This window comes from Humulus lupulus, chromosome 7, assembly GCF_963169125.1.
Source record: "Humulus lupulus chromosome 7, drHumLupu1.1, whole genome shotgun sequence".
NCBI classification, from domain to species: domain Eukaryota; kingdom Viridiplantae; phylum Streptophyta; class Magnoliopsida; order Rosales; family Cannabaceae; genus Humulus; species Humulus lupulus.
In genome coordinates this window covers 202,826,310-202,898,398 of record NC_084799.1, presented here as the reverse complement: position 1 = coordinate 202,898,398, position 72,089 = coordinate 202,826,310, and the positions used below count along the sequence as shown (strand labels likewise).

Here is a 72,089-nt window from a genome sequence, read left to right as displayed (position 1 = left end):
GAAGATTGATATAGAGCAGCCTCTCAAAAGGAGGATGAAGATATTCACTTCGAAGACTGATTTTTTCTGGGCTTCATTCAAATATGAACGTCTCCCAACTTTCTGTTTTGTTTGTGGCGTCCTAGGACATTCCGAGAGCTTTTGCCATAAGTTGTTCGATGAAGGAGATGAAAACATGCCTCGGCCTTATGGGATCTTCATGAGGGCTCCTGACCGCAGAGGACAACGGAATATTGGGGCAAGGTGGCTTCGGGATAATATGGCAAGGCCTCTTGAATCGGCTCCGGAGGTGAATCGCACGGGGGCTGAGAATCGATCAGGGCGAGGGGGTGCTGCCATGGTGCTGCGAAATGCTCGGAGTAATGGAGAGGATCGTGGCCTTGATGAAGGAGCAAATCATGGAATTATTGGGGGAGAGATCCGTGGCCTTGATAGAGGTGAAAATCGTGGGAATATTGGGGGAGAGATCCGTGGCCTTCATAGAGGAGAAAATCGTGGGGATAAGGTGGGAGAATATCATGTTGACTCTGGGAGAGAAGATCTGGTATTAATTCGGGGGCAAGATACTAGGGGCAGTCCGAATAATATGCTCCAATTATCAACCTTTAATGAGAATGAGGTGGCAGCTGCAAGAGTCAAAGGTGGAGTTAATGGGAAAGATTTTGAGTTGACTGAGGGTTACCATTTCATGGACCCTAAACGTAGAAGATATGAGGTGGTCATGGGCCATGTGGGCCAAAAAGACAAAATGGTGATGGGCCATGAGAAAGATCTATCTTGTAGCCAGATGGATCACGTGGTGTTGGGCCAAGGAAGTAGTTTGAACGTGGGTCATATTGATGCTATGAATGTGGATGTACTTCAAGGGGTCGGTGCAAGCATGGGCTCAGACCTAGTCAACTTGGTGGGTCGTCAGGATGATGAGGGTGATCTCGACCATGGTGCAGAGCGGTCTCCAAAAAATGATTCTGGGGCGGGTACCACGTGTTGGACACGCCAAGAGTTATGAGTCTACTTTGTTGGAATTGCCGTGGGCTTAGGAACCCACGGGTTGTTCAATTCCTAAAAGACATGGTGTGTCAAAAGCAACCCAAAGTTGTGTTTTTGTGTGAAACTTTGTGCAAGAAAGAAATAGTTGAATGGCTTAGAATTTCTCTGGGCTTTGAGGGGTGTTTTGCGGTAGATTGTTTGGGTCACAGTGGTGGTGTTGCGATGCTTTGGAAGTTTAAGGAGGAAGTAACTTTGATTAGTTATGGGAATAATCATGTGGATATGGAGGTAAGCTTGAGTGACCATCCAAAATTCCGTCTAACAGGCTTTTATGGAGAACCAAACCGCAATTTGAGAGAAGAAACTTGGAGCAAGATGCGACAACTTGCTAGGGTATCTTCGCTTCCGTGGTGTTTCATGGGAGATCTAAATAATGTGCTATCTAATAGAGATAAGAAGGGTGGTAGACCGTATCCGTCCTGGTTGATCAATGGGTTCCAGGAAGCAATATCAGACTGCAATTTGATTGATATGGAGTTGGTTGGTCATCAGTTCACTTGGGAGAGAGGTCGTGGGACGAACAACTGGGTTGAGGTTCGCTTAGACAGAGCTTTAGTTTCACATGGCTGGCTTTCCTTGTTTGCTACTGCAAATCTCCATAATCTTGGTCCTTCTGCATCAGATCATTCTCCATTATGGCTGAATTTGGACTTCAGGAAGAAGACAAAATATAGCTACCGCTTCAGATTTGAGAATGCTTGGGCTAGAGATCCTCTTTGCAGACAAATAGTGCATGACAGGTGGGGGGTGCCTTATTCAAGTACTCTCCTTTAGAAGATCAATTGTTGTAGTACTTCTTTGGCGGAATGGGGGCGAAATATTACTGGAAGATTTAAATCCCGCATAGCTCGGTGTAAAGCTATTCTCCAACAGACCCAAGGGAGACGTGATGTTTGTTCCGTTCAAAGGTATAAGGAGACTCAGGCTTTATTATTCGAAGTGCTTTCTCAACAGGAGATATTTTGGCGCCAAAAGTCAAAGTAACTGTGGCTCCAGGCTGGGGATCTCAACACAAAATACTTCCATGCATCGGCCAATAAAAGAAGAAGGAGGAATCAGATAATTGCTCTCAAGGATGAGTCGGGTATGGTACGAGATTGGGACAATGGCTTGGATTTGGTGATGCTAGACTACTTTAAGAAGCATTTTTCAGCCTCTCCTACAGACTGGAATCGTGTGATTGAGTGTATATCGGCCTCAATTCCTGAAGAGGTGAATATGGATCTCGTGGCTACAGTTGAATCAGAGGAGGTGAAACAGGCCCTGTTTCAGATGCACCCAGATAAATCGCCAGGTCCTGATGGCTTCTCTCCGGGATTCTACCAAAAGTTTTGGGACATTGTCGGGGAGGATATAATCCGCATGGTTCAAGAGTTTTTCACCTCAGGAGAGTTTCCTGCACACCTCTCAGAAACTAATATTGTGCTGATCCCTAAGAAGTCCGCCCCGGAATCCATGGGAGATCTTAGACCGATTGCACTATGTAATGTGGTGTACAAGGTGGTTTCAAAGGTGTTGGCGAATAGATTGAAGAGAGTGCTTAATACGGTCATTTCAGAAACTCAGAGTGCATTTGTTCCTGGGAGGTTGATCACTGATAATATTATGGTTTCCTTTGAAGTAATGCACTACTTAAAGAGGAAAGGATCGGGAAGAGACGGGTTTATGGCATTAAAATTAGATATGAGCAAAGCATATGATCGCATTGAATGGGGCTTTCTTGAAGCGGTAATGAAAAAGATGGGATTTGGGGACCATTGGGTATCGTTGATCATGAAATGTGTTAGCTCTGTTACTTATAAGATTGCTATTGAGGGGCAGGAGTTGGGGCCTATTGTTCCATCTAGAGGATTGAGACAAGGAGACCCTTTATCGCCTTATCTTTTTATTCTCTGTGCAGAGGGCTTTTCTGCGTTGATTTCTAGATTTGTGAATGAGGGAAGGCTCTCGGGGTGTAGAGTTGCAAGAGAGGCCCCTGTGGTTTCTCACATGCTTTTCGCAGATGACAGCTACTTGTTCTGTAGAGCAACATTGGAGGAGGCAGATCATGTTAGGGAGTTGCTTCAGTTTTACCAGTTGGCATCGGGACAACAAATCAATCTAGCGAAATCTTCTGTGTTTTTTGGCACGAATACCATAGTTGGATTGCGCCAAGATATATGCACTGCACTTAATATTCCTGAAGCAGGCCCGTCAAGTATGTATTTGGGACTTCCAAATACTCTTGGTAGAAATAAATCGGTGTTGTTGGGGTTTATTAAAGATAAAATGAGGAAGAGGATTGAGCAGTGGGAAGGGAGATTACTTTCTAAGGCAGGAAAGGAGGTTTTGATAAAAACTGTTGCTCAGACTTTGCCCTCTTATGCTATGAATGCATTTTTGCTTCCATTGGGCTTATGTAATGACTTGGAAAAACTCATGTGTCGGTATTGGTGGCATTCTTCCTCAAGTAATGGCAGAGGGATACACTGGAAGAAATGGGATAATTTAACGGTGCATAAAGTTAAGGGGGGCATGGGCTTTAGGGATCTTCATGATTTTAACAAAGCTCTTTTATGCAAGCAGGGCTAGAGGTTACTTAGCAACCCAAACTCCTTGGTTGGTCGTATTTTTAAAGCACGTTATTATCGTCATGGGTGTTTTTTAAGTGCAGAACATGGTTCTAATCCAAGCTATATATGGAGAAGTGTCTGGGAAATGAAGCCATTAGTCAAGAGTGGTGCTAGATGCAGAGTGGGCAACAGAGTGTCCATTTCTATTAGTTCGGACCCTTGGCTTCAGGACAAGGATAATCCCTGGATCACTACAGTTAATCCTGCGTTCATTGGGGCCAAAGTCTCCTCTCTGATGCATGCCGATAGCTCTGAATGGGATGTAGATGCGATCAAAGATCTATTCAATGATAGAGATTCCAGTTGCATCCTTAGTATACCTCTGTGCTCTAATAGACCCATTGATAATTGGTACTGGTCGTTGGAATCGTCTGGGATTTTTTCTGTAAAAAGTTGTTACAAATCTCTTCAGGTGCTCAAGAATGGTGAGGCTTCAGAAATGGAAAAATTGTTTTGGCAGGGCTTGTTGAAAGTGAGGGTTCCTCCTAAGGTAAAGGATCTTGTTTGGAGGGCTTCTTCAGGCTGTTTACCTACAAAAACCCAGCTCCACTTGAGACATGTGGATGTGGATATAATTAGCCCCTTATGCCAATCGGACAGGGAAACCGTTTCTCATTTTTTGGTTGCTTGTAGTCGGGTTTGGCCTTGCTGGGTAAGTTTGGGGCTTGGATTATTGGCTCCAGATTCTGAGACGTTTGGACACTGGTTAATGCAGAATTTAGTTCGCCTAGATCAAGAACAAAAAGCAAAAGTTTTTATGTTGCTTTGGGCTGTTTGGAGGAGGCAGAACGAGTGGGTATGGCAGAATAAAAGAGGTTCGTGTTATGGGGTTTTGCTCCTAGCCGATTCTACATTGAAAACATGGATCAAGGCACAAGATCGTGAAATTGCTCCCCTGCCCTATTTCTTATCGCCTGAAGATGGTCGAGAATTGTGGAGCAAACCACCTTTGGGATCCCTAAAAATCAATGTTGATGCAGCAAGTTTCATTGAGGCTTCTAAGCATAGTTTCGCTGGTATTGCTAGGGACCACAATGGTACCTTTGTAGAGGCTTTTTCTATGTGTTGAGCTGGAACCGTTTCTCCGGAGTTGGGTGAGGCGTTGGGGGTTCGCGAGGCTTTGAGTTGGATAAAGAGAAGGCGTTGGGTGGATGTTGTCATTGAAACCAACAACATTCTGGTAGTTCAAGCATTGCGGAGCAACATTTCCATGGACTCATATTTTGGATGTGTTATAGATGATTGTAAAGTCCTGTGGAAGGACCTAGATTCTGTTTCAATTGTTTTTGTAAAACGTTCTGCTAATGGGGCAGCCCATGCTTTGGCAAAGGCTTCTTCCTTTGTGGCTGAACGGGTATTGGTTAAGGAGAATATCTCCTCTAATGTGTTGGAAGTAATGTTACAAGATTGTTGCTAATAAAGTCCACACTTTTTAAAAAAAAAATATATTTATTCTAGTGTTGACGCCGTTTTTCGTCAACTTAAATCGTAGAGCAATTCAATAATGTAGACTATGGTGCAAACGAATAATAGGAAGAAACAAGAAAGTTTTTTACGTGGTTCAGCAGTTAAATCTGCATAATCCACGAGTCAATTACCTAGACTTCAAAGATGAATTACCCAGATTTTTCTCTCCAGATCTCAGATAATCGGTCCTTTACAAGTGGTCATTCCTCCTCTATTTATAGAGAGGTTACAAAATTCATTCCCACATATTTCGAAAGATATTCTATATATCAATTCAAATAATTACATTAAATGTTGTATCTTCTATATACAAGGAAACGTCACCTGAAGATCTGGGGACGGATAACAAACTAAATAATTTCCCTTAAATGTTGGGATTATACAACAATAAATATGTTCATACATAACGGGTTGTCCCAGATGGCTCATCGGGTCTTCGAGATCAGTGATCGACCCTATGGCTGTCGAGACTTATGATATTGCTACGAGCTTGCCACCTTTTGCCAAGACATGCTCGGAACAGATAAATATTGTCGAGGCTTATCACACTCGAGACTGTGTTTCCCAAGCTCGGGCTGCTCAATCTGATGGCACTCGATAACAGATTTATCCCAATGTCATGTCATTTCGAGCTCAGAAAGAATCCCAAGGTTACACATTTTCGAGATCATCATTTTACTTCGGAGATCTTACAACTGGACCATACAATGTATTTTATATATTTCAAGCTCACACTTGACGAGTCCAGTTTTCAAGGTCATAACTTTTGGTCTTGAAATCTGGGTGTAACATCTAGAATTATTTTATAAAAATTAGGATTATATATTATTTATAAGTATAATGATATTTTATAATACATTTAAATTTATATTAATATAATTATTAAATATCTCAATGATTGGAGAAGAAACTTGTTTATCCTTAATACAAGATAAATGTTATTCTAATTTCTTATTGTTGTCCGTATTTTCTCACAACCGACACGTGGCAGTCCCCAGTGGCTGGCTATGATGTATGCGGACATCCTTGAGTTATGTTACTTCCCAAGGCCTGTAGTCGGAGAAAAGGTCCTCCTAGGTTAGGATGTGTCCGAGGAGGACAGTAGGTGCCTTTGTGAGTTATTCGCCGATTTCGGTCTCGGAGATGGAGTTTCTCCAGCTCGGACAGTTAATGCAAGGAGTGTTTTTTCTCGATCCTCCCAGGCCCGAGGTTCTAGTTCTCTGACCTAGGAGGTGGAGCAATGTGTCAAGGGGTTCGGGTTCTCAGAATCAGAAGATTATCTAACAACCTTTCTGGGCGATCTGTCAACAATGTTGTCAATGTACTAATCGACAATTCGCATGCCCACTACGCCGCTTGACACGAAAATACGTACAGCATGCCATGATAGTCCCAGGGGCATGTTCCCTGTAAAGTGGTTACCTTTCTGTAGTGGGCCTCGCAAATCTCGCATGGGCCATAACCTCTATTCATTGCAGCCCAATGCATTGAAGTGTATTAATCCCCCAATTATGGGAAGAATGTGCATTAGTTGTTTATGATTAACATTAATGACCCCATCCACTATAAATAGGGCTGTGAATCTCATTGTAAAGGGTTCAGTTTTTTGTTGAGAGAGATACTTAAACTCATAGCAATATAAATGCTGCCTGAGAAGATACTGTAGAAGCTTACAACCACAAGCTTGGAATCTCCATAAAACAAAAGACTCGTTTACTAGGGTTCTTTTATACCTGAACCACGTAAAAATCTATGTTCATATTGTTATTTCTTTAACCTCTTTTATAAACGTTGATAGCGAAAAATAGGTCACACTATTTATACACATATATAGGACACTTATATGTAATGTATTTATTGTATATTATATATTATATATTATTGTAATAATAATATTTTATAACATGTCAGTTTATATTAATATAATTATTAAATATCTAGTTTTGTATTAAATATTATTATTATAATAATATTTTATAATATTTAAATTTATATTAATAATTTGCTAAATATTTATTCTAGTAAAATTTTATAAAAATTAGGATTCTATATTATATGTTATAGAGTAAATTGCTCCTAAAATACTTAATATTTTCAAAATGTTGCACTTTTATAACAACTTTTTGTGTGGAAAATATACGCAATGTCTACAAAATATTGTACTTTTATACCCAAACTTTTTTTGACAGTAATTATACCCAATGTTTTCAAAATGTTGCAATTTTATACTTATTTTTTATATTATCTTAAGAAATAATAGATAAGTAAAAGAAAAATATAGGTTTTAGATTTTAAATTATTTGTACCTTCTTATTATTTCTCAAAATAATATAATAAATTAATCAAAATAATTAAAAATTATATTTTTTGTTCACTTTTTTTAAAATACTTATATTTTAAATTTATGAAATAATACAAGTTTTCAATTATTTTTTTATTAATTTTAATAAAATATTTATTAATTTTTTATTTAAAATAGTTATTTTGAGAAAGAATAAGAAAGATAAAATAATTTAAAATTTAAAATAATTGACACCTATATGTTTCCTTCACTTTATTATTATTTCTCAAAATAATAAAAAAATAGGTATAAAAGTGTAACATTGTGCAAACAATGGGTATTTTAACCATAATTGAGTCTGTTATATATTATTATAATATATAATAAATATTTTATAACATTTGAGTTTATATTGATATAACTATTAAATATCTATTCTTGTATTACATATCATTAGAATAATGATATTTTATAACATTTGAATTTATAATAATATAATTAATAAAATCTAGTCCATTAATAAATATTATTATAATAATGATAATTTATAACATTTCAATTTTGTTGTCCTTGTTTTCACCAATAGACACGTGGCTGTCGTTAGAGTAATTAAGCTCTGCGGACCATAAGGAATCTATGGTGAGCTTGCCGTAGTTCCTCGTGGGGTAAGTCGTTTCCCATAACCGTGCATTGCCTCCGGAGAAGGTTGTCCTCAAGCAAGGTATATCCAGAGGACCACAGTTAAGATGCCCTCCTTCTCCATCCAATATATCCAGGTCTGCAAGAAGCGTTCTCCAGACCTAGAGCATAGTGTCATGTGTCAAGCACAATGACCTTGGACCACAGGCAGACATCTGACACATTACTGTTACCCAAGTTGTGGTGTTAAGTCCATACATGCGACAAACATCATGTCCCAATGTGTCACCTGCATTTACTTAATCAGATCCTTGCCCACGGGAATGGGAGGAGTAAAGTACGCTATTGTCGCAATCGATTCATTCAAAAAGTGGGCCGAGGCCGAACCTCTCGCTATGATTACCTCCAAGAAGGAGCTTGATTTTGTCATCAAAAACATCGTTTGCCGTTACGGGTTCCCAAGGAAGACAGTCTCTGAAAATGGCCTGTAGTTTGACAGTGAGTGTAAAGACTTGGAGTTAAAAAAAATATTAATTTAAATAATATTTTTGTAATGGGTGGGACCCAGTTTAAGTCAAAAGATTCAAATGACTCTTTCTTTTTTTCCTTTTTTCTTTCTCTTTCCCCGACTGCTCTCTCTCTCTCTCTCTCTTCCTTTTCTCTTTCTCTTCTCTTCTTTCTCTATTCTCTCCACAACAACACACCACCACCACCACCACCACAAAGATCCAACCATCGATGACCAACATTTTTGACATGCGGCGCCTCATTGGATTCTTCTTGCTCCGACAACTTCAACCACTAAGTAGCGCCGCCTAACTCGTCGTCAACTGTTCAGAATCATCAGTCAAAGTTTTGGTTCATTAACTTTGACTGTGTTTTCTGACCACCTCTCAACGAGTGGTTGGTACCTTTGGAACCAGCGTGGAGAGAGGAATAAAACCCACTAAGCCATTCTGGTCAACTAGCCGTTTTTCCTCGGTGAGATTTTGGGTATCTCCACCACTTTCCGGCGAGTCTGAGAACTTTTTGGACCGATGGTTGGCATGAACATGATCTACTCGCCGATGTGGTCATTTTGATATATGCCACACCTACCTTCGTTGAGGTTTCTGATACACCACTCACTGCCACCACCAACCACTACTATGCACCGCTTGGGTGAAGTTCCAGAGCTTGAAATTTTAAATATGGTCAAATTATATATCATTGGACACGATTTTGAATAGGGAATGCGAGATGATAATCCTTTGCTCATTTGATGCACGTAGGAAAAATGTGATACTAAAATTGAACTAAATCACTATAGGATCATCACTAAGCTTAGGAGCGTCGCTTTGGACTCGGATTGAAAATTCTAAGCAGGTGGGGACTCAACATGACTATTTGACTTATTTTACTCGTACTGAATTGCATTAAACATATTCTGATTTTGATATTTATAAAATTTTTGAAAAATTTAAAACTTAATCTGCATGTTTTCTGATTTGTGCTGAGGGCACTGTGTGCCAAATATATTTTTATTCACCTATTTATGCAGGTTCTGATTTTTGGTTTTATTCAAATGCAACCGTTATGTTGCCCAATTTTCTAAAATATAAAGGGAATTTGTTTCATCCTTTTCATGTTTACCTGCATTTGGGTATACTGATGAGAGCCATACTAATAATGAATTGTGCACGTTGTAGTTTCACGACCTAGTCTATGTGTCATCATAGGTAGATCAGGTGTCCACTCACCTGTAGGTGTAATGACCTAGCATCTAGATACAGGAAGTATTCTGAGCCTTCCCCTTGTGGTGGTTATCAGGTCCGGCTACCCAGTTTAGTATGTCGGTTTTTCTATGGTGGGTAACAGGAACTAGGGATCTAGTGGACGATGTGATGTGCACGTGTAGCTATGCTCTTATGATTATTTGTGGTTTCTCTCTATTTTGGTTTATACATGATGATGTATGTTTTGTTTTCAAAGGTAACCATGCAAGGGTTTTATTAAACTTTTGGATCCTATGTTCACTACACCAAATACCCATTTCCATAACACATGAATATAATACTAATAAAAAAGTGTTATGAATTATATGGGGCAAATTAATGAAAAAAGGGCGGTAATTTTTTTAGTATTTTATTATAATGCCCGCCACTTAGCATTTTTTATTTCAGACTATCTTCAACATTTCGAACACAAAGAACAGTGACCCATTTTCTTCTTCGGCTACGTACGGTCTTCGAACTCAATCCCTGCTTCGGTCTCCTCTATCCCTCAAATCTCCTCCATCCCTCAAATCTATGGCTTCTCGCATCCTTTGGTAGACTTTTTGTCACTTTCCTTATTTTACTTTCAGAAATCCCAAACGGAGAAACCCCCAAACCCAAACGCATAAACCCCCAAACCCACTCACATTTCTCCATCCCTCAGTTAGCACAACGTATATTCTCCCTCCCTCAACTCTTGATTTAAATTTTTTTTCTAAGTTTTTTTCAACTCTTCCGATTTCTCTGTTCTTGGGTTGATTTCCTGTTTTGTTTATGATTGGTAGCGTTCTTTAATGGGTGCAGAAGCAATTTTTGTATATGGATTTTGTCGATAAAGATAGTGAACTGAATCAGGTGATGCATGGAGTGACATTTTTTGGCTTTGTTATACCTAGATTTCGAGCTATGTTAAATGTAACCTCGAAAGTTGGATTCACAAACGAATGGACTCGTAAGGTTTAGAGTATGCTCCAGGACTAAATATCAAGCCTGCAAGACTGAGACGACCTCGAATATGGTGACCTCGAAGTATTCACGATCTCGGAAGGTAGCTCCGGAGACGCATCTATCCTCAGGGATGACCTCGGATCAGGGGTTCCAAGCTCGACGCACATACGATCTCGAAAGCCGTGTGACCTCGGGAGATGTCATTAGCTCGAAAGCTGACGAGAAACCTGGGAGGCTAAGGCCTTGGAGATATATGATAAAAACCGAGAATATCTATAAGTGTTGTCCATAAGAGACGTAATCTTCATTTATTACTGTAAATCCCCTAAAGTCGTGGGATATTATTTGGTTAGTTATATGTACCCTGGTCTTCAGGGGACGTTTCCTTTTATATCTGATTATAGGCATTTAAAGCCATTAATTTTATTTACACAAAAAGAGTAACTACCCAAAATATGTGGGATAGTATTCTGCAACCTTCTCTATAAATAGAGAGGTCATGCACCATTGTAAGGGACCGAAATTCTGAACCTGGAGAGAAAACTCTGAAGAATTCTTGCTAAAAGAATTTTCAGAGATAATCTTGAGTTTAATAACAAAGACTCGTGGACTAGGTAGATTTAACTGCTGAACCATGTAAAAATCGTGTTTTGTGTTGTTATTTTTTAATTGGTCATTACTTGTAATTGTTTTCGTGCTCTTCTTTCACTGTTGACGAAAAACAGCGTCAACAGTTTGGTGCTTTCATTGAGAGCCTTAAGCATTCATCCCTGAGAAAGTCATGGCCACAAACAATCAGAACACACCTGAGGAAAATTACCCAAGACGTCCTGGAAAACAACCACCTCCGCGCGAAAACCAAGTCCCTCCTCCAAGGGACGTGCATGTTCCTCCTCGGAGACCCCGTGGGCGTCCACGAAAAGATGCTGCCACAAGGAGGCCGACTCAACCTCCGGCACCAGCAGATCCATCCGCTCCACCTAGGCCCCAGAGGAGTACTCGGGCTCGGGCCGCGGCTAACCCGCCTGTGGAAGTGCCTGCGGGAGCTGAGAATAACCGAACCCCTGCAAAGGCTCGGACTCAGGTACCGGGGAGTGCACCAAATGCGACCGACCCATCTCGGGCAAATTCTGGACCCTCTAGGCCGCGACAAGGGTGGCAGCCACCGTCGCCTATATGGTTCCCTCCGTCACCCATAAGATATCCTTCGCCCCCCCGCAGGAACGCTCAACCCGTTCGAGATCAGAATGAAGGGCGTGCAGGGGAAAGACAAGGAAACAGGGAGACTTTCCAGGAGCGGAGAGGCGCCTCATCTGAGAAAAGTCAAACGTCTCGATCTCGCACGGCGGGCACGAGGCGACGTGGGAAGAATCCATCACGAAATAACAGAGCAATGAGTTTCACCAGTGATGAGTCCGGAGATACCAGGTCCGTCAGTAAACATGACCGAGGTCGTAATAATACTGGAAGCCACAAGAATCGTCTCGACCTGCGAAATCATCTGAACCAGAGTCGGGGTAATGGAGATCAAACAAATCCGGACCAGAGGGATCGCCTGAATAGGCGTAGAGATCCCTCGCGGAGACGCGAGCCTGGAATCGCGATCAATGACAATCAATTCCAGACAGTACCTCCTACTGACCCAGTCCAAGAAAGAATCGATCAGCTTGAAAAAGCCTTTAGGCTTTTGAAGAATGAATGAGGAAATGGTCGATATGAGGACTCTGACGAGGAGCTCGAGCCATTTGCTCCTCATATTTCCAGTACTCCATTTCCTCAAGGGTTCCGGATCCCTCACGTCCCAACGTTTGAAGGAAAGACCGACCCATGTAGTCATCTGAGCACGTTCAACACTATCATGAGAGCCAGTAACGTGGGTTACGAGCTCAGGTGTATGTTGTTCCCAACATCATTGGCAGGACCTGCTAAAAGTTGGTTCGAAAAATATAAGAGACACTCAATAACTTCTTGGGAACAGTTGTCTAAAGACTTTAAGAAGCAGTTCAGAGCAATGATGGGGGTCAGACCAGAGGCATCCACCTTAACTAACGTCCGACAACAGCCGGGAGAAACACTAAAAAGTTACCTAACGAGATTTAATCTGGAAGTCGCCCGAGCTCGGGACGTGGATGACAGTGGGCACCTGATGGCTATCCGAGCTGGTGTATTGCCGGGAAGTGCCCTTTGGGACGATATGCAAGGGAAACCGGTAAGGTCAATAACCGAGTTTAACAGACGAGCGTAGAGATTTGTCAATGTAGAGGAAGCGAGGTCGACGCTCAATGCGACTTCCCATCCCAAAACTACAACGATAAACATCAACTTTGCCTCAACCTCGGCGGACCCAGCAGCTCCAAAGCCTGCCACGGAGAACTCCTCCAAGAGGAAAAAGAACGAAGGTAGTAACCCCGAAGCCGAAGGAGGAAAGAAGAAGAAAAGGGAGAGGTATTTCTCCGTGTATAGAGTATACACCGAGCTCAATGAGTCTCGGGAGAACATATACCTGGCTAATGAAAACCAGGTCCCCTTTAGGTGCCCGGACCCGATGAGAAATCAAAAATCCAAGATGGATTCCAGTAAGTATTGCCGGTTCCACAGAGACACCGGGCATACAACCGATGAATGTCGACAATTGAAGGACGAGATCGAAGGGTTGATCTCGAGAGGTTACTTCCGACAGTATGTCAAAAACCAAAGTACGGGTTAGACGGCCGCGAGCCAGAGAGTAGCCGCGCCTCCGACGACGCAAAACAATAATTCCCGAGCTCAGGAAGAAGACAGGCCCCCGCCGATAGATGGAGAGGATGTAATAACCATCCCGGGAGGGCCTCATTTCGCAGGAGTGGGCAGGAACGCCCAAAAGAGATATGTTAATGAACTAAAGACTGGGGATGGATCTCCTTATGAACCCGAACCTAGGGCTCCCAAAAGTCAGAGGATTGAGACACAACCAATAACCTTCACCGAGGAAGACACCTCCGATGTCCAGTTCCCTCACCATGATCTGCTGGTCATTACTCTTCAGCTGGCCAACAAGAGGGTCCACCGAGTTCTCATAGATAATGGGAGCTCAGTCAACATATTTTACAAAGCAACCCTCGAGAAGATGGGACTCTCCCTTCGTGACCTGAAAGCGTGTGCAACTACGTTGTACGGTTTTTCAGGAGAAGGAACCGCCTGCATGGGATCCATCGAGCTCCCCGTGACCTTGGGAGATTATCCAGTCTCGGTAACCAAGATAATGGAGTTCGTGGTAGTAGACTTACCATCTGCCTACAATGTGCTGCTCGGGAGACCCGCCCTGGCCGGGCTGGGGGCAGTTTCATCAGTAAGGCATCTGGCCCTTAAGTTCCCAACCCCTAGCGGAGTCGGGACATTGAAAGGAGACCAGTTAGTAGGGAGGGAGTGCTACAGCATCTCCCTGAGAGGAAAGAAATAGACGAGCGCGTAAGCACTCGTCATCGTACAAAACAAAGACGGAACGATCTTAGAGGTTGACGAAGAGATTGATCCAAGGATTGAGGAGAAAGTTGACCTCGAACCTTTAGAGGAGCTCGAAGAAGTTCAGCTCGAGGAAGTTGATCCCTCGAAGAAGGTGAAGGTCGGAAAACACCTCCAAGATGAGGCAAAATAGCAATTAATTTGCTTTCTGAAGAAAAACCAGGATGTCTTCGCGTGGTCGCACTCAGACATGGTGGGGATAAGCCCAAATGTAGTAAGCCACGCACTGAACATAGAAAAAAGCTTCCCCCCGAAGCAGCAAAAGCGAAGACAGCTGGAGGAAGACAGAAAGAAAGCATTGAAGGAGGAGGTCGACAGGTTAAAGGCAAACAGATTCATTAGGGATGCCTTTTACCCTGACTGGGTAGCCAATCCGGTGTTGGTCCCAAAGCCCAATGGGACGTGGAGAACTTGTATTGACTATTCAGATCTCAACAAAGCTTGCCCAAAAGACTGTTTTCCGCTACCGAGGATTGACCAACTCGTGGATGCCACGGCGGGACACGGCCTGATGTCGTTCATGGATGCCTATTATGGATATAACCAGATTCCCATGCACGCCCCCGACCAAGAACATACGAGCTTTATAACGGATAAAGGGTTATACTGCTATAATGTCATGCCATTCGGGCTCAAGAATGCTGGAGCCACATACCAGCGGCTCGTAAACATGATGTTTTCAGAACAAATAGGGAACAACATGGAGGTTTATGTTGATGACATGCTTGTCAAGTTTCAACTTAACAAGAACCATGTTGATGACCTTGAAGAGTGCTTCGGCGTGCTCAGGAAGTATAACATGAAGCTAAATCCTCAGAAGTGCACTTTGGGGTATCTTCAGGAAAGTTTCTGGGCTTTATTGTGAACTCTCGTGGAATTGAGGCTAATCCCGACAAGAACATGGCCCTGATCGACATGCCTTCGCCTCGGAAGCACAAAGATGTCCAAAGGTTGACTGGCAGGATGGCAGCCCTAAGCAGATTCATCTCGAAATCTACGGATCGTGGCCTTCCATTTTTCAACTTATTGAGAGGAGGTAAGAAATTTGAATGGACGGAGGAATGCGAGCTGGCTTTTCAGGAGCTCAAAAAGCACCTTGCAGAACCACCCATCCTGTCGAAACCTAAAACGGGAGAAATACTGTACCTATACCTTTCAACCACCGAACACGCGATAAGCGCTGTGCTCATTCGAGAAGACGAGAAGGTGCAAAGACCCGTCTACTACATCAGTAAAAGATTACTGGGGGCAGAGTCAAGATACCCATTGATGGAGAAACTCGCACTCAGTTTAATTCATTCATCTCGTAAACTCCGCCCTTATTTTCAGGCGCATCCCATCCATGTACTGACTGATCAACCGCTTAGGCAAGTCCTGTCTAAACCAGAAGCTTCAGGTCGACTTCTTAAATGGGCTGTTGAGCTCGGACAGTTCGAGATCACCTACCACCCGAGAATGACCATTAAGGCACAGGCGTTGGCGGACTTCATAGTGGAATGTGCTGGTATAGCCGACGACGAGGTAATAACCACGACCCACGAGCTGTGGAAACTTTACGTCGATGGCTCATCAAATGAAAATGGAGCGGGGGCAGGGGTCATTCTGGTTACCCCCGCAGGGAGTAGATTCCATTCTGCCTTAAGATTTGGCTTTAAAGCATCGAATAATGAGGCCGAGTACGAGGCTCTACTCGCGGGACTTCGTATAGCAAAGGAGCTTAAAGCTAAAGCTATACATTGCTACAGTGACTCCCAGCTCGTGGTTAATCAAATCCTAGGAGAATACCAGGCCCGTGGCACAAGAATGGCAGCTTATCTGGAGAAGGCAAAATCCGCATTGGAGTATTTCGAGTTTTATGCAATCGAACAGGTTCCCCGAGAACAGAACTCAAATGCAGATGCCTTAGCTCGACTCGCCACATCCACCGAAAATGAAGAGCTGAATGTTGTACCCATAAAACACCTATCAGCACCGAGCATTAACGAGCCAGACGAGGAGGATGTGGGTATGATCGAAACAGAGCCGACCTGGATGACCCCGATAGTTGATTATCTCGAAAATGGAGTTCTTCCAAAAGATCGGAACCAGGCTCGAAAGTTGATGTATCAACTTCCCCGTTTCACCATTTTGGACGGAAAGCTATACAGAAGGGGATATTCCATGCCGTTACTTAGGTGCGTAACCCCTCCCGAAGCTAAAAAAATCATTGAAGAAATTCATGAAGGGTTCTGCGGAGATCACACCGGGGGGCATAGCCTGTCCAAGAAGATCATACGCCAAGGATACTGCTGGCCAACCATCAAAACAGGTTCTTTCGAATACGTGAAAAAGTGTGACAAATGCCAGAGATTCGCCACAATACCCCGAGCACCACCATCCGAACTGACCATGTTGACTTCCCCATGGCCTTTCGCGGTATGGGGCATCGACCTCATAGGCTCTCTCCCGACTGGTAAGGGCGGAGTAAAATATGCTGTGGTCGCCGTGGATTACTTCACAAAGTGGACGGAGGCTGAACCGTTGGCGACTATAACTTCAGAAAAGATCCTTGATTTCGTAGTAAAAAGCATCGTGTGCCGCTATGGGGTACCAAGGAAGATCGTATCCGACAATGGAACCCAGTTCGATTGCAACTTGTTCACCGACTTTTGTCAAAAGAACGACATAATAAAGAGTTTTTCGTCAGTGGCCCACCCTCAAGCGAATGGCCAGGTCGAGGCCGTAAACAAAACTCTCAAAAGTTCTCTGAAGCAAAGGTTGGAGGAAGCCAAGGGATGATGGCCTGAAGAATTGCCCCAAGTCCTTTGGGGATACAGGACCACAGCTAGAACCTCCACAGGGCATACCCCATTCTCTCTAGCATACGGCTGCGAGCCAATGTTGCCCATCGAGGTCGAAATTCCAACGATCCGAACTCAGATTTACGATCAAAGTTCAAACCACATTCAGCTTGAGGAAACCTTAGACTTGATTGAAGAAAAAAGAGAAGAGGCTCAGCTGAGAAACGCTGCTTACCAGCAACGAACTATCAGGTATTTTAACAAGAGGGTTCGAGATCGAAAGTTCAGAATGGGAGATCTGGTGTTGAGACGCGTATTCTTGGCAACGCGAGATCCAGCAGTTGGGGTGCTTGGACCGAATTGGGAAGGACCGTACCAGATAGACTCAATCATCCGTCCCGGTGTGTACAAACTTGCGAGATTGGACGGGAGCATGGTACCACGAGCATGGAATGACGAACACCTTAGACCTTACTATCAGTAGTATAGGAAAAGTGTTGCCTATAACCATGAGTGTCTATCTGTATTAGTTTGTTCGCTTTTCGAATTCCATCAAACAAAGATTTATTTCGATCAATATATTATCTCTTTTTATTTTTCATTTTTGCAATCTCCCTTAATTTAATAACCTATGGTCGTACTCATAGGATATTAAGGGGGCATCATTGGTATATATACCATCAGCTTAAAAAAAAATATATACATAAAGTATTTGGATATGACCAGATACGCGAGTTTAGATAGTGTAGAGTCCAAGAACTTTACTTAGCTAATTGTTTAGTAGTATTATAGTATGTTTAGTATTATCTTTGTAACTGTGGATTTTTGGTTCAGACCGGGAATTATTTGGACACTCATAGTAGTACTTGTAGATTTTCTAAGTTTAACCTATAGTTTAAGAATATTAATTTTAACCTAAGGTTTGATTAATATGACTGATATTGATGGTGATATTTATTATATTATAAGGTTTAGATAGATCCAACAAGATAGTAACACTTATCATATGTATGATTATTAAGAAATTATTATTTTAATGATAAAATAAGAGAATTATAAGACTTAGTCTTCACCAAAATCTGATGGGAGCATGACATTTATCACAATTTTATTTATTTGTGGATTAGGTTGATATTTAGATAATTAAATAGATTTTTCGTAACTTTAGGATGCTGTAACTTCCGACCTATTTTTGACCCAGTTATATTAGGAATTTCGAAAAATAGTATTTCTTAAAAGTTTTAGATAATTTAATGAGCTTTCTAACGGTATAAAGAGAGTCCAAATCGGAGTTCTAAAACTCTAGATATATTGATTTTACTGAAGAGGAGTTTAGAGTTACGAGATTTAGGGAGTTAGAAGTTAGGATTCTATTTGTTTTTTATTATTTTAAAAATCAAACTTTGAATCCTTAAATCTCTCTGAAAAATTTGAACAATTCCTAAGCCTTTAGCTGAAGGATATTCAAATATTTTCAATTAAATTTATTATTTTTATTCAAAGCCAAAAAGAAGATTTTTATTCCTAGAACTCTATAAATAGGACCTATCACCAAGCATTTTTCATTCATTCATCAAGCTAAGTTCAGAGGCTGCAAGTTGCTAGGTTATTGTGAGAGTGTAAACACTTGGGTTGGGGATTATAAGCTTGATCACTATAAGCTTAGCAAACACTTTGGGAAGTAAGGTTCTTTAGTATTTCGGTTGTGGTTAGATTGGTCTTGCAAGTCTTTGAGGTAAACCCGAAACTCTATTTCATTTGTTTCATGTTATTTTCTTTCTCAAAGCCTTCTACTCAGCCCCCTAACCTCATTCTTATTTTGGTTAGGGAATCCAAGTTCTTAAGCACATAAGTTGTGGTAAGCATATTTCTCAATGGTTTAGTCTTCCTATTCATTTTCATTTCTTCTTCTTCATAAGACTCACTCTTTCTCATATGGTTCTAGGAGTGTTCCAAAAGTCCCAACTCAGTCCATCATATCCCGGTAACTTTGGTAAGGAAAATAGGCTAGAATCTATATGTTTATATTTATGTTATCTTATGTGTTATGTTATGATATGTTATGAATATGTTATAAATGTGTTTGTTTGTAGGCTTGAGCTTATGCTTTATTTGACTAACAAGACCCCAAAAAGATTGTGGGCATATGCCTATTTAGCTGGTAGGACCCCACTAATCTCATGGGCATAAGCTTGTTTAGTCTATGGGACCCCAAGTAATAATGGCCATTATAATAAGTGTATTATGTGTTATGATATGTCTTTACATTATTATGAAATTGATGTGTATGACTATGTGTTAGATTTTTCCTTGCTGGGCATTAGGCTCATTCTTTTCTGTTTATGTGCAGGAAATAAGCTTTAGAGGCGGAAAGATTCGTGACGCTTAGAGGATGTGTATCGATGGTGAATGGAGTCAAGGGGCCGAACGTTATTCGATTCGAGGATGTAGTCTCATTTTAATTTTTATGGTTTTATATGTATTTTCTGCATTTTCTTATGTAATTCTTTTCATTTAAATCATGTTTTGTTTTAAAGACAATGGGATCCCAAAATCCTTCTTAGTATTCTATTTATTTGTAAGTAACTCTGATTTTACAAGTTACTCAATAAAATTATGGTATTTTCGTAAAAATGTAAGTTTTATGTATAGTTTCATTAATGGTCCAAATAGTCTAGAGTAGTGGGTCATTACAGATAGTTCAGATATAACCGAATTATCAAAAACATAAAGTATTTGGATATGACCAGATACGCGAGCTTAGATAGTTCGGACATAACCGAATTATCAAAAACATAAAGTATTTGGATATGACCAGATACGCGAGCTTAGATAGTTTGGACATAACCGAATTATCAAAAACATAAAGTATTTGGATATAACCAAATACGCGAGCTTAGATAGTTCGGACATAACCGAATTATCAAAAATAGGAAACATTTGGAGTTAACCAAATGTGCAAACTTAACAGGTTTGGAACAAACTAGCCAAAAAACTAATCGACGATAAGTAGGAACCTAAACCTACTTCGAGATGAATCGAGATCGAGGCTGGAATGTCTTAAAGAAAAATAGTTTCGAACTTTTAACCTTGGAGCAAAGACCGAGGATGAGGAAAAGTGACTAAGCAAAAAAGATATAACCAAATCATTCACATTACATACCATATAAGTACTTTCGGGTTCATGGTTAAAGTAATATCCGACTTTGAAAAATAACGAGGTCGGAAGCGGATAATTTGAACAAACTATGCATGAATGCATTGAGCTTCGAGCCTAAATCCACAATATGTTTGTATGAATAAATAAACATAAATGATTCATCCATATAAAGTGTGCAAAATATTTCGAGCCAAGAAATGTAAAGCATATATAAGTCAATATTTAAAGAAATTGTATCAGCCCCGTGGGCATAAATTAAAATAATCACAAAAATAAGGGGACGCAGCCCCAATAGATGGTTTCCCCGAGATCAGATTTAAGAAAGAGGAGTCTCCTTGGCCTTCTCAGCATCAGTAGCACCGGACTCCTCAGGACGAATAGCATGGCTATCCTCCTGAGCTCCCTCCGAAACGGCCTCCTGAGCAGCCTCTTCCTTCTCGAGCCGAGCATTCCACCTGTCAGGAAGTGTCTCCTCATGAGGACCTAAGAAGCTGGTATCCAGATCTTCATTGTTGGCCCACATTCGGTACATGGCCGAGTCAACCGCCTGATCCTTCTTCTCTTTGTACTTAGCAAGGAGACGAGCTTTTTCATCTTCCATGATGTCAAAGGTGGCGGCCTTCTCATCTTCAAGCTTCTTTTTGGCCTCCTGGAGCCGCGTGACTTCCTTCTTAAGACCTGCGAGCTCGACATTCTCCTTCTCAAGCTCCTCGAGCTTGGCTTTCAGCTTCCTGAGCTCGGAGGCCATGCCCTCACGTTCCTTAGCTCCTGCATCAAGCTTTGCAGTGGCTGCCTTCAATTCATCGCTTGCTTTGAGGTGGAGATCCTTCGCCTCCTGGGCATGAGACTTGCTCAAGTGGATCTCGTTGTTCAACTTATAGTTGAGCTGGGAAGTAAAGGCAAGAGACTGGCAAAAGAAGTCACAATCATTAGCCCCAAGTCAGTGTGATTATAACCAAGAAGAAGGATTGTAGAAGGACATTTACCGCGGCAGCGAGCTCGATACTCTTCTCATAGAGGACAGTGCAGTCTTGGGTATCGTTCAAGCATTGCCATTGGGGAGCTTCGAGACTGCCAAAGTTCTGGCCGATCCGGGACATAACATCCGAGACCAGCGTAGACCCATGGGACCCAGCGGCATTGTCGACTTGTAAGGAACGCCCTAGTCTAGTACTTACAAAACATTCGTACAACATAGCTTATAAAAGAATACCGTCCATTTCTAAAGTCTCAGGGGACTTATTTAAATTCATGCAAGTTGGCGCCATAAGTTTAAAATAAAACATAGGTTTTTATGCAAAGTTCAAGAAAACCAAATAATTTAAATAACAGAGTCCCACTGATAATTTTAGGAAAAAGTCTCTTAAAACAAAACATAATAAAATGGCGTTCTACGTTGATCGTTTTATCGTCCATAGGATTGCCCCACGCCATACACCCCATGATGAAGAACTCCCCACGTCACCACGCGTGCCATAGAGAAAACCTATTTGCTACCTGGAAGGAAAGTAAGGGGGTGAGCTAAAAGCCCAGTAAGGAAGTACAAGCAAGTAAGCAAGTAAGAAAAACAACAAACAACCAAACACTAACATTCATCTAAAACATCATGGTCTATCATAACATAATCGTAACATTTCATCTTATCATAACATAAATGTGACATATCAACATATCATAGCATAAATGTGACATATCAACATATCATAACATAAATGTGACATATCATCATATCATAACATAAGTATATCAGCATATCATAACATAAATGTGACATATCATCATATCATAACATAAACGTGACATATCAACATATCATAACATACATGTGACATATCATCATATCACAACATACAGCATACATGATGAGCATGGAACGCTAGTTGTCCATGTCACCCTATGAGGTAAACAGGAGATCACTGGTCCTTGAATAACCTCGGCGCGTCCGCCCTAGGAGTCACGTCTCAATGTCCTTAGTAACTCGGTCGATGTATCTGACATCGAAATCTGTTTGATGTATCTAACATCGTATTCTGTTTGATGTATCTAACATCCATTCACATTTCACATTCAATCATATCATCACATTAAGGCATTCATAATTGCATAACAGTTCATTCATAAAACAGCCTTACCATTCATAGCATAGAAACATAAAATCTATCTAACTTCCTTACCTCAGGTCCAAGCTAAGAATTTCACAATCTTTTCAACGAGCCTATATCATAATCAAAATAACGTTTCTTAGGTTCATAAAATTACTATTTTGCCCTTCCATACAACTCATGTGTGCATGGGCCATGCACTCATGATAACCGTTACACTAAAACATGCAATTATCGCCAAAAAGAATAATGCTCGTTCTACCCATTTTGCTAACATGATTGCTTTATAAAAATTACATATTTGAATAATAATCATGATTTTGGACGTAAAAGTTGATTTGCATGTAACATGCATACGTGGGAACGTTGCGTAATAAAGACGTTTTCAAAAACGATAACCCTACATTTCTTGCTTCTATTGTTTGAAAATCAATGGCCATATTACATGTTTTCTTTAAAATTTCTAAGTTGATTAAATTTCTCAGAACTTTATTTTATTTTAGCTCAAAATAAAATATGTGACATTTTCATTAAATAAATATTAATTTACCAAGAATTAACCAACAAGCTTGGGTTTAATTAAAATACCTATTTTAACATGTTTCTTTAGAAAAATATATTTTATTATTGTGTTACAAAAATGATGTGAAAAATATATTTTAAGTGTGGAAAAATTATATTTTGATTTAATTTATTTAAGACTTAGTTTTTAAGTGGTAAAAACCCATATGTGACAATTTAATAACAATTGTTAACTTTTTAAAACAAACTTTCAGCCACTATTTATTTTATTCAAAAATCATAAATAAATAGAGTCTAAATATTTTTCTCAATCAAAATAAAGAAAATCATTATTTATCAAAATATGCATTCATACCATTAAAATATCAATTTTCAATATTACCATAACTTAGGAAAAATAATTTATTCCAAAAATTAATCAAATCCATTTTTAGTGAAACTTTCTTCACATTTTATTACAAAATTCCAGCAACCATTTTTTATCATTAAAATCACCATATTCAATTTTATAAACTCATTTTTTCTCAAAATTCAATAAAAATTCTGTAGGAAATTAATTGAGTAAAATATCATAATATGAGACTTAAAATCCTCTTTTAATTTCATAAAAATTAACACATTCATCAAGAACATTATTTATGCATGCAACTCATATTTTTTATCAACTTTTACCCAATTATCTTGAAAAAAACAGCAAGCTTAATTCTTTGTAAAACTCAACTTTTGTCTCAAAAATTACATAAAATCATTCATGCCTATAATCTCATTATGCTCTTATAATATGCATGATTCCACTAACATAATCACATGAATCCTTTTAAAATCATTTGTTGCAATTCCATGAAAGCCAACAAAACCTTTTCAATAAAATAGCATATAGTAAATTTATACCATGTTCACATGTGCCTTATTTTAACCTAGCATATTTCTATCATTATTTTCATGCATCTCACAATTTAATCATTCAAAACAAAACATGCATCTAACAACATTTCATGATCAAAAATATCAAGATTACCACTTGTCCTCTTACCCATATATCAAAGGTCCTAAAACATGGATCAAATATTTTGGTAAATCACACAACAAATCAAGAACACCCTTGGGTGTACCTAGGCCGAAATCACCTTACATGTGCTCATAGATTATTACAATTTTTCATGCATAGCAAAATCAACATCACAACCCTTAAACACAAGTCATACTCTCACAAAATCCAAATCCTATACATCATTCCTACCCAAAAATCAACCATTAACACCATTAGCAAAACCTCAAATACAACCACCAAAAACAATATAAGGCTAAGGAAAAGACCATTACCTCTCTTGATTGTAGAATCAAGAACACAAAAGATCAATACCACAAACTCCACACCCTTGTTCAAGCCTAGGGTTTTATGGGAAAGCCACCATGAGGAGAAAGAAGAATCCAAACACACACAAAGCATAACACAAATCAATATCATATTATCAAATAAAGAGATTAAACAAAGAGAAAATAAGAAGACATACTCTAGGGGGTTCCTCTTCACTTTCTTCTTCCTTCTTCCTTTCTTTCTCTCTACACGCCTCTCTCTCTCTCTCTCTCTCTCTAGGTCACGGCAGCCACACACACACACAAGAGCAATGGCTCTTCTCTCCTTTCTTAGTCCCTTTATGACAAATCCTCTCATAAAGTCTCCCAAACAAATTAAGGTAAGTTTCCATTTCTCTTTTATTTTCCTTGATTTTTCTTTATTTCAAAAAGATACAAGGAATAAAACATGATCAAGCCTATCCCCAAATGATTATAGTCTTCAATTTTTTTTTGATCCTTTTTACCATTTTAAATGATATATTGCATTCCCACTAGGTCACACGCCCACTCCTCCTTTCCCTTTTCTTTTATTCTTTTTTTTTTTAATAAATAACTCCATTAAATCTAAAATAAGGAAACCTAAAATGTGTAGAAAAATCTACACATGTGCACCATGCTACCATGCACTAGCACACACTAAATTACTAGGGTGCATTACTATCTATCATGCACCTTAGTGCATTCCACCATAGCTCACATAAATACCTCATTTGTCACACTTAAATAAAATGTAACACTAATAGTAAGATAACATGTTACACATTTAATCACTTATTAAATTAATTAACCAAAACATTTCTAACAATTAAATAAAATAACAAACCATCAAATAAATCAAATAAACAATTAAATAAAATAACAACACTTAAATAAAACAATTCATCACACTTAACATTTAAATCAAATAAAGCACAAAATTTAAATAATCTAAAAAAAAATTTTTGGTGCACTACAACCACATATGCATCCATGTGGGTGGAAACTGATAGCTTCTGAGCTCGAGAAGCAGAAGGCTTTCTAGAAGGCGGACCAAAGGATGACTGAACCACCACAGGAGGTTGGGGTTCAACCATGGTGGAGGGACTGACCAGCGAAGTCGGCGCCACTGCAGAGGCGACGACCTGCGAGGACGGCGCCGCTGTGGAAGCGCCGGCCTGGGAAGTCGCCGCAGCGATGGAGCTTGAAACCGGCGAAGCAGGAGGAGGGGTTTTCTTGGACCTCTTGGGGCCCTTGCCCGGCCGGTCAATCTTCAGCGACCCCGCTCTGGGACGCTTGCTCCTCTTGGCGCCACCACTTTCGATGATGTTGTCAAGGTCGGAATCCATCTTGCCTGCACAAGTCACAACACAGTGTGAGTCAGTAAAAGAGAAAAGCATATAAATTGTTTCAGTATCACATAGACATATAAAGTGATGATAGAGGAAACCTAACTGGAACTCTCCCCCGAGCTAGAGCTTGGGGACCATGAAATTCCCCCGTCTTCAGAGGAGGCGGGGGGAGTGCCTTCCCTATATGTGGGTGATAACCTCGAAAGGTCCCTATAATCGTTGGTCCCGTACTGAATAGCTATCCCGTTCCACACCTCGTCTGTAGTATACATGGTGTCGTACTTTCCAAGCCCACTATCAAACCTATGGACACAGTCGTCTACCCAACTCCATATGTAGAAGTGGTATCTATCCTGTGGGCATGAGACTAACCTATTGGGTTTATGTTTTAGTAAGGTGGGGGACCACATTCTCGAGGTAGGAAGGGCTTTACCTTCATCCGAATCTGAGCTCGAGGCTTCGTCATTAGCCTCATTCCCCGACAGCGGACTCCTTATGCGAACTGGAAGTGGCGGCCTTGCTTCTCTCCTCGGAGGGAGGGCGCCTGTGGGCAAAGGCACCTGCTCCCAGTGTTCATACTTTTTATTGGACCAGTCAGAGGTGGACTAGCCCTCCCCCAAAAGTCCGCATTTTCGGAGCCTGTCCTCGTGTAAAAGGTATAAGAGAGACCTCCTGCCATGGGGGAGTTGGAGCAGGGTCTCTCTGTGCCCCTTCATTGTCTCGTCAGGGGTGGGACGCTGAAAATTGGCTGAAAGACAACATATTTCAACTAAGTACGGATCTAAGAGCTAAAGTCTCGAGCACAAAAACAAAAATAACGAGAATACTTACGAATCCGCCTGACCGAGTAGTGCCGAGACGGGGACAGACCGTCTGTCTAGAAGAAGGCCCTTTTGAAATCAGGCGGATGATTGGGAAGATCCTCAAAGACCTTCTTCTTTTTGGGATAGCTCGAAAGATAATAAAAGCCATCTCCTCCCCGAGCTCGGGAGGGGTTGCTTTTCAGACAAAAGAGATATAAAATCTCTTGAGGCGAAGGTCCCTCTCACGTCAGCTCGTGGTATAGCGACCTCAGGGCAGACAGCACCCTGTAAGAATTGGTGTTAAGTTGGAACGGAGCCAACCCAACGAAATCCGTGAAGTCCTTGAAAAAAGACTTCAAGGTAAATAGTGCTCCCACCCTCATATGTTCCTGGCTCCATGCCGCGTATTTCACCTTGGCGTCGCGGCCCCCAGGGGCGAAGCAGCTTCGTTCGTGGTCGGTCAGAGCCCGACACTTTAAAGAACCTGACAAGCTGAGGCCATGGAGGGCCAAGATGTCAGTTATCTGACTAGTCGAGGTAACCGAGCTCCAATAGTGCTCGGCCTCAAACATTTCTTTCCTCGGCTGTGAGGAAGAAGGTTCCCCCATTAGTGAAAATTGGAGCTCTCCTGGATGGTATGCGACAGTGACCTTTAGTGCAGGGTCAAGGGGAATCGGCCTAGGTCCTGAATTGGATTCCGGATAAAGGGCCTCCCGAAGAATTCTCCTCTTCCCCTCTATGACCTCGTCTATCTGGCGGCGGTAATGAGCTCGAATATCCTCCTGCTCGCGTGCAAGCTCGTACTCCCGAATCCGGCGTTGATTCCGAGCGAACAGGGATTCTGGGCTCGGGGTTTTTGGCTCGTAAGGGATTGCCAGCAACGACCCCCACCGTCTTTCCAGATTCTGTGACATCTAGCGAGAAAGAAAAAATGGTGAGGGCCATGCATGCAAGAATTACGAGTTCGAAAATACGAGCTCGGGGTTTAGGAACAAAACAAGCTATATATTAAGACCCTTATTAAAGAGTCAGGACGTGCGTTCCACGAGAAAGGAAGGAGAGTGGATAATTTTTTGAAAATCCCGAAAATCAAGGGAAAAAAGAGTGGCGGTTAACCAGAAAAGGCAGCCTTGGGTTTTGTGCATTAGCCAAAGCCAAAGTTTTTTACCCGAAATCTTGGTGTACAAGAAACGTCTCTTAAAATTTTAAAACCCAGGAAACAAGAATCTTGCTCAAACATCAAAACTAGGTATGAACCAGTGATGTAAATTCTGTGTTGGAAATCCAAAAAGCATAAGAGCCTATCAGATAGAAATCTCCTATCGTATTATGCTAAGAATGTAAACAAGTACATACAAAGACACAACAAGAACAGCATGAACAAAAACTGACAAAATGGAAAACAGAGATTGCATACTTACACAATAATGGCGATTGCAGAGAGATCGTTGAATGAAGGAGAGGTTGCAAATAAGAACTCACGGACTCGAACAAACTAGGGTTTCTTTGTTTCTTTGGCTGATAAAACATGCACGGGATATAAGCTTTATAGGAAGGTCTCTGGTTTCGTTTTCTTGCTTCTGGTGAACGAAAATAAAAAAGAAGATGATGAGTGGGGTCTCGTATGTATAGATGGAAAAGGGGGGATTAATCTTGGGCGTTGAATGACATCCTTGCTAGATCCAACGGATGGGGATCAATGACAAGATGGCGCTGAAAAGGTGGCAGACGGATAATCGTGGGCATGTTTCTAAGGTACTCAAGTACCAAAAATGAGCAATACCTAGCTAACATGTGTCCATTTTCAAAAGTGTATGACGGTACGGTTCTCGAATAAAGTAGTTCAAAAGTTTCCTTCTCTTAGGATTCGAACAAATACTTTTGAGGGGGCAAGATGTTATACCTAGATTTCGAGCTATGTTAAATGTAACCTCGAAAGTTGGATTCACAAACGAATGGACTCGTAAGGTTTAGAGTATGCTCCAAGACTAAATATCGAGCCTGCAAGACTGAGACGACCTCGAATATGGTGACCTTGAAGTATTCACGATCTCGGAAGGTAGCTTCGGAGACGCATCCATCCTCAGGGATGACCTCGGATCACGGGTTCCGAGCTCGACGCACATACGATCTCGAAAGCCGTGTGACCTCGGGAGATGTCATTAGCTCGAAAGTCGTGTGACCTTGAGTTATCTATGATGTTTTCTTGCTGGGCCTTGGCTCACGGGTGCTACGTGGTGCAGGTAAAGGAAAGGGCAAGTTAGATCAGCCCTGATTGGAGAGCTCGGCGAGCGGAATGTACATAGCCAGGTACTCGGCTGCCACGATTGAGGTCTAGGCAAGGACATGGAACCTAAAGACTGTCTGTTTTTCCTTAGTATGGCTAGTGAATACTCATGTACTTTTGGAAGTCTGTAAACTTATTTTAACTTTGTTTTGTATGGGATCCCTTGTTTACTACAGTTTAAATATATTAAATGAGTCTTTTGAGACCAAAACCTTTTTAACCATAGGTCTTACATGTTTAGTGACACGTTTTCAAATTAATGACTTGATTAGCGAGTCCTGCACCTTTATAAGTACACAGTGCAACGGTCTTGGCTATCCAGGGCATTACATCTCAGCTCGGGGCCGATGTTGTGGGCCATCATCAAGGTGTTGAACATACCCAGATGATCTGACGGATCTCCGTCTCCATTGAATTTGGACAAGTGCGGCATACGGAAACCGGGCGGATATGCCGTTGCTGCTATGCTGGGGGCGAAGAGCTCGAGTTCGTCCCCTGAATCATAGTCATCTTTTTCTTTTTCTGATAGGAGCTTCCTCATCAGCTCCTCCATCTGAGCCAGGCGCTCAAGGGTTTTGTCCTGATTTCCTTGGTTGTTCCGGGGCTGTTCGACAGCTCCAGACCCATTGTACGCGTTTAGCGGGTTATTTTCCCTCCTATCTTGAGATAGGTTATACGGGACATTCCCGCTGTCGCGTACCTCGGACAGGTCTTCCCTTGGGCGAGCACGGCTGCCGTTTCCCACCGGGTCTCTTCTTTGGGAGTTTAGACGATCTCGGAGGTCGTCCCTCGGGGCGTCTTGAGGACTCTGCGCCGAGCTCAAGCGTTGGCGCAGGTCTCTGCCAGAAAGGTCACTTTGATGGCTTCCGGTCCAATAGCTCCCATTTGAGAAGCTCGAAGCCCGCCTCTGGGGAGGAGGATTCAGGACTTCTCTGGGCGCCCTGCTGCGATGGGAAGGCCCTGCGGAAGGTGGATTTCTCCTACTGCTCCCATAAGCTGGAATATCTCAGACTGGCCGAGGAGGAGACAGATATCTTATCGGTGAAGGAGGATGCCTGACCGGGGATGCAATCCTGGTCCCGTTAGGGCGGGTTAGGTTAGGTAGGGGCCGCTCTGCTTTACCCTCCGCCGGGTCCTGTGCTCGGCGGTCTGAGCGAGGCGCCGGACGGTTGGCCGGGGCGGACTGTCGCTGTGAGTCCTCCCTGGATCTCCTTCGAGAATTCCCTCGAGCCCTCCTAGGCGCACTCGAGGGTGGAAGTGAGCTGGGAATTGAGGTCCGGACTGATCGGCTATACTGTTGCTCGGCCCGAGGTGGCTCCTCAAAAGTGGTCTCCTGGTGGTGCGATGTGGGAGTAGAGTTTGATGCCGGGGGTCTGACCGACCGGCTAGGCCTGGACCGATTACCCCGGCGGGACTTATGAGTCTCGCCTTGCCTCTTTCCGACGTTAGCGTCGGTTGTAAGAGGGGGTAGTCGGGCCAACACCTCTCGAATCTGCTGGTTAGCTGTCGTCAGCTGACTCATCAGTTGTGCATTCTCCATCTCCACTGCCGTGTAGAAATCTGGGTTCGGATTAGGTGGCCGGGGTGCCGAACTTCCAGTGTCATCTTGGCCTATTGGCTGCTTGCTCGGCCGCTGTTGAACCTCAGGGTTCTGATCATCGGAGATGGCGGCATGATGGGCCTCCTGCCCATCATGTTGGTCCACCTCGTTACCATGTCTTGAGCGAGTGACCACCATGGTTGGGTATTTGCGATAGCACCAATCTAACAAGCTCTCAATGAAAGCACCAAACTGTTGACGCGGTTCTTCGCCAACAGGTAATTAATAGAATAAGAGAATGGGATTAGTGCTAAGTAATGAACCATAACAGATGAATGATCTTGAAATGAAATGGTGATACGAATACTTTTTTAGGTGATTCAAAGGTTAAAATCCTTCTACTCCACCAGCCAATATTATTGCTAGTTTTCTGGTATTCTTTACAGGGTATTTCTTTACACAATAGAATCCAACCCTTTGCAACTCCCAGGGTCTCCATATTTATAGGAGAGGGCACCTGGGGGTTGGCAAGGGGGGCCATCCCGTGACCTTCTTACCCATCATGTCACTTCTGTGACATTCATGATTAATTCCTAAAACCTGACAATTGAAGTGTGGTCTAATCAATAGGTAAGGGGGATAATGGGCCGCACGGCCCAACCCAGTCGTGGGTGCCTGAACACGCACATTTAGGCTGCGTGTCCGAGAATTCAGGGATATATCATACACGTGATGTCTGATATATGCACGTTTATATTGCGTGGTTGACTTTATAAGGGGTCACAACTGCCAACTCAAGCTCGTACCTCGAACTGGAGGTCTTCTTAGCCCGCGGTGTCCATACTTCTGACCTGATCCCTTAGTAACCTTAGTAAGCCTTTGGTTACCTCGAGTTAAAGAGGTGGGAGCTGGTAACAGCAGCTCCGGGTACGTATCATCCACGTGGCTGATAAATAATTATGCCATACTTCAGCTCGCTAATAGCCCGTGGAGAATTAGGGCGTACAACATGGTATCGTACTTCCCTAGCCAGCTATCAAATCTATGAACCCTCTCATCCACCCAAGACCATACATAAAAATGGTCTCTATGATCTTGGCATAAAACCAGGGTGTCGGGTTTGTGTTTGAGAAGGGAAGGAGACCACAAAGCCGAGCTAATAATGACCTTACCTCCGTCATTCGAGCTTGATGCTTCGTCATTAGCATCGTTCCCCGAGCCGGGACTCCTTTGATGTTGGATAGGGGATCGAGCCTTCGAACTCCGCCTTGGGGGGAGACTGCCAGTAGGGAGAGGGACAAACTCCCAGTTGTTGTATTTCTTGTAAGACCAATCATCTGTTGATTGGCCCTCCTCCAAAAGAACACAGGCTCGAAGCCTATCTTCATGGAGAAGATAAGATATAGAGCACCTGCTATAGGGAAGTTGGAGTAAAGCTTCCTTATGCTCCCTCATTTCGTCCGAGGGAGTAGGACGGTGGTAGTTGGCTGAAAGAATGGGATACACCATAAGATATTTTGAGCTCAAATGAAAATCGAGCCTAAAATAAAGAGATGGATCGTATACTTACGGATTCGCCTGAACGAATAATGCCTGGAAGGAGCCAAACCATCCGTCCAGAATAAGGCCAACTTGAAGTTGGGAGGATGGTTGGGAAGATCCTCAAAGATTTTCCTCTCCTTGGGATAGCTCGAGATATAATAGAAGCCATCCCTTCCTCGAGCTCGGGAGAGATTGCTTTTTAGGCAAAAGAGATATAAAATCTCCTTTGGTGAAGGGCCCTCCAACTTCAGCTCGTGGTAGAGCGACCTCAGGGCTGACAAAACCCTATATGAATTGGTCTGGAGCTGGAAAGGCGTGAGGCCAACAAAATTCAGAAAATCCTTAAAATAGGATTTCAAAGGCAGTAATTCCCTAGCCTTCACGTGCTCGTGACTCCAGGCCATGAGTTTCAACTTATTGTCGGGATTGCCATCTCCTGGAGCAAAACAGCTACGTTCGTTGGGAGTCGGAGCTCGGCACCTTAACGAACCCGATAATCCTAACCCATGGTGAGCTAGGATGTAGGTGATCTGCATCAACGACGAGACCGAGCTCCAATAATGCTCAGCCTTGAAAATCTTCCTTCGCAAGGTTAGAATGGTAGCAGGCTGTGAGGTAGATGGCTGGTGTGAAGGTTCCCCCATCAGTGAAAACATTAAGTCGCCTGGTTGGTAAGCTACCGTTACTGTAAGTTTGGGGTCAAGGGGAATAGGTCTAAGCTCGGGGTTCAGATTTGGGTAAAGAGCCTCCCGGAGAACTTTCCTTTTCTTCTCTATGACTTCGACAATCTGACGTCGCTGGTGGGCTCGAGTTTCCTCTTGTTCACGTTTCAGCTCGTGCTCGCAAATCAGTTGCTGGTTCCAGGTAAATGGCAACTCTGGGCTTGGAGTTTTCTGCGAATATGGAATTGCGAGCAACAGCCCCCACCGTTTTTCTAGATTCTGCGACATCTAGCAAGAAAGAAAAAATGGTGAGGGCCATGCACACAAGGAATTGAGAATAAAGATTCGGTTGGTCCAAGCTCGAATGCTTGAGATCACGGAACGAGCTCGATCAAAATGATCTGATTAGCTTTGGAGCGTGTATTCTACGAAAAAGGGAGGAAGGTGGATTTAATTTTTGAAAATCCTAGATTTCCAGGGAAATGTTGGTGGTTACTCAAAAAGTGATATTTTTGGGAAATGCGCAATTTAAAAATCCTAATCCTATACCCCATTTCTTGGTCTACACGGAATACTATCCGAAACTAAGCGTAAAAAAGGAACCATTTTTACATCATCTATTCAAAATTTGGGTTTGGAACCTAGAATATCAAGAAAACACTTAAAGCTAAATTGGGTTAATTAAAGCATTCCGGTGCAACACCAATATAGGCACATAAGAAACAAGATGCATAGACATGCATGGAAAGACAAAATACATATACGAACAAATGAGGTCAAGAACAGATACTTACACACTGTAGACGGTGGATACAGAGAAACAGACGACTGAAGGAGAGGTTGCAAGTACAATCTCACGGTCTCGAACAAGCTAATGGATTTTTGTTTCTTTGGCTCAGAGGACATATAAGAATAAAGCAAGATTTTTTCTGGGTTTTCTATAGTTTTTCTCTTCTCTCTGAAAGTTTAAAACACAAAAATGAGGAAGAAGAGGGCACAAACCTATTTATAGGCCACAAGAGAATGTCAAACGGCGAATCAATCTGGGTCGTTGGATGAGTTTGATATCTGATCGGACGAACGGGTACAGGCGTGGCAATGGCGGAAAAAAGGGTGGCAGATGAATAGACGTGGTCATGGTACAGAAGCACTCAAGTAATCTAATTGAGCAACCCCTGGAAGACGCGTGTCCACTCTTGAGTACCTCAGACGATACAGTTTCCAAGGAGGGCAGTTCAAAAGTTTCCTTCTCATAGGATTCGAACTGATACTTTTGAGGGGGCAAAATATTACACCTAGATTTCGAGCATGAGAAGTTATGACCCCAAAATCTAGGCTCGTTAGGTGTAAGCTCAAAATATACACGATCGTCATATGATCCTTCAGTCAAACCGCTTTGTTGTAAATAACGACCTCGAAAACCTCGAGGATGTGTAGCCTCGAATATTCTCTGAGCTTGCAATAGCATGGTATGACACTTGAATATATTTTTCACTGATTTCCTTCGAGCGAGGTGGTTCAAGCGAGGGAAGTACAAGCTCAAATGTGACAACATCGTCTACATATACTTGTTCCGAGCATAAGCGAAGCTGGGCAGCGAGCTCATGAATGACTCATGGTCTCGGCAAACTCAATGCCAATTACTGATCTCGAAGATTTGATGAATCATCTGGGATTATCAGTTACGTCTGAACACGTTTATTGTTGTACAATCCCTACATTTAAGGGATATCATTTAATCTGCTATCCGTTCCCGATTATCATGGGACGTTTGTTAGGAAAATATTGTTTTGCCTCAATGGAAATGATTATAATATTACAACTCTATGCAATAATATTACAAGTAAATATAGATTGATTAAATAAGGTTACAACTCTATAACTGAAAATACAAATAAACTAAAGAAAGGAAGAAGATGATGATGAAGGAGAGAATAGTGAGAATACAACTCTAAGCAAAAGATTACAAGTAAAATAAAGTGTTTAGACCAAATGAAAAGATTACAACTCTTAAACAAAATATACAAGTAAATAGAACAAGAGAATAAGAAGAAAAGCAATAGAATAAAAAGAAGAACAGAAACACAATCAAACTCTCACTTACACAACCTAAGTGAAGAGGATTGGGGATCACCAACTTGAACAATGTTTAAAACCTTTGTCCAAAAGCTTATTTCCCCCTAACTCAAGCACTAAGGGATCTCTCTCAGATATTGGAAAAGCTTTATGGAATTATCAAGCCTCAAGGTGTTTCTAGCCAAGTGCTCTAGTGGATAGAAAAGTTGTGTCTTACAAGTGAGCTATAGGCTCCTATTTATAGAGTTTAGAGACACCCTTTGAATTTCAAATTCCACCAACCCCCATGGCTGTTACCAATGTTTAATTGGATTAATATGGAATTAAAAAAGAGATTTGGGAGTTATTTGGATTTTTTGAGCCGTTCAACAAATATTGAAAAAACTGAAAATTGGTTAGTTTTTTGGCCTGTGGCCGCAGCCAGAGACATTGGTGGCCGCGGCCACTGGTCTTTGTCCCACAGGCTGCGGCCACTGACCAATTTCAGCACAAAAAATTGTGCTGTTTTTCCAAACGGTTCCAAACTCTCCCAAATGATTTTGTAACTCCCAAAACACATTATTGGGGTTAAAATCATATCTCTAACAGCCATATCACATATGGCTTTATGAAATTCATCTCAATATTGTGTAACAACAATTTTACACAATAAAATGTAATATTTGGAAGTTACAAATTTGTAACACAAAATATGTTACATTATTTGGATATATCTCATATATCTAAATATTGTAACTCTCTATTATATGTTACAATATGTGACACACTTTGTGACATTTATTTAATCTAAAACATTATATTATAATATAATATAATTTTACATTATATTATAAAATAATATAACAACGTTTCCATGTATGTAGGATGTCAATTAAATCCTATCATTTAATGCATTATATTAATTGATTTATAGATTATCTTATCGAAATATATGGGAATGAATTCTGATATTTTCTCTATAAATAGAGAAGAAAGCACCATTTGTAGGGGATCGAATTCTGATTTATGGAAAAACCTCTGAGCAATTATTCTCGGAGAAATAATCAGAAAACTATCAAGTCTCAATAATATAGACTCGTAGACTAGGCAGATTTAATTGTTGAACCACGTAAAAAAGGCTTGTGTTGTTCATCTCTATTTATTATTTTCTATATTTTCTTGTTTAAATTTGCTCTCATTTTTGAGTTAACGAAAAACGGTGTCAACACATTTTATAACTTAAATAAAATTTAATTAAATTTAAACTCATTTATTAGAATAATATCATATTGAACATATAATATAATCTACTGTGAATTAGCAGCAAATTGCTTTTAAAAAAAAATTAGTAAGAAACTTAAATTTAAAATCTACGTATAATATTTAATATTATATTAAACATATAATATATAATCTTTGGTTGTCACTCTCAAATTAAAAAACTAGAATAAGCATAAACTTAAACAAAAATAAATAAATTATTTAATTAAAATAAAATATTTATTTCAAAATTTATATGACATTGTAAATAGACTAAAATAGTCCATTGTAAAAAAAAAAAAAAAAAAGGAAAAATTAGCCAACAACAAAACAGTTATAATATGATTTTATGCCAACCACGTTATAATGGTATCATAATGATTAAGTTGATTATAATTAACACGATTATCATGCATATTATACATATTATATTATAATGATAATTGTGCATATTATTTTATTAATTTGTCCCTATACGACCAAACAACCTATATTTAATGGTCACAATTTTTAAATTTTATCATTGACAATACTTAATTCTAGTAACATCTGAAAAAATTTATTTTCTATCATTATACTTTATTATTCATTTTTTTTAATAATCATCAACAATATTAAAACTAAAATCATTAATTTTTTTAATAATATCATATCATTTAAAATTACGCGTACACACATGTCTACATTGAAAAAATATATTTTTTTGACAAAATTTAAAAATTAATTTTGATGTACACAAAAGTAAAAATAAATCTAAAATTATATAGACAATATTAAATTAAAAAAAAATCAAGTACTGGCGTAGATGATCATAAATAAAATATTATGTATTCGTTGCCTATAAATGAAAACTTAAATGCTTAAGCTCTTCATAACTAAACTAAAGCTAATCATATATATATATATATATATATACATATATTAAGTTTGTTCAATATCCATGGCTGGAACAGATCATGATGTGTCGATTATGAGTGTGAAAGTAGTGAGCGATGATTGGTTAGATACTACAGTTTCTTCTTCATTGGCATCCAAATATGAGATCACTGTGAAACCGAGCGATGAAGAAGTAGTGGACTCTAATCACTCTGAGTATTCAATCCCCACCATTGATATCTCCCTTCTCACCTCTGGCGACCTTCATCAACGCTCCAAAATCCTCCATGACCTCCGCAAAGCATGTAAGGAATGGGGTTTCTTTCAGGTATACATAAACACACTCTTAATGGTTACTACTCATGAATAATTACTTTAATATTAACTATTAGATTAAAATCAGTAGTCTATATTTATAGTTGTTAATTAATATTTCTAAAAATAAATTTTGATTTTTTCAAATTTTTGGAAGAGTTACCAAATGAAAAACGTGTATTTATTATGAAAATATAATAGTGTAAACTTTCATTTTTTAAATGCATGTCAATTTCTAAATATAGCTAGTGCCTCTCATTAGTTGGAAATAACATTAATTATGAAAAAAAACAACTAAATTCAAAATTAATATAGAACAATACATGAGCTTCACTTTAAGCCTTACAGGTGGGGCTCTTCAGTATTCTCGATCCGTGAACAATTTTCGGCATGATTTTTATTATGACCGTGTATATTATAGTTGTTTAGAGCATCCTGCAGAAAATTTAGAATAGTTTACAGTACTGAAAACTAGGTTCAAACATGTTGCTTTTCACGCGCATACAAAAATTAGTCACACGTGCAACAACATGTTTGAACTTAGTTTTCAGTACTTGTAAACTATTCAGAATTTTTTGAAAATTTGCAAGATCCTCTCAATAGTTACAATATACACGGTCATAAAAAAAAATCGCACCGAAAATTATTCACGGGTCGAGAATACTGAGAGCCCCACTGATAGGGCTTAAAGTGAAGCCGCTATAGAAGAATTGTCCTATATAAATATAGAATTATTCAATACATTACATGCATATATATATATATATATATGTGTGTGTGTATATACACAAATTAATGTGTTCTTATATTTCTGCAATGATGGATCAGTTGGCGAACCATGGTATTTCGGATAGTGTAATGAAGAAATTGATGGAAGCATGTGAGAGTTTTTTCAGTATGACAGAAGAGGAGAAGATCGAGTTCCAAGGCTCTACAGATGTGATGGAACCTATAAATTATGGGACCAATTTTGATTGCAATGCAATGGGCAGTAGTAAATACTTTATTTGGAGGGCTTTTATAAAGATGCTTGTTCATCCTCAATTTCATTCTCCCTACAAACCACAAGGCTTTAGGTACGTACTTATATATTATTACGATTTAACTAAGGTAATAATTTGTATGTAAAAGTTTTATATATGATAATTTCAGTGAGGCAGTAGAAGAGTATTGTGAAAGAACAAGAGAAATATCAACAGTGTTAATGAGAGCAATATCTGAGACATTAGGATTGGAAGCTAATTGCTTAGAGAAGGCTACGAATTGGGATGAAGGACTACATTTATTGGCTTCGAACTATTATCCACCTTGTCCAGACCCTGACCAAGCTCTTGGCCTCCTACCTCATACCGATTCAGGCCTTATAAACTTCATTTTCCAAAACGACGTCGGTGGCCTTCAAATCCTACACAAAGGAAAATATGTGCGTTGGAAAGCCATGCCTAACACCATTATTGTTGACCTTGGTGATCACATGCAGGTATATAATATGTATATGAATTCAGTTTCACCATTCATTATTTTTGTTATTTTGTGTTTGCTTATATACACTATTACAAAAAAGGCAATTGTGTCGGTCAAACTTTGTTGATCAAGAATTAACATTTGTGTCAATTGCGTCATAACATACACTGACGGTGGCACTAATCGCAATTGCTATATATTGATTCTTATTGAGTGTTGATATTTGACACATTGTCCAACACCACATGAGGTAGCACCCTATATGATTGGTTAGCGATGCCTCAATCCAAATAAGTGGGACCCGATATTGAATTACACCAAGAGCAGTATGCCATCTCCTTGTGGTGTTGGGCATTAGTGGTGCCCTTAGCGATTCTCATTCTTATTGCTTAGAAATAATAATGAGTTGTTATAAAATTTAAAAATTGAAAATAAATTTATATATAGTAGGTGACGATGCATTATCATGTGTGTGTGACAGATCCTAAGCAATGACCTGTACAAGAGTGTGACACATAGAGCAGTGGTGAACAACAAAAACACAAGAATATCAATAGTGTCAGGACATGGACCAGCGGCGGACAACAAGGTTGCACCAATACCTGAGCTTTTAGAAGCTTTGGGCCAAGCCCCGGCTTATCCAGGGATTCCATACAAGGAATACTTGAAACTTCGACGAAGCCCCCAGTCAGTCCTCAAAGCCACGCTCGACATAATAAGACTCAAACAATAATCCCTAATAATCATAACAATTCACTACTTCCTTTTGCTTTGATCGTTCTATATATTTTTATCTTGTCATGAAAAATAATAATGCCATATCATCATGTACATGGTTGTGTGTGGACATGATGGACTTGTGTTTTTTTTTTGGTTGGTGCATGTTGAATCAATTTATGATTGAAGTAGTAAATGAATATGGGTGAATTTAAAAAATAGTGTTGCTATTTGTCACCTTAAGAGTATCTCCAATAGAGTGCCAAAAATGTAATGTATTGTTATATTTAGTACATTTTAGTAAAATTATCACTCTAATAGTGTTCTAAAAGTAGTTGTGCTAAATTTGACACAAGATATAACATGAGCCAAATTTAACACAACAATTAATATCACTTTTTTATTTACCATATTGTCACTATAGTTTATTAATTAACAATTAACAACTACTTATTTTACAATATAAAATAAAAAATAGTTATTTTTTGTATATTATCAATAAATATTAAATGAATTGTTGACTTCGTTTTAGTTAATTTGCATCTTCTCCTTTAGTTACTAATTCAATAAAGAACAACTAGTAATATATCGTATTGAAAGAAAATAAGTAGAAAACAAAAAACAATAAAAGTTAAAATAGCAAAGTAAATAAAAGTATTGGATTGTGAATTGTTTCCTATTACTAATGGGAGATTTGATAAATTATACATTAAGTGGGGGCATAATTAAAATGTATCCCATCTAATGCAATTATAGGTAAAGTATGTCAATCTTCTATCATAAGACAAAAATACCCCTCTCATTATTATACTGGTTGAAATCACTCCAAGGATTGAGGTGAACACAAGTATTCAACCTAATACCAATGACACTATCAATTTATTAATTTGAATCTTGGGGGAGAAAATCAATGGGTCAGGACATATGGCCTTAGTGTTTCGATGTGTGATGTGTGTCGTTGCTTTACATTTATTATAATATTTTGAACAATTTTGTGCCTACATTTGTATGTTTTTCTTTGAAATTGAATTTTCATAGTGATTTTATGTGTTTTTCTGCATATACATTTTTTGATGCATCTCAATGATGCTGATCGATAGAATTCGATGCCTATGTTTGCTCAAAAGGTAGAAGACAATAATTGATAGAGCTCGATATAGTTCGATGATTGTTTGTTATATTCATGTTTTTCAATTCTCCTCTTCTCTTTACTTAGAAAAGAATTAGATAATTCATCTATCGGTCGAGGTTCATAACTGGGGCCATTACCTCCAATGACTTGTGTCATTTCCCTAAAGTAAGGAGGATTAACAACATTGACATTTAAGCCATTAGTGTAATTAAATCTTGCTACAATGTCATCAACATCTTCCTTCCCAAACCATATACTTGATAAATCTTCAAAACACATTTGTTTTACCATATTTTATAAGCTATATATAATTTAGTTCTTGAGTTTTTAATTAATTTATTAATTTTTTTATGTTAATTTGAATTTATTAGCTTCATTATAATTTTATAGATTTGTGTGTTTTTATAATTATTCTTGATTAAATTTGTGTGTTCGAATTATTTAATTTTCTTTCTTTAATTTCTAAGAATTTTGTTGTAGTTTAACATTCTTGAAGAAAATAAAAGAGAAGAAATTAAAACTAAAAAGAAATTGTGAAGAAGTGGTATTTTGAAGAAAGAAAAGAAAAAGTTGCATTTTTAAGGCCCAAAAGGCTGTCAACTACTACAGTGAGCCGCATCACTACCCATGTGCCTCTCAGCCCAGCAAGCACCCATAGCCTGGCCCATGTGCCATTTGATCTCCTCTCCACCTGTAGAGAACACAAAAAGAAAAAGCAATAAATAATTAGCTTTTTTTTTTTTTTCAGTAACAAATAAATAATTAGCAATCTATCCAAAGAATTTTTTCCCTTTACTCTTGTTCAGGATAGGTACAATAATAAGTTTATAATAAATAGTTATATTTATATTCTAATTTACTCCTAATATTCTATTTTGTTTATAAGTTTGATTTTTGAAAGACTTACAATCTTTTATGTCCTTTCGGATAGATGATTAACTTCAACAAATCTCTTCTATTTTTCTCACCAAATACTCCTTAGGAGATGCAATCACTTTATGTGTCCTCCCTAAATATGCAAACAACTGACAATATAGAAACCTACCTGGAGATGCCTATGTTAGGGGGAAGGAACAAGAAAGGTTTGTTCAGAACAATTAAAGAGAAAATATGGCTATAGTTACATTCATTACAAAACGAACTTTTCTCTCAAGCAGGAAAGGAAATCCTTTTAAAAGTAATAATTCAGGCTATGCCTATATATCTCATGTCATTCTTTGAAATTCCAGAAGGTTTATGTCAAGAGATTGAAGGGTTATTAGCATGATATTGGTGGGGGTCAGTTCAATCAAAACACTACTACAAAAAAGGTTTTTAAATTTTTTTTTTAGGACTTGTGGGGCGCGAGTCTTTTATTTGAGAGCCTTAAAAACTGAGGTTTTTTAGGCCTCACGTTGCGAGGCCTAAAAGAATGTTTTTAGGGCTCGCATTGCGAGTGCTAAAAAGTCTTATTTTTAATTTTTAAAAAATTAATTGATAGCCAAAGCTCCCACCGGAGTTCCGACGTTAACGGCGGTGCCACCACCCCACGGTGGTGGTTTGGGAAAATGATCACTGGGCATCGAAGCCCAAGTCTCAGGGAGCGTCGTGGTGGTGGTGGTTCTTCTTGGAAAGGCCTAGAATGACCAGATTTGAACTATGATTTCTCAGACCTCCATGGATTCCGACGAATGTCGACTTCCAATTTCGATGAACGTTAAGTTCAATTCTTTAGTGGGTTTTGATGCCCAAAGCACAAGGAATGCATTGGTGGTGTTCGTTTGGATCGGGGTGGCTCGAGGCGGTCGGAAAACACTCGGAAGAGTTTGAGAAAAATAGCACCACCGAGACTTCGAATGACTCTAGGCGGGGAAGGGCGGCGCATGAGGGTCTGGGCTCGCGGGGGTCGAAGGTCACCGATCTTCTGTGTCCATTGCACCGACACGTGTCTATGGAGGACGACAACAGGGTAGCGATCGGGGCTTCGTACTGATGAAGGCGGGAGAGAGTTGTAGAGGGAAGGAGGCAGTTGATTTTTTTCTTCTTCCTTTGTGTGTGCTGATGAGAAATGATTCCCTAATATAGCCCAATTAAAAAATGATAGAAATTTTTGTTATTTTTTACTTAAAAGTTTTTAGGACACGCATTAGCTTTTAGGCCTTGCGTTGCGAGTCCTAAAAGAAATTTTTTAAGGACTCTCAACGCGAGTCCTAAAAAGTCCAGGAGATTGGAGGGAATTTGTGATTTTTTAAAATTCAAACTTTTAGGAAACACATAAGTTTTTAGGACCGCAATGAGTGTCTTAAAAAGTCCAGGAGATGTTTGTTAAAAAAAATCAAACTTTTAGGACACACATAGTTTTTAGGACTCGCTCCATGAGCCCTAAAAGAAATTCTTTAAGGACTCGCAACGCGAGTCCTAAAAAATCCAGGAGCTGTTTTTAGGACTCACATCTAGGTGAGTGCCGTAAAAAAGTGTCCTAAAAGGGTCTTTTTGTAGTAGTGAAAAGGAAAATTCATTGGAGGGCCTGACATAAAATGTGTTTACTGAAATATAAGGGAGGCTTAGGATTCATAAAGTTTGTCCAATATTGTAACGCCTTGGTTACCCCAAAACAGTTACGGTGAACGGTGAACCGGAAATTTGACTCATTGCCTGAGTCCTTTGGTTAAAAACGTGATCTAAGTGCAATTAACAGGTTAGGGTGAAAACCAATAAAAAGGAAAGGATATGTTTTATTGATACATAAAACCGTTCATGGGTCCACAAGAACATTTACAAGTTATTTACAACTCAAAAAGGTCATTACTGTTCCAAAAGTTCAAACCCCGCTGACCTAAGCGGCAAAAATAGGGTAAACCCCCTAGTTCCTCTGAGAACTCCTTGGCCGTGGTGGTTAAGCGGCCGCATATGTACACATCATCACCTAAGCTCTCCACTCAAGGCTGGGTGAGCTTTTCCTTTCCTTTACCTGCACCACATAGCACCCATGAGCCAAAGCCCAGCAAGAAAACACAGTACTATATGTAAACATCATCAAATGATTATCATTATAATCACACAGAGCTCATAGCTTTCAAACAGATGAGTGAATATCACTTGAGGTTCTGGTAAACCATACTGAGTGACTGACAAGCAGGTCACTGATTCAAATGGAAGAGTGGATGTTGGGTAAGCCACTAGCCTTCAACAAATGAGAGACTAATGGGTAAGTCTCTGCTTTAACAAGTGAGTGACTGATGGGTAAGCCACACAAGCGCTTATAATATTCATCGAACTTTAGGTCGGTCCGGCATTAATGCTCTTTGAGTCATTCAATGCAGAAAGTCAATTAGATCTAATCTTTATTGGCTTGCGTTGAACATGCTAAGGCCGTCCTGAATAATGAGTCAGCGCAATGTGACCAGTGCCCAGTACCACTGCCGAACCTGACTAATAAGTCACAGCTTCACAGTTGATACTAGCACCTTTGCCAAATCTGACTAATGAGTCAGTGCCATGCACAAGTGAGCAAGATTTGCTAAGTATTCCACAATCAATTCATGTCCACATTTATACAACCAACATGCCTCATGAATAACCATGCATGTCACATTTGGGGTGTAGTTTTCTTACCTCTGATTCGAGCTAGAATGAACAAAAGAACGACCCTTGAGAACGGTTTAGCTTTTAGTCCTTTAGCGGTTACCTAATCATAACACTGTACGCCCTGATTTTACCACAGGCTGATTAGCAGTCGAAGCTGCGACCTAATCATGATTATCCCAGGGACATCCCCAAGACCGGAGCTCCCGTCAAGAGGTCGTACCTCTTGAGCTCGGGATAACCCAAGGGTTTGCCAAGATTGCCTAGGATCTGCGTCCGGACTATGAAGGCCGAAGGTCGAGTTAAGTATCCAGCTCGTGGCACGATCTGGATATGGAGGCTGTGACCCTTTGTAAAGTCTGCACACGCAAGGTAAACGTGCATATATCAGACATCACGTGTCTGATATCCCCCTGACTTCTCGGACACGCAGCAGGAACGTGCGTGTTCAGACACCCACGACTGGGTTGGATCGTGCGGCCCATTATCTCCTTACCTATTGATTTGACCACACTTATGTGTCAGGTTTAGGAATTAATCATGAATGTCACAGAGTTGATACGATAGGTAAGAGGGTCACGGGATGACCTTCTTAGCAACTCCCAGGTGCCTTCTCCTATAAATATGGAGACCCTGGAGATAATAGGGGTTGGATGCTCAATTGTAAGAAATACTCTGTAATCAAAGGCCCAATATATATCAATAATACTGACTAGTGGAGTAGAAGGATTTTAACCTTTGAACCACTTAAAAACCGTGTCTTGAGTCACCTCTTTCACTCTCTAAGATCATATATCTGGTACGGTTCATTATTAGCACTAATCCCTTTCTCTTCTTCTTCTTCTAATTACCTGTTGGCGAAGAACCGCGTCAACAAACACATTATAGGATACCATCAATAACATGATAATCAAAGGTTCTCAAACCAATATCTAGCCTCCAAGAGATCAATCCAAACTAATCCAAGTAGTAGGGACACTCTCGAGGCCTAAAACTAGGTTCCCGGGGTCAAAACGAGCAAACGGGGCGAAAACTGGGCAAGGGCTGCGGCCCTAGCACCTTGGGCCACAGCCCCCAGAGTTCCCTAAGGCAAGGGCCGCGGCGCCCAGAAGGCACAAAAAGCCCCACCTGCTTCTTCAAAGCAGGGCCGCGACACCCCAAGAATAGGGTCGCGGCCCTCAACTCTGGGCCATTCCCAAACATGTTTTTAACACTCCAAAGCCTCCAAAATCATATCTAAACATTCTACAATCATCAAAACAAGATTCCCAAGCTTTCCAATGCATCAAAGCCCTCAAAACCCAAGGTTCAAACGAATCGAAAACTCAACAATTCACAATGTCCAATTCAAAGCTTAGAAACTCTAAAAACTCAAAACTTCCAGAATTTCACCTTGATCTCAAATATTCCCAATTTATCATCAAATAAACATTCCTATTATACCAAAATTGACCCCGTTATGAAAAAACCGCTAATCCACTAAAAATGACCGTCTCATGCCGAATAGCTCGAATATATCTCCATAATAATGGAATCTCATTCACAAACCACATCATGCACCCAAATACACAAATTTACCCTCAATGGGCCAAATGATCAGAACATCATAATATTTCAAATGTGGACCCACACGCATGCATATGACATCATATTATAATATAATTCATATAAACATGCATATATTCATTTAATGGCGTAATTAAACAATTACGGCCCTCTTGGTGAACTAAACCACCACTAAACCACATCGAAGAATTTAGGGCATTACAAATATAATCAAGCTCTGTTAGCTAAACAAGAATGGCGTATACTAATGAACCCATCATCTCTTATTGCACAATTTTGAAAGGCATATATTTTCAGAATACAAGCTTCATGGAATCTAAAGTTGGAAATTATCCATCTATGATTTGGCATAGTATTCTATGGGGAAGAGAATTACTTGTCAAAGGCTTACAAAGAAGAATAAGGGATGGAAAAAACACTAAGGCTTTTAACGATCATTGGATCCCAAGACCACCCTTTTTTCTACCAACTTCTATAGGAATAATTGAGGATATGATGGTTTCCCAGCTCATGGAGTCCTTAGAGAAATGGAATAAAGGTCTTATTCAATAATGTTTTAATACCCCGAATTTACAGATTATCTTATCCATCCTCATTACTCCATTTGAACATGCAGATTCGTGGCTATGACACTATACAAATCATGGACGCTATTATGTTAAGAGTTGATACAACCTAGCTATGCAAAATGATAGGTATTGTAACGCCCTATTTCCCTAGAGCCTTTACTAAGTGAGTTTAAAACATGCCATTAATTCGATAATCGAGGTTTTAGGTTAAAAGTGTGACTAAACTGAGATAAAAACCCGTTATAAGTCATTAAATATAAAACATTTAGTTATTCATTAAAATCTTAGAAAATATTACAGTAGGATCCCAAAATTCTGTTTAGAAAATATATTATAGATCAAAATGTACACGTGGTAGACTTAGGCGACAAAACAACTATTATAGTACATTTCATTTTCCCAAAATAACGCTAGCTAAGACAGCCAGGTAGGCTGAACATGTAGCCATCGCTCCACACTCTCCGTACTCATGGTTGGTCGACCTTTCCCTTGCCTTTACCTGCACCATAGAGCACCGGTGAGCCGAAGCCCAACAAGAAAACTCAACACAAAATAATTAACATATACATATCTATCAATAGCATATATCAAAACAACCAACAAGCTAAACACATAGCGGCCATGCCGTCCCAGGCGCTTTACCAGGCTTTGGGTTCGCGGTCTTCACTAAGAGGATGAATCCAGCATCCTAGGAGGGTCTTGCCCTAACGGCTTGCACTCTGCATGCCCAATGTCGTTCCTGGCCCTTTGCCGTACTCGGATTTGCACTCTGCATGGTCAACGCCATTCCCGGCCCCTTGCCGTACTCGGCCTTCGCCGTTCATTAACAAATATGCACTACATAACATAATATCAACAAATATTTAAACATATAATAAACATAAACAATAGGGCTATGCCCTGCAATTCAATCACATAGGGCCATGCCCTACAATACAAACAATAGGGCCACGCCCTGCTCTACGGGTACAACAATTTTCTTACATGTGTCCCAAGCTTCCTAAGCACCGCAATCCCGAGCATAATCCTCTAACCCGAGTGTACCACAGACTTCACAAAGGTTTTGAACTTGGATAGCTTGAGATGGGAGTGTATTCTTTTGTAATTGCTTCGTCAAATCTGCTACTTGAGCTGTAAGCATGGTTATAGCATCCAATTCCATCATTCCAGCCACCTTCTTTGGCTGTCCCCTTTCAGTTGGCCATTGATAATTATTCATCGCCATCTCCTCTAATAGCTCATATGCCTCATTAGCACTTTTACTCATAAAGGCACCTCCCGCTGCAGCATCTATAATTGTTCTTGTCGTCCCATTCAACCCATTATAAAAATTATGCACCAACATCCACTTTTCTATTCCATGGTGTGGACACTTCCTTAACAACTCCTTAAAGTGCTCCCAAGAATCATACAGTGACTCTCCATCCAACTGATAAAAATTATTAATCTCACCCCTTAACTTTGCAGCCTTTGCTGGAGGAAAGAACTTGGCAAGGAATTTCTGAGCTAACTCCTCCCATGTAGTGATCGAATTCGCTTGTAAGGATATCAGCCAACTTTTCGCCCTATCCCTCAGTGAAAATGGGAATAACCTCAGTCTTATAGCATCATCACTCACCCCATTCATCTTGAACGTTGCACATAACTCCAGAAAATTAGCTATGTGTAAATTAGGGTCCTCTGTCGGCATACCTCCAAAATGAACAGTTGTTTGAACCATCTGAAGGATGGTTGGCTTAATCTCAAAGTTGTTGGCAGCAATGGTTGGAGGTCTAATGCATCTCTTAATGTTCGTGCTCCTTGCTCCCTTGGAACCTCAGCAGCCCCTTGACCATTATTAGCACCATTTCCCAAATTGTCAGCCATGGTGAATTCCAATTTCCTTTTTATTTTCCGGTTCTGTCTGCACGTTCTTTCAATTTCCCGGTCTATTGGTATAATATGTTTTTGTCTATTGCTTCGCATATACCAACAAGTCCTGAAACACAAGAGAACCTTGATCCAAATAAATGTTAAAAAAAAATGAAAAAAAAACAAATCAAATTAGAACAAAAATTAACTTATTGATATTAATAAAAAAGTCCCTGGCAACAACGCTAAAAAGTAACACGCAAGTATACGCAGTCTAATCAAGTAATATATGATAAGTAAAGTGTCGATCCCACGAAGACTGCTATTAACTACCAATAATTAACCTCTAATTCTAATTGATTTAATTAATAATTTCAGATTTATAAATAAAATAAATATTACTAAAAATTAAGAAAACTATTAAGCACTTAAAGAAACGCAGAGATGAAATTTGATTTAATTCAATAGATGTAAAAGTTAGGGCTTTAGTTTCATCAACCATCCACTTATGATTTCTAACCAATTCTCAATATTTCTTAATTCTATTGTGGTAGAAGATTACAATTATATATTATAGTCTTGTTAGGATCTATAATTCTCTACAATATACTATTTCCTACATCTCTGTGGTAAATCAATATATTGCAGGCTTTAAACACATAATCCCTAAACTACACAATTTATAGAAGTACTTTCGTCTAATATAAAGTTGTGATTATTTACCTATAGCATAATTATCCTTCTCTTTTCAGAGTAGAGGTTAAAATCAGATAAACATGTAAATGATGATTAAACATTCACAAGCATTAAGCATAAGATAAATAATCCACAACAGAAGAAAGAAATTCAGGAAAATTTCATTAAGAAATCAAAAGTTTCAAGAAGAATCCACTAATACCCTAATAACAAGATTAGTTCACAGTAGACATAATGGAATCAATCAAACTAAATATAAACATAAACTCCAGAATAGAGAATACATAAGAAATTAAACTCTAGGTCTTCAATGTTCTCCTCTGTCTTTAATGACTTTTCTACACCTCTAATAATGAATAGAATACCCTAATTAACTCTTAAAATGTATTTAAAAAGAAGCCTAAAATATCTAACAATTCTGCCCCTTTTGCAGGCCACATACAGGCACACGCGCCGCGGCCCTAGGATTCAAGCACCGCGGCGCGCCTCTTTGTAATTGTGCAGCCTCCTCTCTGTTTTCAGCGAGCGCCGCGGTGCTTCCCATATGCGTTGCGACCCTTAAAAACTTCAGAAAATTAGCCTTCTCTGCTTTTTCCTTGCGCCGCAGCTCTTCATTCAAGCGCCGCGACCCCTCTAATTTTTCCAAAAACTTGTTTTCGAACTCCAAAATGAACAATTATCTCCGCAAATGAGTCTTCAACTTTCTTCTTGTCAACTTTTAGCATAAATTTCCCAATTTAAGCTGATTTTCCAGCCATTTCCCAAACTTCACGTTTTCTTCTCCTATTTCCTGCAAACATACCAAAACAAGCATAATACCGTATAACACTCCACCAAAATGACTCAAACTTACCCTAAACACATGTTAAAAACTATGCTAAAAATAGACTCATCAGTAGTCGTTGTGAAAAGGACAGAATTTTGTTGCATCTCTCTTGGAGATATCTTTTCTTATAGGTGCGGGTCGTTTGTAGGGCACGCTTGAGCTAGTCGCCTGGTAAACCTCGGCTCAGCTTTCAACAAGAGCAGTGTAGTTGGTGAATCTCGGTTCATACCGATTACCTTTGGGGCGCTTACTCTCGGAGGTCGAGGGTTCGTTGTTCGTCCACTTTCCAACATTCTTACCATTGCCATTCCCGTTGCCTTTGCCGTTGCCATTGGGCTTCGACCCGTTGGCGGCTTTGGCGGGTTCTTCCTTGGGCCCCTTGTCTTTTGCTGGCGATTTCCCTTCGTTGGCAATCGCGTCCTCGAGCTTGATGTACCGATCAGCTCGATCTAAGAACTCCTAGGTACTTTTAACCCCATGCTTTCTGAGGCTACTCTAGAGGGGTGAATGGCGTCTAACCCCAGCAGTTAGGGCCATCATCTTACCTTCATCGCCCACGGTCTTGGCTCTAGCTGCAACGCGCATGAAGCGTTGAACATATTCCTTCAAGGGCTCCCCCTATTTATGGCGTATCTCGACCAGTTGGTTCACCTCAGTGGGGTGCACATGACCCGCATAGAACTGTCCGTAAAACTCCTTCACGAACATCTCCCAGGATACTATACTCCATTGTTGGGAAGATCCTGCAGCGAGTGTCTTCAGAGACTTTCTGAATGTCCATTTGTATCTCAAACTTGTTGACATGAGATACCGGGTCTCCATACCCGTCGAAGTTTGGAAGTGTTGGAATTTTGAACTTACTGGGGGTTTCGGCCACAGTAATCCACTGTACGAAGGGGGTGCCTCTTCTCCGATCGTACTCAATATGGGACGTTCCCCCCCCCCCCCCCCCCCCGACCAGCTGCTGTACAGCCTGGTTCAGGGCATCGATTTGAGCCTGAACAACTTCTGAGATTGCTGGGGCCTCTGGTGCCGGGGGAATGTACTCATCGTGCCTTTCTCGGTGGTCGTTAAGTACATCCCTCAAATCATCCTCTCTTTACTGCTGCTCGCTGGCTCCGAGCCAACTAAAGACGTTATTCTGCCTGGGCTGCCCCCCGGCGTTATGACCTACAGGTCGGTCTTCTCTAGGTGGGGGGCTCCTGCCTCCACCTCTCTCTTCATTCCTCCGACCTGCATTTCCTCTGCCAGAGTCTGCTTCATTGTAGCCGTGGCCATCTCTGAATTACAGCTGGATATGGTGCGACCGACTATTCCCTCTATTGCCTCCTTGGGCTGGCAATTCACGAGCGTTAGGGGGAGGCCTGAGCTGGTCGGTGGGTCCCCGTGCATTGTTATGATGTGGGGGGCCCCCTGATCGCAGAGCCTGTCTCTGAGTTCCTCTTGTTGGCAGAATGACGCTGCCCCTTGCTCGGTGGATGCGGCTCTTGATCCCCTGGGCGTCTAGGACTGCGGGGCTGTTACCCGGCCCTATTCTGCCTCAGGCGCGGGGGATTGCCTCGACCAGCTTGAGATGGAGGCTTCTGCTCAGGATCCCTAGGTGAGACATCATCCTGAGGCATAGGTGGATGCTCCGGCCTCTGAGGGCTTATTGGCTGGAGCGGAGGACTAGGATTGGGACCCCTTTGAGGTGGCCCGTTTGGTGGCTGATCTGGCTGGGAGGCTGGCGCAGCCTGATTCCTAGCCAGCTGGATGGCTGCTTCAAGGGCGGCCATGGCATCCCTCTGCCGTCGATCCATCTCAGCCTGCCTCTCACTCAGCTCCTGACGCTGGCGTTCTATCTCCCTTTGCTGTGACGCCATTATCTCGGCAACATTCTCTTGATTGGCCCTCAGATTGGCCAACTCATCCTGCAGCACCCTCAGTGTTTCCTTCAGGGTCTCAGAATCTAACTCTTCCTCATCAAACTCCAAATGCAATTCGTCTTTAGCCACATTTGGGGGAGGAGGCTGGGAAGATGCAGCAGCGGCAGCCTGTCCGGTCTTCTTGGTAAGTTTTGCCATCTGATTTTTTTTTTACAAGCTCTCAATGAAAGCACCAGAATGTTGACCCTCGTTTTTTCCAATGACATGGAGTCAAATAAACGACAGGAAAATAATACGATACTTGAGAATACAATCTAATGGAGAGTAAAGAACACCAGGAATTATAGTGGTTCGGCCCCAGTCATTGGTAATGACCTACATCCACTTGATGCTATTATTAATGTTGAGCTTCAAAGGTGTGATCAAAGAACTAAGGTTCCTGAGTTTCACAGACCTTAGAAGGAGAAACAAAACAGATGATGGATAATAGCAATACAATTTGAAAAAAGACCAAAAGATCCAGAGATCCTCCCCCCCCCCCCCCCCCCCCCCCCTTTGAGCTATTTCTTGTATATTTATAGGCTCAATTAGGGTTACATGAGTCAATTAATCATATCTTTCCTTAATAAATATATATTCAGGTTATAATGCAGAGATATTCTCGGATATCATTACAACTATACAAATTTATACATAAATAAACGGAGTATACGACCAGGCTGGTCGTATATAAAACTTGAACTCCGCATATGGAAGTATCTCTGGTCGATAGGCGAGTTCTTGCCACGTCATCCACAACCGTTTTTTGGATAAACAATTGTAATGACCCAAATTTTCTAATAAGGTTTAGGACCTTGATTAGGAGACCGGAAGGGCCATAATTGATTTATTATATTATTAAATGATTATATGCATGTTTATGTGAATTATATTATTATATGATGATAAATGCATGCATATGGGTCCACATTTTGTTATAAGGGCATTTTGGTAATTTGGCCCGTTGAGGGCGTAATTGTGTATTTTCATGCATACGGGTGAGTTAAAAATAATACCACATTATATGTGGATTTGTTCGAGCCATTCGGCATGAGATGATCATGGAATGCACGTTTTCGGTTTGGTCATAACGGGGTTAGTTTCGAGGCTCGGGGTGAGTCTCGGGGTAATTTGGTGATTAGAACGTTGCCAGAAATTAAAGGGTAATGAGATATGAATTATTAGCATTTGCGAATATTGAGAATGACGAGAATTGGAGGGTATTAATTATAATTAACGAGATAGGCGGGAAATGACGGCTTTACCCTTGGAAGTCTTTAGAGGGATTTAATTGACCTAGGGGTATTATGGTCATTTGACCAAGGGATTATATCACACTAGAAGGTTGTGGAATTGTAAAAATAGAGCATCATCATCATCCTCATCTCTCTCTCCCGTACCTATACTTCTCTCCTTCTTACTTTCAATTTTTGAGAGCCAATTTGAAGAAACAAGTTAGGAAATCAAGGTTTGAGGCTTAGAACTTTGATTCTTCCATTGAAGAGGATCTAAATCCCACTTGAGGTAAGATTTTATCAATTCTGTTTTTCCTTATGGTTTTTCAGTTGAGGATTTTGAGGTGTTAAGTTGTGAGAATTAATGAAAGTTTTTGAGTAAGATTGATTGGGTTTTGATGAGGTTGTGATATGTATGAAGTTTAGGGGTTGAGTGGCATGTTTCGGTGATGTTTGGGGCTGGTTTGAAGGGTTGTTTTTTAAGAGAAGTCGCAAGGAAGGAAGCCAGAGAGATTATGGTCTGTGATTGGCGCAGCAGCGCTAGGTAGGGCAGAGAGCTGGGCCTCTCTGACTTGAAATAGCACCTCAGTGCCATTTAATAGGGCTGCAGCGCTGGTCCATTTTCCAGCAAGCCTATTTTAGGGCTCGGGATGACTTTTAAGGCTCGGGGATGGGTTCTTTTACCCCATTTGAGTAGATTGTGAGTCCCGAGAGTGTGGGATTGGTCTTGGGAGTGAGGTTTTAGATTATAAACCTTTTTATGATTTATTTTATTGATGGGATTCCAATTGGTTATGACTAGGTGACCTCTAAGGAACTAAAAAGTTGATCGTTCTCAAGGGTCGTTCTTTTACTAATTTTTGCTCTAACCAGAGGTAAGAAAACCGCACCCTGTGTATATGACATGCATGGTTATTCTTGATGCATGTTTGATGTTTAAATGTGATGCATGTGATGCATGAGAAACATGTGAATAGGGCATGCCATGAATATTGAATATGAGATTGTTCAGAGCTTGAGTCTCTGTGTTTATGCATGATCTTAATTATGCTAGAAATTGTTAAGTAAGCATGCTGAATGCCTTATATTCGGATATTTGACATATGATATATGTTTGGTAGCATTTCTTACTTGTGTATGGCACTGACTAGTTAGGGTCGGCACTGGTTGCGTATCACTGACCTAAGAGACAAAAACAGCATAAGTGTCATGAACGCAGGGCTGACAAAAGATTAGATCTAATCGATATCACCGTTTGTACGCCCTAATTATCCACGGGCTATTAGTGAGCTGAGAGATGGCATAATTATATCAGCCACGTGGATGTCACGTACCCGGAGCTGCTGTTACCAGGTCCTACCTCTTTAGCTCGAGGTAACCAAAGGCTTACTAAGATTACTAAGGGGTCGGGTCAGAAGTATGGACACCACAGGCCAAGAATACATCAATCTCAAGGTATGAGCTTGAGTTGGCACCTCTGACCTCTTATAAAGTTAACCACGCAATGTAAACGTGCATATATCAGACATCACGTGTCTGATATATCCCTGAATTCTCGGACACGCAGCATAAACGTGCGTGTTCAAGCACCCACGACTGGGTTAGGCCGTGCGGTCCATTATCCCCCTTACCTATTGATTAGACACACTTCATTTGTCAGGTTTTAGGAATTAATCATGAATGTCACAGAAGTGACATGATGGGTAAGAAGGTCACGGGATGACCCCCCTTGCCAACCCCCAGGTGCCCTCTCCCTATAAATATGGAGACCCTGGGAGTTGCAAAGGGTTGGATTCTATTGTGTAAAGAAATACCCCGTAAAGAATATCAGAGAGATAGCAATAATATTGGCTGGTGGACTAGAAGGATTTTAACCTTTGAACCACCTAAAAAAGTATTCGTGTCACCATTTTATTTTAAGATCATTCATCTATTACAGTTCATTACTTAGCACTAATCCCACTCTTTATTATGTTAATTATCTATTGGCGAAGAACCGTGTCAACACCCTTGAATGACTCTAAGAGCATTAATGCTGGACCAACCCAAAGGTCGATGAAAATTATAAGCGCTTGACTAGTCTAGGACTAGTTACTCAAAGCTAGGGCCAAAGGCCTAGGTGACTATTTGTCACATGGCTAGGGAGCGGAATCCCATGGTTGTGACTCTATAGTCATGCAGTAGGTTATCTTGGTGACTAGTTCATCAAACACGTACCTTGTTTAAGTTAGTGAAATGATCACTTATCTACAAAGCCCCGGTGACCCTATCGTCACATGGCTAATGGGAACGGAACCCACCTTAGTGACGGTTACAACTGTCACTCTTCTATTTGGGGCTAAAGCCCTGGATGATTATTATGATCATCAGTTGATGTTTTATATTCATCATTACGTGAACTTATTTGCCTGCTTGAATAGGGCTATAATTGCTAGGCATGCGCCTTATGATTTGATGACATGTTATTACTGTTCATTAGCATATTAATTTTTCTTGCTGGGCTTCGGCTCACAGGTGCTATGTGGTGCAATTAAAGGCAAAAGAAAGTTGGACCATCCTTGAGTTGGAGAGCTTAGGTGACGATGTGTATATATGCAGCTGCTCGACCGCCATGGTCGAGGTTTGAAAGAGGAACTAGGGTTAAACCCTGTTTTGCCGTTTAGATCGGCTGGTTGTAAATATTTTCTTGTAATAGACCTTTAAATTATATTTTTGGGATCTCAATGTATACATTAAACGTTCTAATGAAACGTTATATCTTAACCGAAATTTTAAATCCCTAAACTGCTAATCATACTTAGTTATACGATTTTGGCCAAATGACTCAGTTAGCGAGTTTAGCACTGTTTATAATGCGCACCGTAATGATTCCTGGAGTTTAGGGCATTACATATATATTTCATTTAAACACTCTTGCATGTAAGAGAATCTATTACTCTAAAAATTTAAATAAATAAGAATATATTGTACTCATTATTGTTATGTATTACTATTAGGTCATTGACACGGAATTGTTCAGGATACTAAGAGAAAAATGGGGAAAAGAGTATAGAACCTGTTGTAAACTTATTAGGTATAAAAAATGCCAATTTGAGGGAAGAGATGTTGAAAAATATCATTATTGTGAATTGTGCTGCAACTACTGATTTCTACGAGATAATCATTATTATTTATGTTGTGCCTAGCAACGTACCCAATAGTTAATGATATTAAGAATATATAAATAGGGGAATTCTCTTTTAGTGCATTTTGTAGATTACCCTATATTATAATATCCAAGCTTAGGGCCTTATATATATATATATATATATATATATATAGAAAGAACATATAATAAATAACTAATACAATGGTCTTTAAATCTTGAGTGATTCGCTGTTCCATATGATTGTTTATAATTTGGTTTAGCATTATTGATTAAACAACATTATTGGTGTTAAACGTGATCTTAGATGTATTGATCATATAATTCATATCTTAGCTTAATTATTTTTGCGATTATTAATTTGTATGTAGTAGGTAATGCATTATTGATATTTGGATGTAAATATATATATGTTGCTGTCTCTTAATTAATTAATAATTATGCAATTTTTTTTTTACATATATATATATATATATATATACCGGAAGAAATCACATATATACACATTTTCATTTGCAGTTTTCTTCGTCCCTTATCTATATAACTCAGGTTTAAAAAAGCTACCTGTGATATATATCTGTGAAATATAATACCATTATGGGTTCTCAAGGAATTAACAGCAGTGAGTTATCCCAAGGTCAAGCCCATTTGTACAAGCATATGCTATCCTACGCAACTTCCATGTCTCTAAAATGTGCAATTCAGCTAGGCATACCAGACATAATCCACAACAATGGCCAAGGCCAAGGCCAACCCATTACTCTCCCTGAGTTGGTCTCTGCCCTTCAACTTGCTCCAGCTCAAACTGGTTTCCTCTACCGTCTGATGCGCCTATTAGTACACTCTGACTTGTTCACAGCAAAGAAAGTTATTAGCCAAAATGAAGAAGAAGTAGATGCATATGGTCTCACACCTTCATCTAGATTACTTCTCACTAATAATGGTAATAAAGAGGTCCCAAGCTTGTGCCCCTATGTTCTTGCCGTGCTTGATCCTTCTACTGTAACTTCATTCCATTTCCTTGGAAGTTGGTTCCAGCAGAAAGATGCAACTCCAAGTCCAGCAATGCCATTTCAGTTAGCTCATGATGGCATGAGCTTTTATGATTATTGGGGAAACATTACTGAATACGGTGACCTTTTGAATGATGCAATGGCCAGTGATTCAGGAATGTTGAAGGCTGTTATCAAAGATTTCAAGCCTGTTTTTGAGGGACTAACTTCATTGGTCGATGTGGGCGGCAATACAGGAGCCGTCTGTAAGATTCTCATTGATGCATTTCCACACCTGAAATGCTCAGTGCTTGAACTATCACATGTGGTTGCTTAAACATGTCACATGTGCTTCAAGCACATGTCACCCTCAATAAACTTCAAGCACATGTGCTCAGTGGATATTGGCTAGCGGTGTGGGTGAGGTGGAGATTATTGTAGATGGTGGGGCTGAGGTTAGACGAGGAGGTGTGTGGATTGGAGGAGGAGGAACAAGGGAAACAGGCGGGGAGGTGTGTGGACTTGGAGTTGCATCTTTCTGCTGGAACCAACTTCCAAGGAAATGGAATGAAGTTACAGTAGAAGGATCAAGCACGGCAAGAACATAGGGGCACAAGCTTGGGACCTCTTTATCACCATTATTAGTGAGAAGTAATCTAGATGAAGGTGTGAGACCATATGCATCTACTTCTTCTTCATTTTGGCTGAAGTCAGAGTGTACTAATAGGCGCATCAGACGGTAGAGGAAACCAGTTTGAGCTGGAGCAAGTTGAAGGGCAGAGACCAACTCAGGGAGAGTAATGGGTTGGCCTTGGCCTTGGCCATTGTTGTGGATTATGTCTGGTTTGCCTAGCTGAATTGCACATTTTAGAGACATGGAAGTTGCGTAGGATAGCATATGCTTGTACAAATGGGCTTGACCTTTGGATAACTCACTGCTGTTAATTCCTTGAGAACCCATAATGGTATTATATTTCAAAGATATATATCACAGGTAGCTTTTTTAAACCCGAGTTATATAGATAAGGGACGAAGGAAACTTCAAATGGAAATGTTTATATATATATATATAGCTGTTATACATATGATTTCTTCCATATATATGTATATAAGCATAATTATTAATTGATTAAGGGACAGCAACATATATATTTATTTACATCCAAATATCAATAATGCATTACCTACTAAATACAAATAATCGTATAAATAATTAAGTTAATAATAATGTCTTTTTTTCAAGTCTTTCTTAGGGACCACATACATATGAATTTTAATAATCAATACATCTAAGATCACGTTTCATATCCACTCTATTGATAGTTTACCAAATCAAACGCTGACAGCAATAATGTTGTTGAGCCAGACCAATAACGTGGATCACTTAAGATTCCAAGACCATTATATTAGTTATTTATTATAGTTTTTTTTATAGATATATATATATATATATATATATAGACTAAAACGTGTATTGGGAGGGACAAGGATCCGTATTGGGAGGGATAAGGATCCTTTGTAATGAACTAAAATTATAGTTTTACCCTTCTCATTACCTCATGTTTCTTAACTACCATTAGTTCACTAGTAAATAATTAATATAAAATCAAATTATAAATTTGAGCTCAATAACTTTTCAGTTCTAGAATTAACCCCTAAGTGAATCAATATTCAATCCGTTAAGAAAGTATGAATTTCGTTATTGTAAATCATGTTCCAAGCCATTCATGATATTAAATCTCCAAAACAAAAGTCATTAGTCTCATTATACTAAGAGACCTTAACGAGTAAATCAAAATATCCGATAAGCAAAAATAGGAGTTCATGACTACTCAGGAATTAAACTCATCTACAAATGATCATCTATTATGATAAGAATTAAATCTTTAAGTCAAATGGTAAGTTTATAAAGATAGTTAATTCATATTGGTCATGTCATATATAATCTCTATTATACACATCACATTTACTAATATGTCTATCCATATCAGTGAAGTGAATCTAGATCACTTGCATATTGTACGCTTACTAAACTATACTAAAAAGGGCAATTGTGTCAGTCAAATGCGTCAGTCAATGCGTTGACTGACGCTGTTGACCAAGAATTAGCATTTGTGGCAGTTGGGCAATGCCACAAATGCGGGGACATTTGCGTCAGTACGTTGAACGGGATCGTTTGCGTCAGTGGCCCATTGACTGTAACGACCCATTAACTGAATTAAGGCTCATTTCGTCCCCGAGAGTAGCCATACCAAACCTAAGTTTTAGAAAGAAAAAAAAACGAAAGAAAGAAGAAAACCAGCGGCGCCCCTTTGCGTTTTCCCTCATTTTGGTAAGTTTTTATCTCTTTTTTTTTTCAATTTTAATGTAAAAATGATGATATATATATATGTTTATGAACCTTATACGTAGTTTTTTTTTTTATAGATTTTGAAATTTTGAAGATTATAATTTGAAAACCCATAAACTTTCTTAGTTTTTTGGGGTTTTCTACTTCAAGAACCCACATTGCTCAATTACCACATGTAAGTACAATTTTATTAATTTTTATGATTTAAAATTAATTTTGTGATATTTTTTTTTTTTATAAATTGACTATATTTCGGATTTTTTAATTTTTGGATATTTTTATATTAATGATTATGTAATTGTTTTAGGTTTAAACTTTGCATTTTTATATTTTATTTTTTTAGAATTTTTTTTAGTATAATTTCTTTATTTTTTGTTAACTTTTTCATTTTTAAATTTAATTTAATTTTGGATTTATTTATTAAAATGAGTATATATATATTAATGAATATAATTTGTATAAGTTATAATTTATTAATTATTTAGTTTGAATATTTTGAGTAAAATTTTGTTTATATTTTGTTAACTTTTTAAATTTTGGGTTTAATTGTTTAAATATGTATATATTGAATTGTTTGTTCTCTTTAAGTTATATTTTATTATTAATTTAGTTAGGATATTTATAGTGGGTTTTTCTTTATGTGATTTGTTAACCTTTTTTTTTAAAAATATTTTATTTCGGGTTTATTTAAATGAGTACATATAACAAATTATTTATTTTCTTCAAGCAATTTATTGTTTATTTATGTAACGACCCAAATTCGTTAATAAGGCTTAAGGGCCTTGATTAGTGTTCCTGGAGGGCATAATGAGAATTATGTGTGATTTAAATGAGTAAAATACATGATTATGTGAAAAGCATGTTTATATGGTTATTTGTATATTTATGATGCATGACTAGGTGTATTAGTATGCATGTAGGCCCTGATTAGAATATAAAGGGCATCTTCGTAATTTTGGCCCGTCAAGGGCATAAATGTTAATAACTGTGATAAATTGATAAGACCACATTATTATGTGGATATATTTATAACCGGTGAATCAAGACGATCATTCTGAGCGAGGTAGCGGAAAAGTCACGGTGGGGATTTATACCTGGCTTGGGGCGAGCCAGGGGGTATTTATGAGAATGTAGGTAATATATTGGCAATTATTTGGTATTGAGGAATAAAATTGGAGATTAGTTAGGTATCGGGAATTAAGCGGAAAATATTAGAGACATTCGAGGAATTAGCGGGAATTAGGGTGAAATGACCAAAACGCCCTAGATGCACTTAAAGGTTTAAAATTAAAAGGGAGGGCATTATGGTCAATTGGCTTGTGAGAGATAAGTATGTTGAGGCTTTATACTTAGTGGGAATTGTAGAAAAAGGTAGAAGGCTGAGGAAAGAAAGAAAAAGAACAGGAAGGAAAACAGAGCAGTTTTCTAAGGGTCGGTTGGTGATTCTCTCACCCTTTCTCTTCAATTTTGTTGGAGCAAAACTCAGAAGAGAGCTAGGTTAGGCTGAGCAACAAGAGTATTGAGCTAAACTTGAAAGGTTGGCAAGGGATTAGCAAGAACACATCAATATTTGAGGTAAGCCTTTAGAGTTTTCAGTTTCTGGTTTGGTTAGTTTAAACTATGGTGTCTAAGCTGAGTTGATGGGAACTTTAGGGGAATTCAAGCCAAGGAATTGGGGAAGAACAAGCTAAGGAGGTCAAGAAGTTAACTTGAAATCGAATTTCCATCAAAGGTATAAATCCAGAACTTTAAACTTTGAAGTTTTGACTGTGTTTTGCTGAATTCTGAAGTCCAGGAGTAACTATGGTGAATTTTGGGATTAGAGGTGCATGTGGTTAGATTTTATGTGGTTATGATGCTTGGGATGAGTTAGACATGTTAGTGAGCTTGATTTTGAGTTTGGTGAAGGTTTGGAGAAGTTTTGGTTAAATTTGGCTCGGGGAAATTGCAGGAAGGGAAAATGTGGTGTTGGCAGTCTGTGACTAGCGCTAGCCTTTGGGCGCTGTAGCGCTAGGCCAAGCTTGCTGAGGGCATTTTGGTTCCGTTTGTAGCGCTGTAGCGCCCTCCAATGAGCGCTGTAGCGCTACTCTGTCTTCAGAAAGGGATTTTAGGGTTATTTTCAAAGGTTTTTGACCAAGGGTTCGGGGTTCGATTCCACCACCCTGTTTGGTGGAATTAGGACTTCCCGAGGCCTCGGGATTGGTCTCGAGGCTAGGTTATGAACTTGAGGGTTGGTGATGACTTTGGCCTATGATTGTGATTAGGTTCGCGCTAGGACTCGGGAAGGATCGTGCTTGAGGATTTCATTGAACAAAGCTAGCAAATCCAAAGGTAAGAAAACGGCACCCGGTTATATGTTTGTGATGGGACTAAGAGCTCCCAATATTTGTATAATGTCAATGATGGTATTACGCCATGGGACATGTGATAGCAGCCTAAGGGTGCCGTATACAATAATTGCGCATAGGGCGCGGCTTGGCCACTGGTAGCCGAGGACAGCTTAATATTCACTGAGCTCGGTTTAAGCGGGTCGGAGTCAGTGGGATAACAGAGGGTGCGACCTGAGGGCGCTAACCCTAGTTATCATTTGTGTTATGGTGTATGATATGAGTTGATATGTTTGGTATGCTGAATACTTAATTATTCTGAATATTTAAATGGTTGAGAACATGTTTATGAGATGTTGGATTGCTTGTTGATTTCTTATGCTCTGTTGTTATGTTTTCTTGCTGGGCCTTGGCTCACGGGTGCTACGTGGTGCAGGTAAAGGCAAAGGAAGGTTAGACCAGTCCTACGATGGAGAGCTGCGGGGATGAATGTACATAGTCAGCTGTCCGGTCGCCTTGGTCGAGGAGTGGATCGGGACAGGGGTCGCTGAACTATCTATTTTGCCTTAGTATGGCTAATATTGTATTTAAATCGTGAATCTTTTGTAAATGAACTTAATCTGATTGTTTTTGGGATCCCATGTAAACAAAGAATATTTATTTGCGAATAGAATGTTGCTTTTAAGACCAAAATCTTTTAACCTTAGTTCCATTATAGTTTCAATAACACGTTTTCAACTTAATGACTTGATTAACAAGTCTAGCACTTTTATAAACACACACTGTAACGGTCTTGGCTATCCAGGGCGTTACAACTTGGTATCAGAGTGTCCTAGGTTTATGGGTTCCTGAAGACTGGCTGGACATGTACATTCGCCGCGAGAGACAAACTCGACTTAGGGTTTGGTAATTGTGTATACATGATTATGTGTTTAAATGATTTGAATGAGATATGACTGTTGATATATGTTTGATTAATAGGGAGCATGAGATACTAATAGGGCCTGGCCCTTGACTATTGCATGATTTTATTGAGGCGTGCTTATCAGCACTGCTATGCATGTGGATGAATATCTGGATAAATTGTTATAAATTGATTGCTTGTGAATGATTGGAGTTCCAGTGATGGATCATGAAAGGATTATTACCCTGTCATCATAGCCTGATTTCCGAGTTGTTGATTCCAGATTGACTTGGATAATTATGCGTCCAAGAAAATCCACGCGACTAGCCGACAGGTCTGGGGCTAGAGATGATGATCAGGGCCAGACCCCTCCACCAGTCCCTGAGAACTGGCAGCAACTGATGGCAGATATGCAAGCTCGGCTACAGAGCCAAGATGAACATATCCGAATTCTGCGGCAGCAGGCTCCATCTGGGAGTGTTGCCCCTATTGTGCCACCTACAGTGGTACCTGTTGTGCAGCCAGTTGAGGTTGGGAATAAGTGGGAACCGTTGTATGAGCGGTTTAGGAGGCAACAACCCCCAATCTTTGAGGGAGGACCTGATCCACTGAAGGCTGAACAATGGATGACCATGATTACTACCATTCTTGATTTCATGAGGGTAGAAGGACATGACAGAGTGGCCTGTGCCACTTATATGCTGAGGGAGGATGCCCGAATCTGGTGGGAGGTGGCATCACAGACCAGGGATGTTACTGCTTTGACTTGGGAATGATTTAAGGATCTATTCAGTCAGAAGTATTATAATTTTTCCATCAGGGCAGCGAAAGTAAATGAGTTCGTGGGGCTGGTTCAGGGCAGTATGACAATTACAGAATATGCCTTGAAGTTTGACAGACTTGTGAAGTTTGCACCAGATCTTGTGCCTACTGATGCAGCTAGGCAGGACAGATTTATCAGAGGGCTGAATGCTATGATAGCCCGAGATGTGAGAATTACCACAGTTCCTGGAGGGACAACTTATGCCCAGGCTGTGGAGAAGGCTCTTAACGCTGAGGAAGCGGAAAACAAGATTTGGAGAGAGACTGCAGTGAGGTGGGAGGGCCGCAGGGCGGTGCCTCCATATTCTGTTTCTGGTAGGGGCGGAGGCCCCAGTGATTTAAAGAGAAAGACCCCTGATGTTCTGACTGCTCCTGGTCCTGATAGGAGAGTTCGGGGTACTCAGGGTGGTCTTCAGGGAGGCGATGATTCATGGAGGACTTATCCTGAGTACACGAGGTGCAGGAGACGCCATCCGGGCGAGTGTCGGGCAAGGCCTGTTATGTGTGCGGGGTGGTGGGACACCTCAGGAAAGATTGCCCAACAGTGAAGAAGGGAGATGCAGGGAAGGTGGACAGCTTGACTCCAGCTCGAGTGTTCACCCTGACGCAGGCAGAGGCCGAGGCTAGTCCCTCGGTAGTGACAGGTCAGCTTTCTAGTGCTGGCACTCTTTTTACTGTATTGATTGACTTTGGTGCTACACACTCATTTGTTTCTAGTAAGGTGGTTGATAGACTGTGTAGACCTAGTGAGTATTGTGTTTCAGGGTTTGGGACTATTTTGCCTATGGGGGAATTGGTAGTATCTAAAAGGTGGATTAGAGCATTGCCAGTGATAGTTGATGGTAGGGAGTTGTCAGTAGATTTGATTGAGTTGAGTATGGAGGATTTCGATATGATTTTAGGTATGGATTGGTTGGTTAGATATGGAGCTACCATTGACTGCAGGAAGAAGATGGTAACTTTTGAGCCAGAGGGCGAGGATCCCTTTTGTTATCCCCAGAATTTGAAAATGATGACGTGGTAACAGAAATGACAAATGGCAAGGAATGGTTGGGTGACCTGGCTTAGGAGTAACCCGGTAGACCGATGAAGAATTTTGACTGGCCAGAGAAGTGTCATTGCCGACCAGGTATGACCTTGTCCGACCAGTCACATGTTTGTCTGCCCAGACATGACCTTGTCTACCTAGGCATTACCTTGTCTGACCAGGCATGACCTTGGCCGATTGGTCATGACCATGTCCGACCAGTCAAGTGCATGTCTGCCCAGCCAAGGGCTTATCTGCCCAATCAAGTGCATGTTTGCCCAGTCAAGTGCATGACTGCCCAGTCGAGTGCGTGTCTACCCAGTGAAGGTGTGGTCGACCAGCTTGAATGAGATATGGATCGACTAGATAGAGCAAAGCTGCGCAAGAGATCCCAGAAACAGCTTCAACAAGAATCGGTCTTAGCTTGCACGGGAATCTCTCATTTATCCCACGAATATAGTATACTGTTACATTTTGAATATTATTGTAATTTAAATAAAATGTGAATAATAAAATATCCTGATGATGGGGGATATCATATGTACGATCCTGAGCTTATAAATACAAGGCTTATGGCATCATAAATGGGACTTTTGGATTTTTGAAATTTTGATCCGAATTTTCTAGGGAGAGAGTACTTGTATTTGAGAGAATTCTTGTATTCTTGTAATCTGCACTAAAGAAACTCAGTTGACTCAGGTTCATCTGATCTTGAGTGCAGGTCTATAATCACAACTCTAAGTGGATTAGGCTATTACCATCACATTGGGACTGAACCACTATAAAAATCGTCTGTGTCGTTTATTTTCTCTTGAAGGTTTTATCTTTTTTGACGTCTACACGTTGTTGGCCAAAAATGCAGTCAACATTTTGGTGCTTTCATTGAGAGCCTGAAGAGAAAGACAGACGGTCCCTGAAGTATTATGGCGCCTAAGAACACCAATGCGGCCTCCAAGAAGACAGGCTCCTCTAAAGAGCCTGCCAGATCAGAAGGTCCTAGCCTTCAAGACCGTGAAAATGAGCCTAGAGTCGTGCTCGAGGACGTAACTCCAGAAGTTGAAGAGCTCCAGGAAGCCATGAGCGCCTTCTAGGAGGAGATGGCATAATTCAATGCCAGACAGGAGGCGTTCGCTGAAGAGATGGCTAGGCAGAAGGCGGCGTTTGAGCAGCAGAGACAGGAAATGGAGGCTAGGAGCGAGGAGATCAAGCGACAGCAGGAGGAGGACGATAGGCGACATCGCGAGGCTGCACTCGCTCTGGAGGAAGCTACACAACTGACTCGGGCTAATGCCCAAGCTGCAACAGGAGTGGCAGCCACCCCAGGAGTAAGCACCACAGAAGCTGGTCGTAAGAACACTAATAGACCCCATTCTCGAGGGCCAAACAGGAGTGGTAGTAACCCACCTGGTCGGGAGGAAGATGGGGTCCGGTCGGGCACTGCCTCAACTCAAAGGGGGAACTCCAGAACCCCCTCAAGAAGCCACCGATCAGAGACTTCTAGATCAGGAAGTCACAAATCAGGTAGCAAGAAAACTCCTCCTGAGCAGGAGCACAATAGAGCTCCTCGAGGTAAAGAAACTTCCCAATTCAAAGATGGGCATGGTCGTGATGAAGCTGATAGTCATCACACTGACCAGTCGAAGGAGAAGAATGATAACAACTATCGAGGGGGGAAAGATCGCCCAGCTCAGACAGGAAGGCCACCACTGCATCCCAACCAGCGCAGTGACAATGAGCATGTTCCGCACGGCAAGCCTTCCGAAAAGACTCGGAGTACGGTGTTTGATCGGTTAGGGAGACATACCTCCCAGAAGGATTTAAGAGATGACATCACTGATAAGAGAAGGACCGTCCCGGTCGAAGGGAGAGAATCAATCTGACCTACCAGTCAAGTAGAAATACTTGATGATGGTCTGCCTGATAGGAGCGCCTGACCAGGCGGTCCCAAGAATGAGTCCTAAACAGTGGCCCCAAGCATCCAAGCCTAAGTTGATGCTCTGACAGCAGCAATTCAGAGTCTGTCAAAACGACCATCTGCGATTGATCCAGTAGACCACAGGAGTGGCAGCCCTTTCTGTGCTCGAATTAGAGCAGCCCAACCACCAGTGAAATACAAAACAAAGTATGCTGGAGAGCTGGTAGGATGACAACTTCTCTGGTGGGGGGAGGCTCCTCTGGTAGGATGAGGGATCACTGGTCATCTCTAGCAGGTTGATTAACCCCTTCCTTAGCATCAACTGCTCCTTCCAGTCAGAATGATAGCGTAGGGGAAGCAGATGTAGTGCCGGCAGGATTAGCTGCTTCCTCAACAGCCCTGGCCTCACATTTAGCAAGCTCCTCTGCCTTAATCTCCTCGGTGAGAAAGTCGAGGTTGAGAGGTTTGTTTAGCTTCCACACCTGATAAAAATAGTTGAAGCAGATCTCCTCGTAGCGAGTCAGATCAGCTTCCTTCTCCTGCCTCAGCTCCTCATTCTCGCGAATCAGTTCCTCGTTCTCATGAGCCAACCCCTCATTCTCACAAGTCAGTTTGTCTAGCCAATCAGTCAGCGACTTGTTGGTTCGGGTTAGTTTGTCATTCCCATCAGCCAACCCCTTAAGAGACTCCTCTCGCTCAGCCACAGTCTTCTCTGACCGCTCCAACTTGGATTGAAGAGCGTCCACCTTAGCTTGGGCCTCCACTAGTTGGTCATTTAAGACCTTGATCAACTCCTTATAGTCTACTGCTCGGTGCTGAGCATGACTGATGGTCATGAGCGTCTGCATGAAAAATAAGAGGTTACTACAAAGTATGAACATAAGTAACAAACTGTCTTGTGGTAGAGTACTTACATTTTCCAACTGAGCAATCCCTCTCTGTAAGACGACTTCAATACTAAGTCGAGGGAAGGATTCAAAGCTTTGAATCGTTGAAGCGTCGTGAAGAGTCTGATCAACTGCTCCCCTCCCAATGGTACTAGCAGTGCGTAGTGCCTCGCTCGGGTCGGTTGGACGAGTGGGGGTTAGGCTCGCTGAAGGAGGAAGCGAGGAAGGGGTCAACTGCGGGATTGTAACTAACCCCTCGGGTTGTCTCCCTTGGCTGAGCAGTACTGTCCTCGGGACCTTGCTCGGGGGAGTGGAGCCACTTCTTTCTCCAGACTTCCTCTTCGGGGCAGGATGGGCGTTGTAATGCCTGAACATCTTTGGATCTGCAAAAGGGGAAACACGAGATTTGTTAAAAATAAATAAAGCAATATGTGGATAAGTATATTACTACTACAGTTCTATTAATCTCATATCACCAAGTTATCAAACATATTGCTATGACTACTAGACCTGAGTTGAGGATCTGATCGAGGAAGTCATCCTCGTCATCGGATGATGAGCTCAGGTCCCTCTTAGGATGGATGGCCTTTCCCTTCTTGGACTGGGCGGGAATAGCAGATCTGCGCTGATCCTCTGGTTGAGGCTCCCTAATGACGAGATCGCCTAGTCTACGGGAGTGAGGAGATGGTCCAGGAGAAAACTGGTCAGTCACCACCTCAGTGCCGGCGTTGGACTGATCAGTTGCGTTATTTTCCTCAGTGGTACTCTCCACGATGATGTTTTGGTTACATGGTAGCAGGCCCACCATTTGAAGGTTGTCCACAGTAACCAAAATTTTCATGTCCTTCTCCTCAATACACATGTTAGCCAGCTCCTTTGCTCGCTTGAACATCTCTTGAGTGGGCAAGGGTTGCTCGAATGGACCCGCGTGTGTAAAAGCCAAGTTGTTGGCTTTGATGTCTGAAGTGAGAAAATACTCTGTATAGTATTTCCCAGGGTTCGACTTGTGAGCAATGCCACAAAGGTATTTAACCCCCTTTTGCCTGTGAAAGAGGTGGAAAAAACCTGTGTTCTTATGGCTTAGGTTGGTCCTGAAGTCGAACAAGTAATGTATCTCGTGAGGAGTAGGCTCATCCCAGCCTTGCATGTAGTAGAGAATGTACAGCGCAGACAATGCCTGAATCCTGTTCGGAGCGATCTGGAAGGGAGAGACGTTGAAATAATCCGCTACTGACTGGAAGTAACGGTGTAGCGGGATGGTCCCTCCTGCGAATATATGATGCCTGGACCAGGCACAGTATGGTCTGCCAGGCCTATTAGCTCTCTGGTGAGGGCGCGGACATATCACATTCACCCCTCTCAAGCCCAAGGCTTGGATGTGTTTGTCAAACATCTCAGGGTTGATTTTTGTAGGCTTGGCGATAAACCAGGAAGGTATTTCTTCTCCTTCCTTGGTTTTTGGACGGCCAAGTGCTGAACCTCGTTAGCGAAATCCTAGGTGGTTTGTCTCCGAGTCTAGCTTGATTTTGGCATCTGGTGGGGTATTCTCGAAGAAGCTGCAGTGTGAACCTCACTGCGTTCCACCACTTTTTTCACTGCTCTGAGGGCAACTTGAGGATCCTGGTCCTGGGGGAGTTTATTGGACTTCTTCACCCTCATTGTCGACTGTTCAGCTTGATGAAGAAACTGCTCTTCGTGAAGAAAGTACAAAGATGAACGGGGAAGGATCTGCTTAAAGCAGCAGAGGCGATCCTCAGGAGTGCGACTGGTGGGAGACTTTGATGAGGAGTCGCTGCTTTGAGGGGTCTCGATCGATTGCGGGATGGATGTATCGGAATTCGTGTGGTTGTCACCTCCCCTATAGTCAAAGCGATTCATCTACAAAAAATAAAAAATGGGGAGGTGAGTAACCATACAGATAAAATTCAACAAGAGCAAAATTTATTTTTCTACTTAGAAATTTTTTATCTAAGTAGTGAAAATATAACATGTATGGAGACAAAATAAATTTTGTGCTCAAAGTGCCTAAAAAGTGCTTAAGGTCCCTAGGGTGAGCGTGAATTAAAAGTTTTGGACATAGAATTTTTTTGGTCCAAGTGGCATGCCAAGTGCCTAGGGCATGCCATGCTTGGTCCGAGGAGCCAAGAGATGTCAAGAGGTCGTGGTGTCCGAGCGGACACCTTGGTCCGAGCGGACACCTTGGTCCGAGCGGGTGCGTGTGTGCGTGCCTACGAACTTGGAGGAGCTGCGCGTGTAGAGCTGTCCGAGGAGTTGGGAGGTGCATCCGAGTGGATGCCTAGGTGTCCGAGGAGGATGGGCGAAGCATCCGACCGGATGCTGGGGTGTCCGAGTAGCTGTGCCAGTCCGAGGGGCCTAGTCCGAGCAGAGCTAGCATCCGATCGGATGCCCTTGGGACCAAGGGGCTATTGTATGGCCCGATCAGAGCATACTTTTTGTGAAGAAAAAAAACATGGCCACTTGGCCATACCCCATGTCCCATACCCAAACCTCACCATAAACCCTAAGCCGAAAACAAAGCCTAAAATCCCTAGCACAAACACATTTTTTCACCCAAAATACACAGCCATAAGATCAAAATGGGGAAATTGAATGGTTTTCAAATGTTCTTGAACCCATATATGCCATCAAAATCCAAAAACTCATATTCATGATTTAGGTTAAAATAACCTATTTTTCTTTAAATTCCTATGAAATTGAAGATAATATTGGGTTACCCATAATCTAAACAACATCAAAACAACCACCAAACACATTATATCTCTAAGATTCATAGACAAATTCAAGAAAAAATGCTCTATGGAGTTTCGGCCACCACTTGTATTTTTCATGGAAATTTTTGAAAAAAATAACACAAGTGAAGATGGAAGAGAAGACTTACCCAACTTTGAAGAGCCCTTGATTTGCTTGGAGAATGCTTGAAGAAATGGAGAGCTTCACTTTGAAGACCCTTGAAGTTTCGGCCAAGAGAAGGGGAAAATCAAGAAGTTTCGGCCAAAGGAGGAAGAAAAAGATGAGAGGGTTTTTGATATCTAACTTTCTTGTGTGTGTGGGAATGTGGAAGTGTAGGGACCTATTTAAAGGGAAAAAATGGGAATTACCACTTATTTTTGGACCCTTGGAATTCCTGGGATATTTTTTCTCCCCACGATTATGAGCAGTTAATTGCAGTGATCGTGGTCTGTGGAGTTGTGGTCTGTTGCATGGCGGGAAGGCGAACAGTTATTTTTTTCATATAGTGCTGTCAGCTGTGGAGAAAAAAGTTTATTATGTGAGACATCATATAATAAACTTGGACGGAAAATGTTATCCCCAAAATTTGTAAATGATGACGTAGCAATAGAAATGACAAATGGCAAGGAATGGTTGGGTGACCTGGCTAAAGAGTAACCCGGTAGACCGATGAAGAATTTTGACTGGCCAGAGAAGTGTCATTGCTGACCAGGTATGACCTTGTCCAACCAGTCACATGTTTGTCTGCCCAGGCATGACCTTGTCTGCCCAGGCATTACCTTGTCCGACCAGGCATGACCTTGGCCGATTGGTCATGACCATGTCCAACCAGTCAAGTGCATGTCTACCCAGTCAAGTGCATGTCTGCGCAGCCAAGGGCTTGTCTGCCCAGTCAAGTGCATGACTGCCCAGTCGAGTGTGTGTCTGCCCAATGAAGGTGTGGTCGACCAGCTTGAATGAGATATGGATCGACTATATAGAGCAAAGCTGCGCAAGAGATCCCAGAAATAGCTTCAACGAGAATCGGTCTTGGCTTGCGCGGGAATCTCTCATTTATCCCACGAATATAGTGTACTGTACATTTTGAATATTATTGTAATTTAAATAAAATGTGAATAATAAAATATCCCGATGATGGGGGATATCATATGTACGATCCTGAGCCTATAAATACAAGGCTTATGGCATCATAAAGGGGACTTTTGGATTTTTGAACTTTTGATCTGAATTTTCTAGAGAGAGAGTACTTGTATTTGAGAGAATTCTTGTATTCTTGTAATCTGCACTAAAGAAACTCAGTTGACTCAGGTTCATCTGATCTTGAGTGCAGGTCTATAATCACAACTCTAAGTGGATTAGGCTATTACCATCACATTGGGGCTGAACCACTATAAAAATCGTCTGTGTCGTTTATTTTCTCTTGAAGGTTTTATCGTTTTTGACGTCTACACGTCGTTGGCCAAAAACGCGGTCAACACCTTTGTTTTTGTGGGAGCGGTGCATGGACCCCGCATACCCAGGATATCGGCATTGAGAGCCAGAGACTTGTTACAGGGTGGATGTATAGGCTTTCTGGCTAGTGTGGTGGATACCACCAGAGTTTCACCAGTAGGGTCGACCAGATTGGTTTGCGAGTTCCTGGATGTGTTTCCTGAGGATTTTCCTGGGTTGCCGCTGCGTAGAGAGATTTAGTTTGTCATTGAGTTGGCGTCAGGGACAGAGCCAGTGTTGAGGGCACCATACAGGATGGCACCGGCAGAACTGAAAGAATTGAAGATACAGCTGCAAGAGCTTCTGGATTTGGGGTTTATCAGGCCTAGTTACTCGCCATGGGGTGCTCTAGTTCTGTTTGTGAAGAAGAAGGACGGGACCTTGAGAATGTGCATATACTACAAGGAATTGAACAAGTTGACTATTAAGAATAAGTATCCCCTACCAAGGATTGATGACTTGTTCGATCAGCTGCAGGGTAAGACAGTGTTCTCAACAATTGATCTTCGATCTGGTTATCACCAGCTGAGGATCAAGGATGAGGGCGTACCTAAGACGGCCTTCCGAACGCGGTATGGGCACTATGAGTTCTTGGTCATGTCATTTGTTTTGACCAACGCTCTAGCAGCCTTTATGGATTTAATGAATAGGGTGTTCAAGGACTTTTTGGATCAGTTTGTTATTGTCTTCATCGACGACATCTTGGTGTATTCCAGTTCAGAGACAGAGCACAAGCTTCATCTTCGATAGGTTCTTCAGAGGTTAAGGGAGCATCAGTTGCACGCCAAGTTTAAGAAATGTGAGTTTTGGTTACTAGAAGTGACATTCCTTGGACATATCGTGGGAGCAGATGGGATTAAGGTGGATCCATCTAAGGTGGAGGCAGTCAGGGGTTGTTCGAGGATAAGGAACGCCTCGGAGGTGCAGAGTTTTCTTGGTTTGGCGGGTTACTACAGACGATTTGTAGAAGGCTTCTCAAAGATAGCAGCACCGATGACAGAATTGACATAGAAGAATCTGAAGTTTATCTGGTCAGATAGGTGCAAAGACTGTTTTCAAGAACTGAAGCAACGACTTATTACAGCGCCAGTGTTGGGTCTTCCTTCGGGGG

At 40.8% G+C, this 72,089-nt stretch overlaps 4 protein-coding genes and 1 non-coding gene across 5 annotated transcripts; 4 read left to right on the top strand and 1 right to left on the bottom strand.

Moving 5' to 3' along the window:
- Positions 1 to 3,747: 3,747 nt before the first annotated feature.
- Positions 3,748 to 5,079, top strand: LOC133792608 (uncharacterized). The gene is made up of 2 exons (XM_062230516.1): positions 3,748 to 4,699; positions 4,901 to 5,079. The coding sequence occupies exons 1-2, from the start codon at positions 3,748 to 3,750 to the stop codon at positions 5,077 to 5,079; spliced, it is 1,131 nt and encodes a 376-aa protein (XP_062086500.1).
- A 31,513-nt stretch (positions 5,080 to 36,592) lies between these two features.
- LOC133792607 (2-oxoglutarate-dependent dioxygenase 19-like) lies at positions 36,593 to 39,040 on the top strand. Its single transcript, XM_062230515.1, has 4 exons — positions 36,593 to 36,856; positions 37,672 to 37,919; positions 37,996 to 38,323; positions 38,789 to 39,040. The coding sequence occupies exons 1-4, from the start codon at positions 36,593 to 36,595 to the stop codon at positions 39,038 to 39,040; spliced, it is 1,092 nt and encodes a 363-aa protein (XP_062086499.1).
- Positions 39,041 to 47,210: 8,170 nt separating this feature from the next.
- On the top strand, positions 47,211 to 47,317 carry LOC133792839 (small nucleolar RNA R71). Its single transcript, XR_009874310.1, has one exon. It is a non-coding gene; the product is annotated as a small nucleolar RNA R71 (small nucleolar RNA).
- An 8,723-nt stretch (positions 47,318 to 56,040) lies between these two features.
- On the top strand, positions 56,041 to 57,015 carry LOC133790148 (trans-resveratrol di-O-methyltransferase-like). Its single transcript, XM_062227687.1, has one exon. It carries the CDS (start codon positions 56,110 to 56,112, stop codon positions 56,839 to 56,841), a length of 732 nt encoding a protein of 243 aa, XP_062083671.1. The 5' UTR covers positions 56,041 to 56,109; the 3' UTR covers positions 56,842 to 57,015.
- LOC133792606 (trans-resveratrol di-O-methyltransferase-like) lies at positions 56,899 to 57,465 on the bottom strand. The gene has a single exon (XM_062230514.1). It carries the CDS (start codon positions 57,463 to 57,465, stop codon positions 56,899 to 56,901), a length of 567 nt encoding a protein of 188 aa, XP_062086498.1.
- Positions 57,466 to 72,089: the final 14,624 nt, after the last annotated feature.

Coding starts and splice junctions, on each gene's coding strand:
- LOC133792608 (XM_062230516.1), top strand. CDS start 3,748: ATGAAGCCATTAGTCAAGAGTGGTGCTAGATGCAGAGTGGGCAACAGA. Junction 4,700..4,900: donor TATTGCTAGGGACCACAATG/GTACCTTTGTAG, acceptor GATGTGTTATAG/ATGATTGTAAAGTCCTGTGG.
- LOC133792607 (XM_062230515.1), top strand. CDS start 36,593: ATGGCTGGAACAGATCATGATGTGTCGATTATGAGTGTGAAAGTAGTG. Junction 36,857..37,671: donor AGGAATGGGGTTTCTTTCAG/GTATACATAAAC, acceptor ATGATGGATCAG/TTGGCGAACCATGGTATTTC. Junction 38,324..38,788: donor ACCTTGGTGATCACATGCAG/GTATATAATATG, acceptor TGTGTGTGACAG/ATCCTAAGCAATGACCTGTA.
- LOC133790148 (XM_062227687.1), top strand. CDS start 56,110: ATGGGTTCTCAAGGAATTAACAGCAGTGAGTTATCCCAAGGTCAAGCC.
- LOC133792606 (XM_062230514.1), bottom strand. CDS start 57,465: ATGGGTTCTCAAGGAATTAACAGCAGTGAGTTATCCAAAGGTCAAGCC.